Source organism: Plecotus auritus, assembly GCF_963455305.1.
Source record: "Plecotus auritus genome assembly, chromosome: 5".
Classification (NCBI taxonomy): domain Eukaryota; kingdom Metazoa; phylum Chordata; class Mammalia; order Chiroptera; family Vespertilionidae; genus Plecotus; species Plecotus auritus.
Genome location: NC_137776.1, coordinates 154,568,402 through 154,629,349, shown reverse-complemented (window position 1 = coordinate 154,629,349; position 60,948 = coordinate 154,568,402). Strand labels below are relative to the sequence as shown.

The following is a 60,948-nucleotide window of genomic DNA, read 5'->3' as shown; positions in this document are numbered from 1 at the left end:
CCCCAGAACTGAGGTGCAGACCTTGTTAGAGAAGATGTTCCTGTGGCTTACCAGGTGGCAGGAAGCCACTGAGGTGCTGCCCTGGCAGAAGTTGCCAGAAATCTGCCTGGCCAGTGTGGCTCAGTGGTTGAGCATTGACCTATGAACCAGGAGGACAAAGTTTGATTCCAGATTAGGGCACATGCCGGGTTGTGGGCTTGATCCACAGTAGGGGACGTGCAGGAGGCAGCTCATCAATGATTCCCTCTCATCATTGATGTTTCTATCTCTTTCTCCCTCTCCCTCCCTAAAATACACACACACACACACACACACACACATATGTAATATAATAAAAGGCTAATATGCAAATTGACCAAATGGCAGAAAGATTGGTCGCTATGATGCGCACTGACCAACAGGGGGGCAGGTGGGCAATGCAGGAGGTGCCCCTGGTGGTCAATGTGCTCCACAGGAGGAGTGCCGCTCAGCCAGAAGTCGGGCTCAGAAGTGGGAGCCTCTCCCACCTCCGCAGCAGCGCTAAGGATGTCCAACTGACAGCTTAGGCCTGCTCCCCCGGGCCCTAAGCTGTCAGTCAGACACCCCCCGAGGGCTCCCAGACTGTGAGAGGGTGCAGGCCGAGCTGAAGGACCCCCCGCTCAGTGCATGAATTTCGTGCACCAGGCCTCTAGTATATATATATATACACACTGAGTGGCCAGATTATTATGACCACCCCATCAGTACTTCGTTGGGCCACCTTTTGCCTTCAATACTGTAGCGATTCTCCTTGGCATTAACTCCACGAGATGTTGAAAGGTGATTCGAGGAATCTGACACCATGCCTGATGAATAGCACTGTCCAGTTCAGTGAGATTTGATGGTTGTGGAACCAGCTTCCTGATGGCTCTTTTAACTTCGTCCCACAAATGCTCAATTAGATTGAGATCTCGTGATTGTGGGGGCCACCTAAGCAAGGTAAAGTCTCCCTCATGTTCTTGAAACCACTCCTGCACAATACAAGTACCATGGCATGGCGCACTGTCTTGTTGGAAGAAGCCATCTCCATTGGGATATGCCATTAACATGATAGGATGAACTTGATCAGCAACAATACTTAGGTATGTTGTGCTATTCAGACGTTGTTCCACACGAATTAAAGGGCCAAAATCATGCCAGGAAAACATGCCCAAACGATAACACTGCCCCCACCAGCTTGAAGGGTTGTACTCATGCATGTGGGGTGTATGCTTTCACGCTGTTGCCACAAAATTCTCACTCTGCCATCTGCATGATGCAACTGGAAACGTGATTCATTGGACCACATGACTTTTTTCCAATGCTCGACGGTCCAATCCTTGTGTTCCTGTGCGAATTGGAGACGTTTTATCTTGGTAACTGCAGACAGCAAAGGTGTTCGAACAGGCCTTCGGCTTCCATATTCCATACGATGCAGTGTACGGCTAATTTGCCTCCAAATGTCAGGTGGTCATAATAATCTGGCCATTCAATGTGTGTGTGTGTGAGAATATATATTTTTTAAAGAGGTTGTCATTACTTCTCGGCCTTTTGGCTAAGATCAAGTGTAGTATCTGTTCTTATCGGTTTCATATCGGATATGTCCTCTATCCGAGGACATTATATTAAATGTATTTTTGGAGCAGGGAGATGGAATAGGACCTTGCTCTGTCCACTCCACGCATCGACCTGGTATTGAAGTACCTCCGGTGCACCAAAAAAAAAAAAAAAGAGGTTGCCATAAATCTACCTTGTAGGTAGGGTGTTGGGAAGAGCCATTTACAGAGAGGTGTATCACAAGAGGCACTCCACTACAAACCACCTGAGGGGGATGCCAGAAGAAGTTTCTGGCTGCTAGTTACCATACACTGAAAAAGCCAGCTGCTGAAGGAGCCATATGCCTTACAGAAGCCAGACACTGGAGAAGTTGCCCAGAGCACAGAAGCCTAACTAGAAACAGGAAACAAACCCCTTTTTTCCTGCAATATCTCTCTGGTGCCCTCTACTGACAAAGCTTAAAACTGCAAGCAGGCAAGGGATAAATATTTAAAAGGCTCAAATCCATTTCACAGAGCAGGCAAAAAGGTCAATTTGGAACTGAAAGGCAATAATTTATTACTGGTACACTAGGAAATCTATTCATTATTTTCAAAACTTGTAAATAAATGGAAGTAAACAAACATTTATTCTGCCTTTCCTGCAAAGAACTGAGGTCCGAAAAAACCTTAGCATATTGTTTGTGGATTCCAAATAAACAAACTGGAGGACTGGCTATGAAAGAGATGAGTTTATTAGGACTTACATGTGTACTGGTGGTGGCTGACCAGTGAAATTTTCCACCAAGTCCCATCTGGCCTGCGGCCAGGAAGTGCGGGGGTAGGGAGGTGTTGGGGGTTGAACGTGCCAGAGAACAAGCTGCATTAGATCAAAACACTAGCTGTTTGCAATCTGGGCTCATATCTAGAAGCAGTTTTTCTTTGGCCTTTCTTAGGCCAAGGAGCTGGCCAGGCTCCCAAGGTCTCACAGTCCACTTACAGATGGTTTTCACTGTATTCCCGCAGGGTGGGAGAGGGAGTTGGAGCATGGAAAGGAACCCATGTACCCATTTATCATACACCATAAACAGTACTTGAACAACATACCCAAACTTATGACAAGCAATGAAAGCAGTGATCAGATAGAAATTGAGAACTGTAAACAGTTACATTAAGAAGAAGTCCTAACAATGGAGCATTACTCAGTGCTAAAAAGAAATGACCTATCAAGCCAAGAAAAACACATGGAGGAAACTTAGATGCCTATTACTTAGTGAAAGAAGCCAATCTAAAAAGGCTACACACGACATGATTTCCACTAGATGACATTCTGGAAAAGGCAAAATTATGGAGGCAGTAAAAAGGTCAGTGGTTGCCAGGGCTTAGGGGGTAGGTAGGGAGGTACAGGACAGTGAAACTATTTTGTATGGTACTTCAATGGTAGGTATATTGTCAAAACCCATAGAATGTACACCACCAAAACTATGGACTTTGAGATAAAATCTATCAATATAGGTTCATGGATTGTAACAAATGTGCCACGCTGGTACAGAATGTCTATAGTTGTGGGGTTGGAGTGGGGGGCGTGGTTGTGCATGTGTGGGGATAGGGAGTATATGGGAATACTGTATTTTATGCTTGATTCTGTTGTGAACTGTTGATACATGAACGGCTGGTGCATGTGGCATTGTGAGGCACCCAGAAAGGTGGAGGAGGGAATATTGGTGGTGAAAAGTTGACTGTGGAAAGGAGGATGGATCATGAAAGACCCTGAAATCAGGCAGGAATTTGGGACTTGCCATAGCACTCCCAAGAAAAGCAAGAAGCCCCTGCTTTTTTATTGTTAATAAACCCTCATATGAAAATAGCATGTTGCAGTTAACAAAGTACTCATGACAATTATCTCCATTATTCCTCACAAGAGCCTTGTGAGGTAAGCACAATTTTACTAATAAGGAAATATAAGCGAGGAGACTACTTAGTTATTACATAGCAGACCCAGGGCCCAAGCCTGGATTGTTCCTCAATCTTTCCTCTATACCACAATGCCACCGGGTAAATTCGATTTCTGCAGTGGAGATTTTAGGCTGAATTGACATTAAAATTATATTAAATTGTTGAAATTGATTTTTAGGGAAAGGAAGGGAAAGAGAGATAGAAACATGGATGAGAGAGAACTATCAATATTTTTTTTAATGTATTTTTATTAGTTTCAGAGAAGAAGGGAGAGGGGGAGAGAGATGGAAACATCAATGATGAGAGAGAATCACTGATCGGCTGCCTCCTGCACGCCCCCACAGGGGATAGAGCCCACAACCCGGGCATGTGCCCCGACCGGGAATTGAACCCTGACCTCCTGGTTCATAGACTGACGCTCAACCACTGAGCCACGCCGGCCGGGCGAGAACTATCAATATTGATTGGCTGCTCCATGCATGTCCCCTGTCAGAGATTGAGCCCATAACCTGGGCATGTGCCTTGACCAGGAATCGAACCAATGACCTCTTGGTGCATGGGTCCATGCTCAACCACTGAGCAACATTGGCCAGGCAACATTAAAATTATATTAGAGGCCCAGCGCACAAAATTCGTGTACGGGGAGGGGGTGTCCCTCAGCCCAGCCTGCACCCTCTCCAATCTGGGACTCCTTGAGGGATGTCCGACTGCCCGTTTAGGCCTGATCCCAGTAGGATCAGGCCTAAACGGGCAGTCGGACATGTCGGACATCCCTCTCACAATCCAGGACTGCTGGCTCCCAACTGCTCGCCTGCCTGACTTCCTGATTGTCCCTAAGCTTCTGCCTGCCAGCCTGATCACCCCCTAACCACTCCCCTGCCAGCCTGATTGATGCCTAACTGCTCCCCTGCCAGCCTCATTGCCCCTAACTGCCCTCCCCTGCAGGCCTGGTCACCCCTAACTCCCTCCCCTGCAGGCCTGGGTCCCCCCCAACTGCCCTCCCTTGCAGGCCTGGTCCCTCCCAACTGCCCTCCCCTGCTGGCCATCTTGTGGCGGCCATCTTGTGTCCACATGGGGGCAGGATCTTTGACCACATGGGGGCAGCTATCTTGTGTGTTGGAGTGACAGTTAATTTGCATATTACTCTTTTATTAGATAGGAGGATTCGGTTTCTACAGTGGAGGTTTCAGGCGGAAGTGATATTATTAAAGTTATATCCTTTTGAAAAATATTTATTGAGTATAAATAAATGTCCTATACATTAAATATCAAGAAATATTCATTACTGATTACAAGTCAGGCTGTAATACTGAGGGAACCATAGAATAAAACCATCCACTCATGACATAGTAATAATTCCATTCCAATATTGGACACAGTAATGCTTTACTCACAAGACACAACAATACTCATCAAAAAAGGCCATCACTTTAACCAACCTATAATACCACAATAGAAAATGATTTTGAATCATAATATGAACAGTCCCAGAAATCCTATCTGCCTTATCAATTTTATCAGGTCAATTTGAGATTGTGGAGTTAAACTATCATAAAATCTAAAGAGTCCCATTTCCTTGATTTTATTTCAAATTATTAAGGAATGAAATCATACATGCCCATTGATACTTTTAAGTAAGTTAGTCTTTCCTAAGAGAAAAGGAATAAAAATTTAGTACAAAGAAAGCATCCCCCAAACGTTGAGTCTCTTAACGGAAAAAATAAAAAAAGAGCAATGTAATTAACTTTTCCTTCAAAGAAAGGAAAGAAACCATAATCTGTCATGGTAAATTTGGAAAGATAAATATTTTCTAGTCCCAGAATATGTATTTATTTTACAAGATGTACTTGAGTGATGCAAGTCTATGAAGCAGGGATCTGTGGCAATCCGAATTCATCCACAAGGACTCCATCCTGTAAAAAGGGAGCAATGTTTTAGTGCCACTATTTATCTTTTTTAAAATTTTTATTAAATGTATTCGGATGATATTGGCTAATAGGATGATATAGGGTTCAAGTGTACATTTCTAAGATACAAGATCTACATAGTATACTGTGTGCCCACCACCCAAAGTCAAACTATATATTAGACCCCTTCCACCCCCCATCACTTCCCCACTCTCTTCCCTCTGATAATCACCACATGGTTGTCTGTGTCCATGAGTTTCAGTTTTATATTCCACATATGAGTGAAATCATGTGGTTCTTTAGCTTTTCCTGATTTATTTCACTTAGCATATTCTCATAGTGCCACTATTTTTCAACTGATTAAAAAAATGATTACAAATATTTAATAGTTAAAACTCATCTCCAAATGTTTAATCAATGAAAATCAAAATCAGAAGATGATAATGAGATTATTTTATGAAAGGTAAGGAAGGAAGTGATGAACCTGGACAAGAACTAGAAGAGATCAAAGAGGGGATCTTCACAGGGTAAAGGAAGAGTAAGAGAGAAACAGGAACAGAAAGAAACTGCAGTGTAAATCTAGAAAGGGGAAAACAGGGCTGGGAGGGTCAAGGAGGAAAGGCTGAAAAGTTAGTCCTTGCCTCCAGATTCCCATTTTCACTCTGATCCCTAAAGTGAACAATGAGCCTTTATAACCTCCCAAATCCTTGAAGGAGCAGTGCTCCAGAACAGGCAGTTACTGCCATAACACACTGTCCTATAAACTTATAGACAGTGATACCACTATCAATTTAGAAACCATATCCCAACAGCACTTTAACTTAGGAACCTGTGGCCTTCTAGAAGTAGACCTAACATACACGCTTCAGGGAATTAAAAAGGTGGGCTATGGTGGTATTCATAAAAATTCTTTCACGCGTGCTGAGAAAAAACAACCTTTGCACCTGGAACCTTGAAGTGGCCAGAGGTGTGGGGGTAGTGTAAGGGAAAGGTAAGATGACATCAGGCTCAAGGGAGATGGGAGGAGTAGAGTAAAGGAAGACAAACATTTACAGAAATCAGCTAGAAGGGATCTGAGAAATTACCTGGCCACTTTTTGTTGCCCACATTTTACAGGTGGAAAAACACTGATGAAACTCAGAGAGAAGACATGAATTGCTAATTTGCTCAAAGTTACACAGTGAATAAAGGCAGAGCTGGGACTGGTTTCCACCCAAGTATTCTGTCAACTACATTGTGCATGTTGGGAGATAAGGCAAACACCAGGACTGTAAATGTCCAGTGGCAACAACAAAATGACACACTACACCAGGAACTAAATGGAATGAGCAGGATTTCATACGCTGCAAAATTTTATCCTATACTAGAGGCGCAATGCACAAAATTCATGCAAGGGGCTTGGCCCTTGCAGCTGCAGCGGCTTGCCTCGGCCCTCATTCGGCTGTAAAAGTGTAATATGCTAATTAGGCAGAACAACTGTCAGGATGAAGCCAGGGATGCAAGGGCCAGCCGGGTGTGCAAGGGTCAAGTCCCTTGCACGAATTTTGTGCATTGGGCCTCTAGTTTATTTATAATAATAATAACCATGTCACTTTGGACAGGGCTTTAAGTTCCCAAAGCCCTTACATACAAGATCTAATTTGATCTACACAACAATTGGGTGAGATTATACCTGTATTTTACAGATGCAAGGACTAGAGAAGTTCGAAACAGCTAAGTGATTTGCCAAGGTCTCAGTCAGTGGCAGAGACTTCAATCCAATGTCCTGCTTCTTTTACCGTATTGAATTAGAATCATTCTACATTAGGTTTTATACTTAAATTGTTAATCCCTAGTTTAAAAACATCCACCCTCTAATTAACCAGTGTTCCTGGAGAGTAGAACTTTCTTTTACTCTGCAGCCTAGCACAGTTCATGCATGTGTTGCTGATGTTTTTCCAGGAAATGTCTAAAACCTAAAAAAGGCACTCAGTGCAAGTTCACAACAAGGGTAATTTGTAATATCACATAAATTGTAATTGTATAAAAACATTCCTAGGTCTCTGTGACACCATCTACACAGCCTGTTCATAATCCAATGTAAGAGAACTGGGCTTTCAAGGGTACCCAAAATAATGACCGACAGTCTTTCCTTGTTTTAAACTACTAGTACTTTTTAGAATCCCAGACTGGTGATCAAGCATAAACCTTTATGATTTGCATAGAAATTATAAACAGAAAAAGCTCTCACCTTATTCTTTGCATCAGTGGGAACACCTTCTGGAATTGCAGGTGCAGATGCTGCTTCATCCAAGTAAGAACTGTCTTCATCAGCCAGAAGTTCATCACCCAGTGCATCCAACTCTGAAATTGAAAGAGTCAACATAAAAAAAATGTGGAACCAAGAAAACTGGCAGCTTGTGTTAAGAAAGCCCAATTATTTATTAGATGAACATATAAGAACAAAGAAAAAGGGACTATTAATTTCTATTTTCAAAAGAAAAGATTAGCATTATAAGAAATTTTCAATGGAACTGATGTGATAAAATCGATGAAAAACCAAAATCAAAATAAAACAAACAAAACAACCATTCTTCATGGGTTTATAAGGCCCCCAGTCTTCACAAGAAGAATCTATAGTTATCAGTTGACCAATTCAAATTAGAAAATCCTGATAATATTAAATGTAAAAAATTCTCTCTCATTTATTGGTGAACTTGAAAGAAGACAATGAAAATAAGCAGAAATTGTTGTATACTAAGTAATCATTACATGAATCAGGCTTTTCAAAAAAGTGTATGGTAAAATGAGTAGAAAGTGACCAGGAGGAAGGATAATAGCAGGCAAAAACTCATTAGGGGAGATTCTAGATGGGAAATAAGAAAATTAAGAAATGAGTGGGGTTGGGAGGCTCTAGGCAAAAGCAGAACATGGAGAGGGAGCCTGCAACCCAGGCATGTGCCCTGACTGTAAATCGAACTGTAACCTCCGGGTTCATAAGTCGATGCTCAACCACTGAGCCACGGCAGCTGGCAGGGCCCTACTCATCCTTTAGGTCCTATGTCCGTCCCCCGTCCCAAATATGTTAGATTCCCCAGTTATGTGCTTCGTGGTATCCCATACTTCTCCAACCACTTGTGCTCTTGTACTACTCGAAAGAAGCAGCTTCTTACCCCTGCTTAAGAAGCTTCATGAATTCAGGGGTCATATTTGTTTTCTCCAATGCTGAATCCCCAAACCTAACAGTGTCTGGTATATAGTAGATGCACAATAAGTATTTATCAACTACTGTTTCTTAATCTGCTTTGCTAGTCTGAGGGACAGGAATTCAAGTAGCAAAATAGGGAGACCAAAATCGAAAGGAAAACAGCAGGGAAACGCAGTGTTTAGATACCAAGCACCGGTCAGCAGAGGCTTTTGTGTGGACCTTCCTTCAGAGCTTGTCCATCCCAGAGTTGTAGGTGGAGTATGCAAGTCCAATGTGGCTGCCTCACAAGCTGTCTTCCCAAAGACTGGACCATAAACTACCTCTCAAGTAACTCTCACAGGAATTATCTCTAGCATTTGGGAAAAGGTCCCAGGCAGTTGCTCCTTTCAGACTCTAAGCTACATATGCATTGCTTTTCCCATAACTTTACCTGCTTCTAGGTCATCTTCATCTATCTCTGGAGTGCCATAGCTACGACTCAGTGCTTCTTGGATTTCGTTTGCATCTTCCATCATATCCTCTAGCTGGTCTTGTAAATCCTATAGGAATATATGACACGATTTTTATTCATTTCTTACCATTTTACTCTACCTCTTGCCCCTATTCTCTCCTCTGAACTTAGAAAGAAGTAATTTTTAAAAAGATGATGTACAAAAAAATGCAGAGCACATAACAAGTTCTCAACAACTATTAGCTCCCCTCTTTTACCTCAGTCCTTGGCTAGTGACTATTTTTAGTCAACAGCTGAGCAGATGCTCCACTAAAGGACAGGTTCAAGTAACTCCTGCATGTTCCTTCTCATTAAAACCAAAAGAAAGTGAGCTTAAGAAAGTATTTTTAAAAGATAATATGAACAATAAAATGGGAATAAATACTTATTTATCAACAACTGAATCTAATAATAATAAATGAACAAGGAATCTAATGAACCAAATAAGCTGATGAATAAAACAGACCCAGAGGCATGGAAATGTGGAACAGACTGACAAATCTCAGAGGGAAGTGGGGAGGGGAGGCAAGAAGAGATTAACCAAAGAACTTCTATGCATACATTCATTACCCAAGGACACAGACAATAGGGTGGTGAAGGCCTGGGGTGGGGCAGGATCCAGGTGGAGGGAGGCGATGGGGGGAAGATAGGAGGGGAGAAACTATAATACTCTCAACAATAAAGACTTTTTAAAAATAATAATTATTTAAAAATCACAAGTTTGCAGATTTCCCCTAACAATAACTATAAATATAATTGACCGATATAATCCTCCTCCTGTTTTTGGTGGTAAAAATGTAAACTTAAAAATAAAGAGGGCCCTGGACAGTGGTGCTCAGCGGTTAGAGCATTGGCCCATGCACCGAAGGGTCATGAGTTTGATTCCCAGTTAAAGGCACATACCTGGGTTGCAGATTAGATCCCAGGCCCCAGTCAGGGAAAGTGCGGGAAGCAACCAATCGGAGTGTCTCTCTTACATCGTTGTTCTCTCTCCCTGTCTCTCTTTCTTTCTTCCCCTCCCTCCTTTCCATGCTCTCTAAAAATCAATGGGAAAAATATCTTCCGGTGAGGTTTAACAAAAAAATAAATAAATAAATGGAAATAAAACTGGCAATCTTGCATTTGAATTTAAGGTGCCTCATGGAAATCCAAAGTCCTATTGCAAGAATAGATACCCATCATCTGTCATTACAGAAAGTTTACCTGAAACATTACATCAAGCAACAACTACACTATCAACATTTTTCCTAATTAACGGAGAAAAAGAGGTAATTGAAATAAACAAATTACTCTTCTTGAGTTAGCCAAAGACTGACTATACTGTGTAAGAAAGGAGGCAGTAGCAGAAACAATTAGGTGGTATAAAAAATTACACTGGGTCTGTCATGGCTGGGGAAACAGAAATGGAAAAAGGAGAGGTTTGAGATCTGAAACCAGGCTGGTGAAAATCACTGACTAAAGACATAAATCATCTGTGAATAATCTACTTGTGCTTAACTGAAACTCTACTACAAGGCCAGAAAAAATGTAAAACCAATCTAAGAAGGGGTACAGCATAATAAAGGGCAGTTAGTGTAATGGGTTGAAGAGCTAACTCTGGAGTCAGACATGTCCAAGCTAAATATTTTTCATTACTCCATGAAAAGTAATGTCTCTAAGCTTTAATTTCTTTATCATTAAAATGGGATTATTAAAAGCATACCTCATAGGGTTATGTAAGGATTTATTGCAATAATATATGTCAAACACTAAGCACTTAATACTATATATTTTCTACTCTGTTAAGGACGTGCAGAAAATGTACTTTTCACATTACTGAAAATTCCATATAACAGGGTAGTGTTGATACTGCAGAAAGCCCAAATCAGCATCACTTATGCTTCAGAACTTCTAGAGCAATGCAAAACATTTGAAAACACCTTCCTAGCCCCCAAATCAGAAGTTTGTTTTTCCAAATAAAGGGTAGAAAGTAAAATGGAAAAAACATTAAAAAAATTTTTTTAAAGCCCTGACCGTCATGGTTCAGTGGTTAGAATGTCAGCCTGAGCATGGAAGGATCATAGTTCGATTCCCTGTCAAGGACATGTACCTGGGTTCCAGGTTTACTTCCTGCCCCAGGTTGGGGCTCACCTCCCAGCCAAAACATAATCTCAAGAGAAATGCTAATTTTAAAGACCTAATGACATTATTAAAAATATAAAGAGCGTTACTAGCAAAGAGAACCAACTCCACACTTAGGACTGTTTTAACCTCATTTATAACCTCATTTGACACTCATGACAATCCTAGGAGATGGACAGCAACATAACTACTTTAGAATTGAGAAAACAGACTAAAAAATCATTGAGTTAGAAGTAACAGGACTCTGGGTGTTTATTTATCGGTGCTTATTACGTGCCAGGCATTGTGCATGTAGATACACCAGCTCATTTATTTCATCTCCATGTTAGCCATATGTGGTATTAGGAGCCTTGCATTAACAAGGAAAGCGAGACCTTTGGTGCCCTTTCTCAAAGTTACATATTTGTAAATGGCAAGCCCAAAGTTCAATCCCTCTTTTGTGCCCTTCCCATCACATACACATTCATTTGGATTCTTTCAGAAACTAGTGCATTCTTGCAGAAGCCAGTATACATCTCACCTCGATCTGGTCAATTTTCACTTGCTTGTATGCTTTCTTCATTTCCTTTACTCCCAGTTTCATAGCATCAACCTAAAAAAAAGATTAAGAAAAAAACACAATGTCTTAAGAAGCCATGCTGGTTTTTTTTAAACTGTCTTTAAAAAACCATGGGAAAGAGTACAAAAATAAAATAAAATCACGGGAAAAGGTGCTATGGAAGTACCGTGGTCTTAGTGTCTTTCAATGACTGGATGGTGTAATTGGCTTGTTCCATGTTAAATGACTGCTGGGCAAGATTGTCCCGCTGCTGCTCATACCTTTTTAGAGTAAATTGAGAATGGCAAATGTGAGACAGATATAAATCCTCAAGAAGAAAGTATGTCTAATATTAAATAAGAATTTTCTTTTTTTTTAAAAGTTTTAAAATTAAATATACAATAAAATTGGCCAAAACAATCACTCTAACCCAACGATTTTCAACCTTGTTCATCATTTCATGGCACACATAAACTAATTACTAAAATTCTGCGGTAGACCAAAAAATATATTTTGCCAATATGATAAGAAAATAGATACATGCCGAAACCGGTTTGGCTCAGTGGATAGAGCGTCGGCTTGCGGACTGAAGGGTCCCGGGTTCGATTCCAGTCAAGGGCATGTACCTTGGTTGCGGGCACATCCCCAGTGGGAGGTGTGCAGGAGGCAGCTGATCGATGTTTCTCTCTCATCGATGTTTCTAACTCTCTATCCCTCTCCCTTCCTCTCTGTAAAAAATCAATAAAATATATTTAAAAAAAGAAAAAAAGAAAAGAAAAGATGTTGTGGAAAAACCATAGGTTTGCAAACAAACTCTGTTAAAAAAAAAAAAAGAAAAGAAAAGAAAATAGATACAATTTTGATTCATTCACACCAGATGACTATTGTTATGTTGGCTGTTGTCTTTTTTTAAATTGGCAATCTAAGGGAAAAGAGGTCAGTGCTCCTGACTTGGCAGGTATTATATGTTTTAAAAATTCTTGCAGCACGTCTATTGAAAATCACTCCTTTAACCAAATATTTGATGCAACCCTCCAGTCTTTTTCTTTTGTACGTATTTTAGTTATAACACTATTTTCCATTTACTATTATAACATTTGGTGCTACAAGGTCTTAATGTATATGTCTTTATAATGTTTTACATTATTTCCTATGCTAAATTACCAGAAGTGGAATTCTGGGGCAAATGGTAAGACTATTTAAGGACCATTAAATCTCCTGGTGGGAGGAAACAAATATCCAAGATTCCCAATTTCACAAACAAAAATTAAAAAGGCACACTCTAGGCACACTCAGGAGGTCATGGTTTGATCCCAGTCAGGGCACGTGCCCAGGTTGCAGGCTCAATCCCCAAAGTGGGGCGTGCAGGAGGCAGCCAATCAATGATTCTTTTTCATCATTGATGTTTCTATCTGTCTCTCTCCCTTCCTCTTTGAAATCAATAAAATATATATATTATTTTTAAAAGGCACACTCTAGCCCTAACCGGTTTGGCTCAGTGGATAGAGCGTCGGCCTGTGGACTCAAGGGTCCCAGGTTCGATTCCGGACAAGGGCATGTACCTTGGTCGCCAGCACATCCCCAGTAGGGGGTGTGCAGGAGGCAGCTGATCGATGTTTCTCTCTCATCGATGTTTCTAACTCTGTATGCCTCTCCCTTCCTCTCTGTAAAAAATCAATAAAATATATATATAAAAGGCACACTCTAAATAAATAATGGGAGAACCAAACCCTATAGATCTGGGCAGTCCAATACAGAAGACATAAGCCACATATGGTTACTTAAACTTAAATTGTTAAAATTAAATAAAATTAAAGCTTCAATTCCTAGTCATACTAGCCACATTTCAAGTACTCAATAGCCACCCATGGCTAAAACCTTTTGAACTGGACAGCATAAACATAGAACATCCATATCAGCAAAAAGTTCTGTTTAAATAGATTGTGCGCCCTGGCCGGTTTGGCTTAATGGTTGGACCCAAGGGTCATGGGTTCAATTCCCAGTCAAGGGCACCTACCTGGGTTTCGGGTTTGCTCCCTGCCCCTGGTTGGGGAGCGTGCAGGAGGTAACCTGTCGACTTATCTCTCTCTCTCACTCTCACTCTCTTCCTCCTCCCTTCCTTTCACTCTCTCTGAAAATCAATAGAAAAAAATATCCTAGGGTGAGGAGTAAAAAAATTTTTTTTAATGGATGGTGCTACAACAGATGTTGCTGAATATATAGAGGAAGAAAAAGCTAGCTAACTATATATGTACATGAAATTTGTAATTACATGAAGAATGCTTATAAAATGGTATAAAAACCTGAAGGAATGGAAGATCATTTCTTTTGGTCAAACCTGTGGAAGAAAGGAGATTATGCATATAACTTACATCCGCTTTTGCTTTAAAACCCGCAAAGCTTTCTGCTTGACCATATTCTGAGGAGAAAAATAGATTTTAATGAAAAGTAAGAAGTACATATATGGTAAAAGAAATCTTCCATATCCCCAAATGTACATATCTACTTATTCTCTTCTTCAAATTAACTGATATGGTGTCTCCTGTATTATTCTTCAACTCCCAAGGACAGTCATTAAGACTCAATTCTTCTTTGCCTTTGCACACCATATCTCAGTATATGAACTGCATGTCATTTTACTAGTGCATATTATATTAATTCCACCCCCAGCCCCAATAGTGCTGATTTTGTATATCCAATTACCTTAGAAGATCCCCAACTTGGACATCCTGCTATCCACTCAAACTCAAAAACACACACCAACTCCTCAACCTGCTCTCTCCTTGGAAATTACTAATAGCCCCATCCATCTCTCACTACTTAAATGAGAACCTTTATATCAACCTTACCTTTCCTCTCTCTGTTGTCTCTTCATGAACAGTTATTACTGATTGTAAGAACTCACTTTCAAATTGAATCGTATCATTCTCCTGACTACCACCATGGTTTAAGCTTTCATATCATCAAATCTAAATGAGCTTTCCTGCCTCTGGTCACTAAAATGGCTGAGAAAAGCTTATCGTCTCTTCCCTTGTCACTTTCTATACGGTTCCATAAATCATTTTATTTGTCTCCTCCAATGAAGGGAAAGCAGATGTTATTACTTCACAGACATTAATAATACCTAACATTTACTGAATGTTTCTATGTACTAGACACAGTGCTTTGTAGGTCACATGAATTACCTCATTTAATCCTCACACTATTAAGTAGATATTATTCCCATTTTACAGATGGGAAAACTGAGGTTCAGTGATGCTAAGTAACTTGTCCTCACTCAAATGGTTAATGTTATAAAGATGGAAGCAAAGAAGGTAGTTCTATATTCTCAATCCATGCACTTTAGTACAGTACTCTATGTTTCTACCTAGCAGAAGAGGAAAATAAGAAATTAGGTGACTTTATCAAGGCCACTTTTTTCCCAGCATGCTACTCCTTAATCAGTCTATTACACCTATCTAACAGGACCAGCTTGGCAACTCATTATGCCTGAACATGGCTTAGTCCTTCTCTCCAGATTGCCACTTTCTCAGCAGAATATGCTAATTCCTACATACATGCTTTTGGACATGTGATCAGTATCTTCTCTCCATCAGGTCAAACCCCAGTCTCCATCTCATATCTGGTTATAAACTCTCTTCCCTGAAGGATACACCATCACATAGGTTTTCTACTTACCAGACTATGAGCATGCCTTCTGTTATCTCTCACCAGCCCCTCAACATGTGCTACTTCCACAGGTGCTTAAATTAGGCTGTCACAGCAGCTCCTGCCTATCTTACCTTTGCAGGACTCTCCCTCATCTTCTTGATCTGATCCTTATACTTCACTAGCTCAGCATCCAGTCGAGAAATTTTCTTGTCAATGGATTCTGCCCTGCTATCCACCTTAAGGGGAAAAAATAAAAGGCAGTGGTAGTTATTATAATACTAGAGGCCCAGTGCATGAATTTGTGCATGGGTGGGAGGGGTCCCTCCGCCTGGTTGGAGATCGCCCTGTGGGAGGTTGGCTGTGGGAGTGCACTGACCACCAGGGGGCAGCTCCTGCATTGTCTGCCCGCTGGTGGTCAGTGTGCAACATAGCAACCGGTCCACCCATTGTTCAGTGGGCCAGTGGTAACTGTCCATTAGGCTTTTATATATATAGATACTTACATGAGAAGAAGCAAGAGAGAAAGGAATATGGAGGAAGAAAAGAAAAATAAAGAGGATCACATGGTGAAGGGTGGAAAACACTTTGGAGGTCCAGGCTTCCAGCCTGGGCTGGGCTCTTTACCAGCATGTGCCCAGAGTGGGGGGATGAAATCCCCAGACAGAAACTTTGGGGGCTTTTATACACTATACTCCATCCCCCAGATTCTGATTTTCCAGGGTCTCCCTCAAGTGCGTCTGGGCAGAATAATAATTTGAGAGTCACTTGACTAAGTGCAATTTCCCTAGAATCAGAAACTAGTCAGGCTAGGACTCAACCAGGTGTGTGAAATGAGATCGTGCGCTGTAGACTGGCTGGAGCTGTAGATCTAATGCTGTTCCCTAGATAGAGGGTGGTGGCTTAATGTCCAGGACCAGGGTTCTGAATTTTGTTACTGAGATCCAGGATCAGGTACAGATATGTTGACCTAGGATATCAAGCTTAAGGTCCTGACCTGGGAGAGGGATGTGGGATGAAAGAGGGGTAATGACAAAGTGGGAAGTGTGTATGGGATAAGGAAAGAGCGAGTGGACGCGGCAGTGGGCATCAAGGGTCAGGTGCCAGTTGGGGGAGACAGTGATAGGTCAGGGGTCTCTGGTTTGTGGCGTCAGGAATGACCTGGGTTAACAGGAACAAAGGTGGAGTGGAAAGGGCCGAGGTGTAATGGGCCCGGGACCGGGAATGGGGTGGAGGAGTAGGAGCGGGGAGCCGGGAGGTGGGTGGGGTAAGGGGGTTCAGAGGCCCCGAGCCTAGCTATGTGTGGTCAAGCGCCCACCGTGCCAATGCAGTCAGTCAGGTTGGGCGGCGGAGCCTTCGGTTTCGCTTTTCCGAAGAATCGGTTCATCTTGGCCGCGAAGAAAACCCAAACACTGGAGCAAAACCAGAAACGGAAGCAGAGACAACACCGCCTCGGTCTTGACTTCCGGCTCCCCGTGCGCAAGCGCACTGTGCCTCTCGGAGTTTCCAGATCCCTTTGTCGGGTTTTCAGCTGGGCCTTTTCCGGGGAAGAAGAGCTCCGGGAGATTGGAGGTGCTGGATAGAAAGTCAGCAGGGGGCGTGGCCACACTGGACGACGTGAGGGCGTGGCTTCAGGTCAGCAAGGCGGGGCCTCATCTGAGTGGGTGGGACCCCGGGCGGCTTCCCCAGTATAGGGTAGGGGCGGGGTTCGCCCCAAGGGGCGTGGCCGGAAGGCCGGGGCGGGGTGGGACAGGGAAGTAGCCCTGCGGGGTTGCACCGAGCGGTGCTCAGCTCCCACCGCTGGGCAGGCAGCAAGTGCGGGTCTGGCGGAGCGCGGTGGCGCGCGGAGACCGAGAGGCGACCGCGGGCGGCAGGATCCCCGGCGGCGCGCCACTCGGCTGGGCCGGGAGTCGCGTCAGTCGGTGTTCCCGGCCGAGCGCGGTCCGCCTCCCTCTCAGCGATCATCCGGCCTGAGGGTGGCCAAAGGGCATGTCGGACCCCACAGGGGCGCCGCCGCCGGTGCGCGCGGGCCGCGGGTGAAGAAGAGAGTACGGCCTCACTCAGCCCGGAGCAAAGAGGTGGTCCGGAGCGAAGAGGGGTTCCGGAGCGAGGAAGAGGTGCTGAGCGAAGAGGAGGTGCTGAGCAAACTGGTGGCCGGTAACGAACAGGCAGTCGTGAGCAAAGAAGTGGTTCGGAGCGAAGAGGTGACCGAGAACGAAGAGGTGACCGAGAGCGAAGAGGCGGCCCCAAGCGAAGAGGAGGCTCCGAGCGAAGAAGTAGCCCAGAATGAAGAAATGGCGGCAGCCGGACTCAGCGTGACCGTCACCCACAGTGAGCACGGGTGGGCTCAGTGCCGGACCAGGAAAATCCGGCAGGGTCTGTGTGTGTGTCCTCCGGAAGCGCATGTCCTGGTGTTTGTCTTGGCGTCCGGAAGTGTGGGTTCTTGTTTGTGTCCGTGGGGCCGGTTTTTGTGCGGGTCTTGTGTCAGCACACCTTTCTCTGTGACGCAGTGTTTTGTTTCAGGTCATTTGTTTGATCTCCGAATGCGTGCTTCACGTCGTGGTCCTGGTTGTACGAGTTCATGTGTGCCTGCACAGTTATTGTGGGTCTTTGTGTCTGGCTTGTATTTGGCCATGTGTATGGCTGCTGTGTGTATGGACAACTGTGTGTGTCGAGTCTGAACTCATGTACACTGTTTGAATGGGCCATGGGCCCAAGCATACACTCTGGACACCTTTTGGGTCTGTCTACTGCTGGAGTTGACACTGAAATAAACATTGAATTCACAGGCAAGCCAAGTCCATGAGGTTTTCCTCAGGATCAACCGTGGGAGACCCTAGAGCCTCAGATCTGAAGACCAGGATTCTGGATCCTGCAGTTTTGAGTGATCCTGGGATGTCTCCTATCCAGGCATCTAGTTGTTCTCTGTGAAGTAGAGTTGCTAACACCTGTTCCAGCCCTAGCTGGTTTGCCTCAGTGGGTAGAGCGTTGGTCTGTGGACTGAAGAGTCCTGGTCTGGGTTGCAGCCTCGATCCCCAGTAGAGGGCGTGCAGGACGCAGGCGATCAATGGTTCTCTCTCATCACTGATGTTTCTCTCTCCTTCTCCCTTCATCTCTGAAATCAATACAAATATATTAAAAAACAACAACACACCTGTCCCATTGACTTCCAGTCTGTTGAGCAGGCGCAAAGCTTAGCCTGGTATGGTAAACAGACTACCTCCTACTGCCCACATACCTGAAAGAGAATTGGCACCTCTGCTCCAAAAAGAAATTTTCTGCTGTTTTGAGTTTATTCACTCATTTGTCTATTTTTTGTTTGTTTGTTTTTTGTTAATCTTCACCTGAGGATATTTTTTCCATTGCTTTTATGAGAGTGGAAGGGAGAGAGGGAGGGAAGGAGAAAGAAGAACCAGAGAGAGAGAGAGAGAGAAACATAGATGTGAGAGATACATCGACGGACGGCACACAGGAAGCTAAGAGTGAACCTGCAACCCAGGTACATGCCCTTGACCAGCACTTGACCCACTGAGCCACATTGGCCAGGGCTCATTTGTTTACTGAGCACCAACCATGTATGTGTCCAGGTGTGCCCTGTGGGAGAGACTTGGAGGAAAAACAGTCCCTTGCTCATTATAGCAAAGGAGACAAAGGCCAGTACAATATAGACTACAGGGCAGTCAGGCCACAGGAGGCAGGTGGCTTGTGATAAAAAGCATGGATCCTGGTATCAGATCAGAGGTCAAGTGCTGACTCCACAGTTGGGTCTCCATAGACAGGTCTTAACTGGACTGACTCACAGTTTACTTATCTGTGAAATGGAGAATAATAGGTAGTACCTACATCATAGAGGTGTTCTGAGGATTAAATAAGATAATGCATGAAATGAGACTGGTCAGCCCCTTGTGCATGTCAAGTACTCATATATTAGCTGATATCACTAATATTGTTAGTTATAATAGTGGAAACAAAAATCCTTGAGCAGGTCACCAGAAGAAAGCTGGACAGATGGGGGGGAGGCTGATTGGAGTAGGGGACATATGAATTGGGCCTTGAAGGCTGTAGGCTGGGTACATAAATATAATGAGGTGTCAGCCTGTATTGGTTCATATGGAAAAATTTTCTTAATTGAACCCTTTTCTCTCTCCTCAGGCAATGAGAAGCACGACCTTCATGTTACCCCACAACAGGGCAGTAGTGAACCAATTGTCCAAGATCTGGCCCAGGTTGTTGAAGAGGCCACAGGGGTCCCGCTACCTTTTCAGAAACTCATATTTAAGGGTAGGCATTTCTCTTCCAGCTTTGAGCCCTTATGGCTAAATGACGTATTTAAAATTGCTTAACCTTACCTAATGGTAACTCTTAGCTTTCAAAATTGGACAATTCTTATTTGCTGTTTCTTCATTTATTTTCTTCAGCAAATATTTATTGAGGACCTACTATGTACTGGACACTTCCAAACATTTGGACAGGTATTAGAGTTGAAGTCACATGAGGGTGGCAGAAATCTTACCATTTTTGATGAAGCCCATGGGCAGTCTTTCCTGGCTAAGTTATATCCTCTTCCCATTGTATGTTCACATGGCACTCCCTACCACTTCGGCATATTGAAATTACTATTAAACAATTGTTTTTGTAGTTGCTGAATATCTGATTTCTCTGTTAGAATAACAAACTCTGTGAGGGCAGAGAAACTGCTATGTGTCCAATGCTCAGCATAGTGCTGACACAGAGGGTGTTGAATGAACACACTTACCAGGAGCCTGGCTGTGGCAGGCCCAGTGGATGATGCTGATTTCTGCCGGACCTACCCCCTCCACACCTCCACCCTCTATCTTCCCATTCTCATGGTAACCCATTATTTTGGTATCTGATGGGGCCAGATTTATCTCATTTGGTGCCAGTCACAAAGAATTTAGTGATGGGAAGTACTTCTATTTATACTTCACAATGTAACTACTTGTTTTTTATTTTAAAAACATTTTACTTTAGAATTATAAAGGGAATAGAAATTCACGTTTCAAAATACAGAAGGCACAAAGAAGAAATGCCCTCCTGGCTAAAATCTCTCATAACATTTTAGCATATTTCTGTTCAACCTTTTGTTTGTTCTGGCTTCTGGAAGTGCGAGTTCTTGTTTGTGGACTTTTTTTTTTTTTTTAGTTGAAAAAACTAGGCTTATATTGATTATACAGTTTTTATAACATTTTTTTTTCTTATAACACTGGGTTATCAACATTCATTGTGTCCTTGAAGTTTCTTTTATTTTATTTTTTAAAAAAAAATATTTTATTGATATTTCACAGAGAGGAAGGGAGAGGGATAGAGAGCTAGAAACATCGATGAGAGAGAAACATCGATCAGCTGCCTCCTGCACACCTCCCACTGAGGATGTGCCTGCAACCAAGGTACATGCCCTTGACCGGAATCGAACCCGGGACCTTTCAGTCCGCAGGCCGACGCTCTATCCACTGAGCCAAACCGGTTTCGGCTATTTTATTTTTTAATATTTTATTGTTTTACAGAGAGGAAGGGAGAGGGATAGTTAGAAACATCGATGAGAGAGAAACATTGATCAGCTGCCTCCTGCACACCTCCTACTGGGGATGTGCCTGCAACCAAGGTACATGCCCTTGACCGGAATCGAACCTGGGAGCTTTCAGTCCGCAAGCCAACGCTCTATCCACTGAGCCAAACCGGTTAGGGCTGAAGTTTCTTTTAAAAAATGAGCTTTAATGCCTACAGAGTCTTCTATTGTACTGATGTATAGTTCATCAGCCCCCTATTCCTGAATTTTTGGCTCTTTCCTATTTCTCGCTATATGAATAAGGTTGCACTAAAAAATATTGTAAAGTGTTATTGTGCAGGCACACATCCAGTTATTTGTTTACATTGATAGCTGAAGTGAAATTACTGAGTCAAGACACCTAGTTCTAGAAAGAATACACCAACTTATCCTCTTCTCATTAGTGAACTCACTTGTCTCTCTCCTACTGTACCCTTGCTGAAATCTTTTCAATGATGTGCAATTGTTACATCTTGGCAGTCTTTTCTTCTCTTCAGGACAGTCTCTGAAGGAAATGGAGAAGCCATTGTCTGCAGTTGGAATACAAAATGGTTGCCGGGTCATGTTAATTGGGAAAAAGGTAAATTGTTTTTTCCACCAGAATACAACCAAATCAAATGCTAAGGCCTTTTATGCATATTTCTGTGTAGAAGGCAAAATTGGGGACCTAGATGCTGCATTGGTGAAGCACTCTCTAAACAAATGTAGTCTCCATTTGTGTGATGGGGTTACCAGTTTTGTTGTTCTCATGCCCTCTGGCTTCTGTTGGTTAGGGTTCTCGCTCTGAAAGTCAGGAGCAGCTGTGCTGCCTCAGTAACACCTTTGTGTTGGTGGTGGAATCTCAGTCTGGTTATAAGGTGCCTAAGCAGGCCTTACTTAGAGGGGATTTGCAAAAGAACAATTTGTTAAGCCTGGAGATTTAAAAAATAAATACAAGTTTTAGGCTCTCTCCCTTTAACCAGCCTTTTACTAAAATCTCCCAGAAGGTAAAAAAACTGGCCAGAAAGAAAGGTTCAGACTAAAGAACTGAGGGAGAAAAAGAGCCAGTTAGTGATGGGTGAGGACAATAGCCTATTGGTGATGAGAGAGGGCCATGGCCAGCCCTGCATTGTGACACAGTGGAATTGTTGGTCACATGAAGTTCCCTTACTTTGAGTGAGGTGGCTGACTCAGAGTGGAGAGAGGGAGAGATTAGCAAAGTAGAGGCAAAGAAAATCCCGTCCAGGCTTGGAACTGCTAGGAGACTGGCACTCGGGATTTCGCCACAAAGTAGAATGTGAATAATTTGGAATAGTATAAAAGCAGGAAGATATTGGCTCTGACTGCCAATTGTTTAGGTGAGAGAAGGGGAAATACTCTAGATTTCTTGCTCAAGGGTTCGGGAGAATGGTGATGGGCAGTGGGCAGAACCCAAAGGTTGAGTTTGAAGAAGCTATAGGACCCCTGATTGGAACTGTTCTGGGGTGTGTAGAACCAAATCTGACTCAAATCTCAGCTCTACTTCTTTTGGGCTATGTGACCTTAGGTTACAATAACCTCAATTTCATCATTTAAAATAGTACCTACCTCATTGTTTTTTGTTGTTGTTGTTGTTTTGTTTTGTTTTCTCATTGGGTTTTGATAAGGCTTAAAACAATCATTCAGGTAATGTGCTTGGGATAGTATCTGGCATAGAGGGAATCCTATATAATAAAGATGTATTATGCAAATGGTCATTACGCCGTGAAGTATAACGACTGACCGTGTAACAGCCGGATCATGGATCAGCAGGAGGGTGGGGCAGTGAGCTACAAGCGGGTGGTGGAGAGCTACAGGAGGAGGCAGGGCAGCAAGCTCTGAGGGGAGGAGTGGGGGGCGGAGGGAGCTACAGGACGGTGGGGCAGTGGGTGGAGAGCTACAGGAGGGGGCAGGCAGCAAGCTATGAGGGGGAATGGGGGGGCTACAGGAGGGCGGGGCAGCAGGGGGAGAGCTACTGGAGGGCAACAGCGAGCTACTGGTGAGCTACTAGTGCATGGATTTGTACGCAGGGCTACTAGTGATAAAAGTATTCATCATTGTCATGTTGGTGGGTGACATTTTGGAATTCTATTTAAAGAATAGTACAATTCCACCTATCTAGAAATTCTGAATACTTCACAGGTGTTCAAAATTAGTTCACTCTCCAGGGATCAGTTTGGCTATTAATGATCAGCCCCAGGCTGAGGTTGAGTCTGGCTCTATTCTCTGAGTCCAAATTGTCAGGACCTTGCCAGAATGTTTACCTAATACCTTCTCTCTAGTCTAGAGTCTTTGTAGATGGAAAATTTAATGTATATCCTCCAATTTGCTTTCCAAGAAGCAACAGAGTTAAGACTTTCTTTTTGGTGAGTGGTTTAGTTCGATGATGGTAAAAAAAAATTTTTTTTCTGACGGGATAGTGTTCTTGGTAATTATTGGCTTTATTTTATTCTTAAACATCTTAGAACAGTCCAGAGGAAGAAGTTGAACTGAAAAAGTTGAAAAGTTTAGAGAAGTCTGTGGAGAAGATAGCTGACCAACTGGAAGAGTTGAATAAAGAGCTTATTGGAATCCAGCAGGTAACTCTTTGTGGGCTTTGACTTTGTACCTGCCCTAAGAACTTCCTTTTTTGGTATGCCACAGAATTTTAATAACTAGTTTGTGTGTACCCTGGGATGAAAAAGGTTGAAAATCTCTGGTCTAGTTTGTTATAAAGTGTTTAGCAAAGCAAAGGATATTTCGTTGATTCATAGAAAGTACAAGTTGAGCGGATCTTAGTGGGGTGGTCATCCAACTCAATTTCTTATATTAAGAGATGGTTTCTTTTTTTTTTTTTCTTTTTTTAAATATATTTTATTTTATTTATTTATTTATTTTAATATATTTTATTGATTTTTTACAGAGAGGAAGGGAGAGGGATAGAGAGCTAGAAACATCGATGAGAGAGAAACATCGATCAGCTGCCTCCTGCACACCTCCTACTGGGGATGTGCCCGCAACCACGGTACATGCCCTTGACCGGAATCGAACCCGGGACCCTTCAGTCCGCAGGCCGACGCTCTATCCACTGAGCCAAACCGGTTAGGGCAAGAGATGGTTTCTTATATTAGAAACCAAGTAAGGATTAGAAACAGTCCCAAACCACATATTTATCTTTGACCTCCACATTTTATAACTTTAATAAATGTATGGTTATGTTTTAATTACAAAGTAATACATGCTGATTGTATATAACTTTTAAATAAACATATGAACACTAATATGGAAAATAAAAATTACCTATAAGGCCCCAACTCAAAGATAACCATTACTAAAGACTAGAATCTACTTTTCCATCTTAAGAAAATATTTGATATGGTGTTATGTACACTTTGTAAATTGTTCTTTTATTGGATAAAAATGTTGAACCTTTTTCTGTCATTAAAAATGACCATACTTTTAAAAACTTACATAGCATGGTTTACTTAACCAATTCTCTATTGTTTATCACCTAATGTTCTTTTTTTTTTTGGTCCTTCCAACTTTTTAATATATACATTTTCAAACATACAGAAAAGTTGAAAAAATGAGCAGAATGAATGAACATCTGTACATTCCCCACTTAGATTTAACCATTCAAAGCATTTTGCCATGTGTATTAGTTTGCTTAGGGTGACTTAAACAGTAGAAATTTATTTTCTCACAGTTCTGGAGGCTGGAAGTTCAAGATCAAGGTGTGTGCAGGGTTGGGTTCTTCTGAGGCCTTCCTCCAACAAGAAATAATCCAAGTTCAGTACCACTCATGTAAGCATACTAGAAAGCAGCCTTCCAAGGACCAGGAGTCTGCCCTTCAGTTCTAACAAACCAATGCTCTCCTTATGCACTATGGCAACTTCTTTGTTGTATCATCTCCCGTTTCTATGAATTTTATTATCATTGGCTCAACTAAGTTCCCGTGGGACAGGAGTCAGCATGGCTGAGCTAAGTTCTCTGCTTAGGGTTTCACAAGGTTGAAATCAAGATGTCAACTGAGCTGCATTTCTTTCTGGACATCAGGGTCCTCTCTTAAGTGCCTGTGGTTGTAGCAGAATTCAGTTCCTTGTAGTTGTAGAGCTGAGAAGCCCATTTCGGGTTGATCATCAGCCAGGGGCTGCTTTCAGCTCCCAGAGGCCATCCACATTCCTTGCCTCCTTCACCCTCAAGTCAGCTTTGGAAAACTCACACATCAAGTACCTCTCCTGTTTCAAATACCTATCACCTAATATTCTTTTGCCATTTTTCATAATGCTTCTTTGAAATCTTTAGACATAAATCTTTTTTGACTATTTCTGATAGAATAAATTCTTTAGTTGAAATTGCTGGCTAATGTTTACCACATGTCAAATCTGCATCTGTAACTCTCAGCTTTGATAAACATCTTCAGAGATCTCTGTTATCACCAGATAACTGGCCATTTGGCCAAGCAATGTGAATATGAATAAACAGCAAGACATTTAATAAAAATAATGTAAATGCTGCCATTTGTTAGCATGTCTGTGTCAGGAATTATATTAAGGGTCTACATATATACCCCTTTATCCTCACAGTAACCCTATGGGGTGTGGGTATCATAATCCCCATTTTAAAAAGGAGGACACTGAGGCACAGGTAGGTTAAGTAACTTGCTCGAGATCACAAGCAAGTAAATGGCAGTCAGAATTCAAGTCCAGTCCTACCAAATCTAAACCCTGTGCTCTTAATGTCTGCCTCTTGTGTGTAGGAATACTCCTCTGGCTTCGCTAAAGCCAGGCCTCGGGAGGCATTTGCAGCCCCAGGGTTTATTTTAGAGTGGCCTATTATGGTGTTTAGGGTGGCCCAGGGCCAGTTTTTCTGTTTTTCCCAAGAGATGAAGTTGTGGGTCTGAGGTCTGGCCCAGCCTATTGTGAGGAATATGGATTCAGAGTGTGGCTCCTTCATCAGTACCTCAGCTTGGCATTTTTCATCAGCCTCAAGGAATCCTTGCAAGAATGCATTATTTCTCCACAGGGTTTTCTGGCCAAGGATTTGCAAGCTGAAGCTCTCTGCAAACTCGATAGGAAAGTAAAAGCCACAATCGAGCAGTTTATGAAGATCTTGGAGGAGATTGATACACTAGTAAGTAAATATTCACCTGAGAAGAACTAGTTTCCTTTGACTATATTTCAGCCAGTCTCTTTCAGTAACGAGGCCTTATTGTCTGGGGATGTTGAGCACCTGCTGTATGCGAGATACTGCTAGGTCTTAGGTAGCAGGAAGATAAGACAATTCCTGATTTCTAGCCACCCACATCCCACCAGCTTAGGCCCTTTAGCATTTTTATTAACGTGTGATAGTAGCACCTAATCCTCATGAAACTTGGATCCAAATGGTCTATGGTCTCATGGTCAGAGAAACACAGAGCTTCACTTTCCTGTTACTCATGTGATGATATTCCACTGAGCTCATTACCTGTACAGAATTCAGTCAGACCCAGTTCTTGTGAGGCTGTTGGGAATCATTGACACCACTTTCCCTTTTATAGATGATGATAAATGATATTTCTAGCCTGATGCCTCATTCTTGAGGGTGAACTACTCTGCTTGGGATTTGAGGATGGGGTAATAGAGAGGGGGCTTATAAAAAAGAAGCAAAAGGTGCTTTTCTTGCCACAATGAGCTCATGGTATGGCCACAACATGGTATCCATACATAGGAAACAGTGAAAGAACAAAGTTCACGTTACAGATCAGTTTCTATGGCCCAGACACTGAGAACAAAGGGAGCTTTTATAGGGGCAAGAGCCATGGAAGGGTCATGTAGGATACCGACCCAGAAAAATTATTCCTGAAATTCATGTCTCATTCCCATTGGTGACCCAAGACCTACTTGATGTACTGTGGATATTTCTGATGTGTTCTTATGTCATTTTCACCGAATTATATATGTGTCAACTTATTCTTCCATAGGTTCTGCCAGAAAATTTCAAAGACAGTAGACTGAAAAGGAAGGGTTTGGTGAAAAGGGTTCAGGTGAGTTGTGTGGTAGAGCATTACACAGTGTAAAGCAAGCATATCAAACTCGCGGCCTGTGGGCCGCATGCCTCATTTATTTGGCCCATGTTAGCCTTTGAGTTTGACATGCATGGTGTAAAGGGTTGGTGTATGTGTTTATCTGTTCAAAGAAAGATATAGTAGAAGTTGTGTGGCCTTTTTTTTTTTTTTTTTTTTTTTTTGGTTGTTTTGAACCCAGAATATAAGAGAATTGCTTCTTTCATGTCCCTATAATTATGTTTGAATTTAAACTAATTGGGAAGGAAGATCACTGGAGAGCAGATGGGCTGACACATTATACAGTTCTAGGAGGCACCATTCATATGTACAGTGTCCCCTGAAATTGTGCAGTGTCAAGGCTTCCTGTCCTCACCGCCTTTTTGATGGTTATGGGCCTAGAGCAGCCGTGGGCAAACTACAGCCCGCGGGCCGGATCCGGCTGTTCTATCCGGTTCTCTTGCTCTCCCCTCCGCTCCTTTACTTTGAATTTATATTAGTTCACACAAACACTCCATCCATGCTTTTGTTCCGGCCCTCCGGTCCAGTTTAAGAACCCATTGTGGCCCTCGAGTCAAAAAGTTTGCCCACCCCTGGCCTAGAGCATTGTCAGAAACCCTGGTCCTGCACTTCCCTCTACCTCCCTATCCTTTTACTTTGGAGCCCAGGCCCTCCCTGCACAGCCTGTTTCAGCATGAATCAGTCACCCATGGGTTCTCCAGAATGGCTGAGCACAGAGCCTTGGGGTTGGCTAGCTCTGGGTGGACCCTCACTGCCCTGCATTGATCTTTCAGGCATTCCTAGCTGAGTGCGACATAGTGGAGCAGAACATCTGCCAGGAGACAGAGCAGCTGCATTCCACAAACTTGGCCCTGGCCAAATGAGGAGAGGCGGGGAGAGGCTGTGCTGCCCTGAAGAACAGTGCTACTAGCTCTGCCCTCTCTGCAACAGGAGTTACCTGACTTCTCCAAGGCTGCTGGGTCACTTGGCCAATTGCCAGTTTTCTTTCTCCTACACCTCGGCATGTTTCCCTGCTTAAAAACCTCCATTGGTGCACCTGCTCTCAGTGAACAAGTATTGTGTTTATAATCTTAAGTAGAGCTCTTGTTTGTTTCCTCATTCTGCCTGTGTGTGGCTGAGAGCCCAAATCTTCCCATGTCTTTTGACCTTTGGGTGCTTTCATTTGTCCTGGAGTAGTTCAGATTTATAGGCCACCCTGGTCTTCAGATACATGATGCCTTTTTGCCCTTGTGGTCCCATAGTCCCGTAGATGTAAATCAGAATCATTTGGAGGTTGTATCTAGTCAGGAATGTTGGAAATAGCTTGGAGCAGGTGTTTGGTACACAGTAGTCCAAATATCCCTCATTGTGACCTAATTCTGGAATAGCTGGTTGGGTTGTTGGTTCACAGGCTCTGTACTTACTTTCCAGTGAACCTGCACAGCCACGGGCTAGGAGATCTCAGGGGGCCATTCCTGGGGTGGGGCCTGTGGTTGATGTATGGGCTTCCTTGTCCCCTAGCAAATCTGTAGGAGGTTAGAACCCAGTGTTGACAGAGTCTCTGCTTGAAACCAGGTCAAAATCATGTCTCGGGAAGGGCATAGAGGGGAACAGAGTGAGTAAAGCAGACAGATGCTGAAGACAGTCATAAACTTTTTGGGAGTTTCTTCAACGGCATTTCTGTCCACTGTACTGTCCTGAGATCTATATTTCCTTCAAGGCTGTTCTTGTCCACTTTGTGGCCTTCCCCACCCCACCACCTATTGTTATTTTTTTTAAAAACTGTATACACATCAGCAATCAGAAGAGTGTTTAAACTATTTTTTTTAGGGGAGAGAGAAAGAGAAACATCAGTGTGAGAGAGAAACATCGATCGGTTGCCTCTCGTAAGCACCCTGACTAGAGATCAACAGTGGCTCTGCATGCTAGAACTCTTAAACTGGTCAGCTTCTGTCACCCCATTTTTTCACACAGTGCTCAGGAGACAGGCTCCCGATAGGCCACTCTGAGGCCAACCTTATTTGGCAGACAGGGCATCACTGAAGTCCCAGGAACTTAGGACTGTGTGGGTGGGACTAGGACAAGGTGGTATGGAGTGGACAAGTGGATGAAGCTCAGGGCCCAGCCCAGCCCACCACCAACTGTAATCAGAGCAATTCAGTACGTAACTGTTTTATGGAGTAGCTGTGTCACCTTGGGCCACAATATTCAATGAAAAGTTACTGTGTGCCAGATAGTATTTTAAGTACACTTGATGTACTAGTCATTTAATCCTCATACAACCTAGGAGATAGATACTAATCCATGTTAGAGATGAGGAAACTGAGAGCTTAGGTAATTTGCTAAAGTCATAGAGTAAACTAATCCAGGACACCAAGCTGGGCAGTTTGATTCAGAGTCCGTGCTCTTTACTGTACTGCCTCCCAATTGACACAGGGTTGTGTGTTTGCTCTTGTTTTCTCTTCCTCTCCCTCCTTCCATGTTGGTCTTTCCACTTGCTCTCTGGTCCTCTCTGATTCATTCTCCACAGAGCATCATGAGTGATGTAAAGTACAAATCTTTTCATGTCAGTCCCCTGCTTAAAAACATCCAATGGCTTCCCTTCCCATCTCACGTCGGGCCACTCTCCTGTTTGCTCAGTGTGGTCAGCCAGTCTGGTCTTCGTTCAGGTCCTCAGATGCTCTGTACCCTCTCCTGCCCCAGGGTCTTTGCACTCACCATTCCTCTGTTTGGACAGCTCCTTGCCAACCTTCCACCATAGCCATCCCTTTCCTAGAACTTAATGTCTCTTCCATGGACTGTCTGAGAACATATCAAGCCCCCTCTCACAGCTTGTCATAACTTTTCTTTCACAGAAAGTGTCATAGTCTCTGATGATTTATTTATGGTATTATCTAATTTAATATTTGCCATTTATACTTGACTATAAGTTCCCTGGGTTAAGAAGCTTCTTTGTCTTGTTGGTAGCGTATTTCAAGCACATTGGTCTGGTTTATAGTAGATGCTCAATAAATATTTGTAAAACAAAATGTCAAATGCATTGGAATTTACAGTATTAACAGTCATCATTTAAAGGTTGAGCAAAGAAGCCCTAAGTCATGGGCTGTTTAGCAGATGTGCAGGGTGGTTACTGGGACCTGGCCACACAGCCTTCCCTGCACAGACCTGCCCATCCAGAAGGTATCTGCTTGTGAACAGGGAGAGAACATCCCTTCTCAGTTGCCCACTTTCCTAGAACATGATCCGCCCTACTTCAGGGGAACAAATGGGGCTCTATGATCCCCAAAACTTCCTTCAGCCTCACAGAACTATAAGATTCCTCCACATGCGGTCTATTTAGTCAACAATTCCTAATTATCCTCCATAATATAAAAGATTACATCCTCTGAATCCCTTTTTTATCTGGTGTTAGGCTCCTTTTAGTTGAAAGAACCAGAAACATAATTTCAAAGACATTGTTGAAATGGAAATTTATTGACAGGATTTCAAGTTATCCCATGTAATTGGAAGTTCAAGGACAGCTGGGCTTCAGGAACTCAAACACTGCCTGGAATTGCTCTCTGGATCTTCAGCATCATGTCAGCATCATTCTCTCAATCCTGCTTCTTCCATGAAGTAGGAAACACATCTTACGGCTTCACTGCCAGAGAGGAACTGAGTGTTTTCCTTGTTTCCAATTTGAAAAATCCTAAAGAAACTTTTGGCCAAATCAGCGTGGCCAGAGCAGCAGGGTCACATGACATAGATAGGGCCTTTAGGGGCCCACACTTATATTTCAGGGTGGTTCCCAGAGACAAGGCCACAGTTTCCACATCTGTAAAGTGGGGAATTAGATACTTTTTCCATTGTGGTGCCTGGCACATTGCTCAGGCAGAATCTTAGTGATTCCTCATTGTATGAGTGGCAGCCTGGGAGAAAAGGGTCACTGAAAAGTTTGGCTGAGCTATGCCACTTGAGTATAAGACAGGTGTCCCACTTAGAGCAGAGACTTTTAAATGTCACAGATATCCACTCTGCTACAATAAGTAAACCTCTAATTTTCAGCTTAGCACATGGCCAACAAGCTAAAAACTGTATTTCCCAGTCTCCTTGTGCTAGCATGGACAAGAGAAGACTACGTTTTAGCCAATGAGATGTAAATGTTATGTACATCTTATGGGAAGCATCTTCGGAGGCAGTTTACCATTTTTTCTTTTCTGAGGGCTGGAATATAGACAAGGTAGCTGGATTTGGAGCAGCTGTCTCTGACCTTGAGGTAGAAACGGATGAGGATGGCAGACTAATAATATAGAAGGAGCATGGAGTTGCATTACTACATAGGTCTGTGTGAAAGAAATGAACTTCTGTTTAAGCCACGGTTATTTCAGCTTTTCCATCTCTCACTGCCAAGATTCATTTTATGTTATTCATATGCAGGGGGAAACTGGAGTTTCTATTGTCAGTAACAGTGGAAGGGCCTACAGATGACCTCCCTGTCCCTGTAATAGTTTCAAATCTTAATCAGCAGCAATTCCTGCTTAAGTTCCCATTTCTGTGTTTCAGGGAATGTTAGTTCCTGCCTTCCCTGTCCCCACTTTCCTCTGAAATGTGTGTGCTCTCCCACAGAATTTTCTGCCTTATCTGCCCTCACTAGAGCAGGAATCACTGTCCATGTGAAATGCTCCCATCTGGCCAGGCCCCTCTACATTCCTTTCCTTACCACCATTATCAAGAGGTTCTTCCTGTAGGCTTTGGCCTAAAGAGGGGATACTTGACACATACTATAGGCTGGGGCCTCTGTGGTCGGATTTCTGAATGCTCTGTATTCCTGAGGGCCATTGTGTGAGTGCACGTGTGCTGTGTGTGCTGGGGTTGTGTCTAATGTCAATGTGTTTAGCAGCCAGTCGGAGTGGACGTTGGCCAAAAGAAAGCAGGTTCTGGAGTCATCCTGCTGTGGGTGGCCAGGGTGCAGGGGGATATCAAGGGCTTGAGGCAGCACCTGTTTCAACTGTTAGCAGACCTAGTTCAAATTTTTTATATTTTTGCCTTGTTAATCCTCACCTGAGGATATGTTTTCCATAGACTTTCAGAGAGAGTGGAAGGGAGGGGGAGAGACAGAGAGGGAAACATCGATGTGAGAGACTGGTTACCTCCCACATGCGCCTGGACCAGGCTGGGGATTGAGCCTGCAACCAAGGTGTGTGCCCTTGACCAGAATCAAACCTGCAACCCTTCAGTCCAAGGGCCGACGCTCTAATCACTGAGAAAGACCAGCCAGAGCTAGTTCAGTATTTTAACAAACAGTTCAGTTGTACTGTGTACACTACCTGAACATCAGCTGTGGTTGTGTGCATGTGTGTGGTGTGTGTGAGGGGGTTGGCGGGGAGAGGCTTGGGGTGCTGCGTCAGCCAGGGAAAAAGCCATGAGGGGTTGTGGGACCCTCACAAAGGCTTCTGAAGCTGGGGCATGCACCCTGGCAGTGGCAGAGGGCATAGATCTCACCTAGGTTCTTGGCCTTATTCAGACAGGAGCACTGAGCAGAGAGAGTGCTAAGGCCAGGGGCTGGCCTCTCAGAACCCTGACCTCAGAAAGGGATCTCTGGGGGGGGGGGGGGGGGGGGAACATGTGACATGGTTGAGGAGCACTGGAGCAATGGCAAGGACATCAGTTTCAGAGTATGGAGGATGGGACCAGATCCACAACCTCCTCCCCAGAGTCCCCCAAAATACTGGCCCACTTGGCTGGGTTGGGCTGGATCTTTTATTTCATGTCACATCCTCTCCACTCCCACCACTGTTCTCCAGCCTGAAGCTTCATGGCTTACAAGGTTCCTGTGGGATCAGCATTTGCCATCCTTCACGATCTGGATGTCTTGTTTGGTTTTCCTAGGATCACAGGAGACAGGGATGAGGCCACCTCCTCAGGAACTGTAATGTACCCTTCAGGGGCCTTGGCAAAGCCCATTCAGACACCCTGCTGAGCCCTACCACCCACTTAGTGTATGGTAGAGGGCAGACCCCAGGGGTGCCTGGGCATCTTTCTACAGCTTTTCCTTCTTGCATACACTCCCCTGGAAGATTTCAGCTTCCTAGGGTTTCAACCACCACAGCATACTGATGGCTGCAAATCTATCTCCAGCCCAGACTTTTGTCCTAAACTCTAGCTATATCTCCACTGGGATGTCCCAGAGGTTCAACTGTCCAGAGACATCATCACCCCACAGACCTGCTACATCTCTTTGTTCCTTACCTTGGCACATGGCACCACCAACCACCCAAGCCCACAAGTTAGAAACCAGCATGGTGTTTTTGCCTCCTCCATCATCCCTCGCATCCAATCTCACAGCTGTCACTTCTCCTCTGATATAATCCTGAGTGTTTAGTCATGACCTAAGTTAGGACTGTCCTGCTGCTCTCTTGCGCATCTGTCTAGAGCATTGTAGCTTCCAAAGACTTTCTTCTCTTCCATGATCTCACTTAGCTCTGGCCAGCTCAAGTGTCTTATTAGTGAAGACACGAGACTAAATGAGTGTTCAGATGTACCAAGGTCATATTTTGGTCCTGCCTCTCTAGACTCATTTCTTGCCTCTCTCCTGTTCTTTAAATTTTCTACTCCAGCATATCCAACTTCTTATATTTCCTCAAATATAAACTTTCCCTTCTAGATCTTTCCAAACTCATTTCTCTATTTACTAGTAGAATTACCTTCCCTTGTTTCTTCATTTTCCTAGCTAATTTCTACTTACCCCCTCAGAGCTGGGAAGTCTTCCCTTCCCTTGCCCTGTACCCATAGAACCCTGTGTACTCCCATCCAAGCCTTTAGCGTTCTATTCTGTGGTTAGCTAACCATCAACGGGGCTTCCCCCTTAGACTGACAGTATGCCCCAGAAGACCAGTGATGCTGTCTAGCTTATTATGCCCTGTTGTTTCCCCAGTGCCTAATACATAATAGGTGCTCAATAAATAATTGTTGACTGGATGAATAAATAATCAAATGAGGTCACCTAGTCAGGATCAGTGCCTTCACTCCCTACCTCCCACCAGCTGTGGTTTTCTGCTTAGAACCATGTGCATGAATTACATTTGTGCCCATTCTGTTAGGGGCAAATGTTGGGGGATTCTTCCTAGGTCAGGTGTGTGTGAAGGAGGAGGCAGGTCAAGTCTTGCTCCTTTCAGACTATCTATCTCCAGCCCAGACTTTTGTCCTAAACTCTAGCTATATCTCCACTGGGATGTCCCAAATCTATCAAATCTATCTCCAGCCGAGACTTTGCAGTAGAGATGGAACCCCACGCAAGCAAACAGAGGAAGGTGGGGAGTGGACTTACATCCGGGCTATGCAAAGATGGCATTCACTTTTATATGTGACCCCGTCAGTGCCACAGACTGGCTTGGATGTCTGGGAACAGTCTGGTGACTCTGCCATATGCTCACAGATGGGCTGTGAAAGAGAAGACGGGAGAGAGGGCACTTAGGGATTCAGAGGCAGTGGGGAGGAGCCCAGGGCTCTGCTTGGAGCCAGAGTGCATTGATCCTGCTGAGCCTGGGTTGGGGTCTCTCACTACTGGCAGGGGCTTTGATGCCAGTTTGGGGACTTCGGTAAAGGGGCTGGGCCTGCTCAGCCTGGAATTGCTATCCCGTGGAACAGGGCTCAGGAGACCACCCTGGCCACGGTGGAGCCATGGGAGTTATCTGAACAGGGGTGTAAAGGAAAACAAACGCTGGTTTTCCAGCACGGATGGGAGGGCTCCCTCCGCAGAGGGAAGGCCAGAACTGCCAGCAGCTGCCTTACCATTCTTGAGAAAACGAGCTTTTCTCCTGACACTGGCACTCCTGAAAGGCAAAACAGCAAGTATTAGGTGATGTCTGCTCTAGGCCCGAGTGCAGGGATCTGAAGACTGCTTCAGACGACCTGTTCCAGCCACTGGCCAATCTCGAATTCCTCACGGAAAGGCAGTGAGTCACCAGACTGTGGGGCTCCTAGAAAGCTGATGTGACCTTGGGTTACATGAACAGAGACAGAAAGTCTAGAATTAAGAGCAGTCCAGTCTGTTGCTTATTAGATTCCACTGGAATTATGTCCCGTGTAATAATAAAAATAACAGTCTGTGCCAAGCAAGAATACATGATCTTACTACTCTTCATACCTCTCTCATGCTGTGTAATGGAGGAAAGGAGCCAGCAGTGGGTGCTGGGGTCTGCTACCTAGAGTCCACCCGAGGGACTGACACATTTATTTCCTCAGCTGCCAAGAGTATTGGCCATTCATAGTGAGGCCCTTCCTAGGAATTACTCAGAGAATGGAGCTACCTCACTCAAGGTCACATCCCCTACCCAGGAACAGCCCACCTCCAATGACAGATTGATGCGGGTACAACAGTCCGAACCCCTCGTCACTGTCCAAAACAATGCTGAAGGGCCTCCCCAGCTCCAAGGCTCCCCATAGGCTCATTAGAGTCAACTTCCCTCTTCCCTCATGGGTGTTAGCCCTATAAACCACATGCAGATCTGAATCTTTCCTGGGGAACTGGACCAACCTACAAAGGAGGCTCAGAGGTCAAGCAACACAGCTTGTTAGGGCAGAGCTGGGATTTGCACACAGGTCTGTCACTCCCTAACCTGGCTCTTCCCACACACACAGGTGTGTTCCATGGCCCCTCAAGGTCTGGATGAGCCCTAACAGGTTTGGCTCAGTGGATAGAGCGTCGGCCTGTGGACTGAAGGGTCCCAGGTTCGATTCCGGTCAGGGGCATGTACCTTGGTTGCAGGCACATCCCCAGTAGGGGGTGTGCAGGAGGCAGCTGATCGATGTTTCTAACTCTCTATCCCTCTCCCTTCCTCTCTGTAAAAATCAATAAAATATATTTTTTTTTAAAAAAAAGGTCTGGATGAACTGCTTACAGGACCTGAGCAAATTGTGATGTGACCGGTGAGTGTGACGGGTGGATGAGACAGGAGCCATGTCTAACACCACAGGTGGAAGGAAAGCGGTTTATGTAGATTGGAAAAGGGCGGGATGCTTCCTAAAATCTCTGCATGATTGTCTTGAGGCCAAGGGAGACCTCCACGTCCTAGGGCAGAGCCTGTCTGAGCAAGGAGGCTTCAGGTTTGGGTTCCGGAATGTTCTCTCAGTGGGAGTTATGCCTCAATGACGGGGCTGTTTCCAGAAGTGGAAAGTTCTCCATCAATAGAGGTTTACAAGGCCCTGGTTTTAGCTTCGCCTGGGAATGCTATTACAAGAGAGTTCCAAGGTAGAGAGGGAAACAGGAACTGAGACAGTGACCTCTGGTGTTCTGTTCACACCTGATGTTGGGCATCAAAATGCAAATCTAGCCTTGTCACCACACTGCCCCAAACCCGCCCATGTCATAATTTCCAAAACTGGAAATTGCCAAATGTCCTGCAACAGAAGAGCAGATAGACTATGACACACACATACAGCGAGATACAGCTCAGCCATAAAAATGAGCGAACAACTGATAATGTAACAACATGGTTGAATCTCAACAACATGCTGAGCCAAAGAAGCCAGGTACAAAAGACTACATACTGTGTGGAGGGGGCACCTTGGGCCAAGGTCAAGGGCATACTGGAGGGATAAAGGCAACTTAAGTGACATGCTAGAACAGGCCAAATGAATCTATGGTGGAGTAAAGAGCAGTGGTTGCCTCTGGGAAAGGGTGGGAGTGGGGATGACTGACATGGAAATTTCTGGGTTGACAGAAATATTCTGTATTTTGTTAGGGGTCTGGGTTACACATTTATATGCACTGTCAACATTCATTGAATTTTGTGCATTCCTTGGTAACTGTTAGGGGACCAAAAAAAGCATTAAAAAAATATAAAGCCCTTCCACGGCTGCCTGTCATGATCACTAAGCTCCTTCACTTTATGTTTAGGGCACTTCATGAGCTGCTCCCAAACTTCACCCTACACACACCTCCATGTTCCTACACTCTCAGCCTACTCTTCCTAGAACAGGCTCTACTTTGGCTCATACTGTGGCCTCTGCCTGAAATGTCCTTATTACCCTTCTCCTATTGTCTCATACCTTTTTCTCAAGGCTCAGATGTACCTTCCAGAGAAGCCTTCCCTGATGTCCCCCAGGTTTTCCTGAGCAGGCCTGGATTTAGGCTTCAGTTTTAGTTTGTTGGGGCTGCTATAACAAAAATCCCACAAACTAGGTGGCTTAGAAAAAAAAAATTGGGGGAGCATTTGAGATCTTGCTCCCAGTATATACCATCAGTTTGGCTCAAATAAATTCCTATTAAAAATAAAAAACAGCCTGGCTGTTGTAGCTCAGCGGTGGAGCATTGACCCAGGAACCAAGAGACCACCAGTTTGATTCCCAGTAAGGGCACATGCCCAGGGTTGCAGGCTCGATCCCCTTGGGGGCGGGGGAAGGGCGTGCAGGAGGCAGCTGATTGATGATGTTTTTCTCTCAATGATGTTTCTGTCTCTCTATCCCTCTCTCTCTCGAAAAAATCAATTAAACATATTTTAAAAAATAATTTAAAAAATCAACACATTTATTTCTCCCAGTTCTGAATATGGGAAGTTTAAAGTCATGGTATCAGCAGATTTGGTGTCTGGTAAGAGCCTTCTTCCTGGTTCATAGCCCGTGCCTTTTTGCTATGTCCTTAGTGATGAAATGGTCTAGGCCAGTGGTCGGCAAACTCATTAGTCAACAGAGCCAAATATCAACAGTACAACGATGGAAATTTCTTTTGAGAGCCAAGTTTTTTAAACTTCTTCTAACACCATGTCTTCAAAATAGACTCGCCCAGGCCGTGGTATTTTGTGAAAGAGCCACACTCAGGGGGCCAAAGAGCCGCATGTGGCTCGCGAGTCGCGGTTTGCCGACCACTGGTCTAGGCAGCTCTCTGGGGCCTCTTTTATAAAGGGACTAATCCCATTCATGAGGGCTCTGACCTCATGACCTACTTTCTGGTCACCTTGGGAATTAGGATTTCAGCATATGAATTTGGGGGTTCACCATCATTCAGACCATAGCAGCAGCTTTCATGCCACTATGTGCTGTCCCACTGGGTCATTCCCATCTTCCTATGGGCCTGAGTTCCTTAGGACTTCTCTTGCCTCTGCCTCCGCGTGTCAATGCCCCCACACAGCGAGTGTTCAGGAATTGACCCCTAAAGTGCATTGTGGGGAAGAGTTCAAAACCCTGTGGTGTCAGAGTTTCTTCCTGGAAGATGTGAGAAGAAGTTGTATTTACCCCAGGCTTCCCTTGACTTGGGCCCAAGGTATCCCCTTCTCACTCAGCCAAGGCAGGAATCTGAAATGGGCACAAGGACTCCCTTCAGGGCAGGCCTCCTCAGAGTTCCCACTAGGGGAAGTACGTGAGGAAAGGAAGCCAGGCTGTGAGTGAGCAGGCTGTGCTGGGACAGAAGTCCCAGACCCATTCTCTGAGTCCCCAGCTGGGGACATGTCTGTGGGACTGGCCATGAGGTCAATGGCCTTGATGTCCTGCTGGGCCTTGCCCTGTAACATCATGGCTTTGTCTCCCTGCTTCCCCCTTTAGTCTTCTCAACAGCAACCAGAGTGATCCGTTTATAACATACCTGCTGAAAACTTCAGTACCTCCCATTTCACTCAGAGAAAGAGCCAAGTTCACACTGGCCTTCAAGGCCTCACCCACTAGAGTTCCTGGTTGCCTCTATTATCTCCCCTGCCATCACTCTGAACCCTGCCTCTCTCTACCCTCTAACTGCACTGGCCTCCTTGCAGTATCTCAAAGACTCCAACCTCAGGGCCGCTGCACTGCCTGTTTCCTCTGCCTGGAACCTTCTTCTTTCAGATATTCACATGGCTCACTCCCTCTCCTCCTTCAAGCTTTGGTCAAACATCAGCCTCTGAGGAAAAGCTCCCCTGATTTATCCTTACAACCCCATCCCAAACCCATCTCTCTGCCTCATATTCTAACATACTGTTTAACATACATTGCACCTATCCTGTCTATTGTTCATTCCCTCCCATTGGATTTAAAGCTCACTGGTATGTCTGAGGTCAAAAACAATGAGAACAAAGCCTTATACACAACAGATATGAGACTGCAGAGGTGCCCCAGGCTCTGAGAAGGCCCCATTCCAGCTGCATGTGTCCAATTCAGGGCAAATGCTCCCAGGAAGAGGGCTTCCATGTGCTCATACGGCTGCTCTCAGTCCCACAGCGATAGCCTGTCCGAATGGATGGAAGCTAAGAGGACCCAGGCCAGGCTTCCTTCCAGACCCACCACCTTGCAGCCAGCAGACGAGATAGGCCTGCTCCTTTCTGCCTCCCTGATCTCTAGCCCAGTGGTTACTCAGTGCAGCTTTGAACTAGGACAACCTCCTACATTACAGCTGGAGAAATGTAGGCCCAAGGGGGGAAAGGATTTTTGCAATTCTAGGCCAGAATCAGAAATTGAACCCAGATTTCCTTCCTCCTAGCCCAGGGCTTTCCCCAACATGGTGGGAGGGGTACAGGGCTTTCCCCAATGGTGGGAGGGGCAGCCTGGCCGATGTTGCTCAGTGGTTGAGCATTGACCTATGAACCACAAGGTCATGGTTCAACTCCCAGTCAGGGCACATGCCTGGGTTGCAGGCTGGATCACCAGTGTGGGTCGTGCAGGAGGCGGCCGATCAATGATTCTCTGTTATCATTGATGTTTCTATCTCTCTCTCCTTCTCTATTCCTCTTTGGAATCAATAAAAATATATATTGTTTAAAAAAATTTTAAAGTTATATGCAGAAAATTGAAGCCTCATAGAAGTGCTCCAGGCCCAGCCTCTGCCCCCACCCCAAGCTCACCTACCAATGCCAAGCCATAGAGAATCCAAGTTCTGCCCACTCACCACTGTCCACAACGAGGAGGGCAGCCAAGGCCAGGGCGACCACCCACAGACGGACGGCCATGCTGATCCTGGGCTGGTGTGGGCTTGGCTAGTGAAGCCTGGGCCAGGGGAAGGATGGGGGCCTGTTTATAGTGCTGAGCCCTCCCCTTATCTTATCTGGGGCCAGATGGAGAGGCCAGGAGTGGCACCCTGAGTTAATCTCTGCACCCTGGCATCCGGACAGGGCTTCCTCTACGCAGAGATGCTGAGCTGAGGTGGGGTGGGACTGTTGGCTATTGGGCTGGCAGATTTTCAAATTGAGGAAAAGTTTGGACAACTCACAAAGTTGATGCCAGTCTGAGGGCTGGAGCAAGAGGGAAAGGGAAATTGAAAGTAGAAAGAGAAAAATGGAGAAACCAAGTCAGAAGAGAGAGAGAGAGAGAGAGAAGAGGCAGAGAAAAGGGGCTGGAGTGCCTCTACCAACCAACTTTGTGACCTCAGAAAAGCTACTTTTAAAAACTGAGCCTCAGTTTACCCATGCACAAAATGGGGGTGATGATTCTAGCTCTGTCTCCCTCATAGGGCTGCTGTGAAGATGAGAGTGTTGATAGCAGATGGGGAAATATTTTGCAGTGTATGAAATGAGGTATAAAGGTAAACAGAAGTTTACCTTTTTTTCCTTTCTTTTTGCATCATATGAAGGCACAACTGATGGCGGGAGGCAGGGGAGGACAAAATAAAACACTATAAGGGTTTAATGCAGACAAGATTCTTTTCAAGAAAAGTCAGTATCTAAAACTACCCCATATTTATGCAATATATATGAATGAGATATTTGGTTATCTGCTTTCAAAGAATTTCTGATTTATTAAAAGAGTAACAAGCCCTGGCTGGTTTGGTTAGCGTGTCAGCCTGCATCCCAAAGGGGCGCAGATTCAATTCCTGGTCAAGAGCATGTACCTGGGTTTCAGTTTTGTTCCCTGCCCCTGGTTGAGCAGCAGAGAGGCAACCAGTTCATGTGTCTCTCTCACACCAATGTTTCCCTCTTTCTCTCTCTCCCACCCTTCTTCCCTTCTACTCTCTGAAAAGCAATGGGAAAAACATCCTCAGGTGAGGCTTAACAACAACAAAAAATGCCCAGCAGGTGTGGCTCAGTGGTTGAGGATCAGCCCAGGAACCAAGAGGTCACAATTCAAATCGCAGTCAGGGCACAGGGCACATGCCCAGGCTGGGGGCTCGATCCCCAGTGGGGCACGTTCAGGAGGCAGCTGATTGATTGATGTTTTTCTCTCATCCATGTTTCTATCTCTCTCCCTTTCTCTCTCTCTAAAAATCAATAAAAACATATTAAAAATTTTTTTTAACTCACAAAATTTATTTACATATTTGGATCAGTGATTTTCATCTCCATCTGCAGATTAGATTTCCAATGGGAGAATTTAAAACTACAGAAGCTGGACCCCACTCAAAAATATTTGAATCAAAATTTCAGCATTTAGCCCTATCCGGTTTGGCTCAGTGGATAGAGTGTCGGCCTGCGGACTAAAGGGGTCCCAGGTTCGATTCCGGTCAAGGGCATGTACTTTGGTTGAGAGCACATCCCCAGTAGGGGGTGTGCAGGAGGCAGCTGATCGATGTTTCTCTCTCATCGATGTTTCTAACTCTCTATCCCTCTCCCTTCCTCTCTGTAAAAAAATCAATAAAATATATTTTAAAAAAATTTTCAGCATTTAAAAAAACAACTTTTTATTTAGGAAGATTTCAAGCTTATAGATAAATTGTGAGAATAGTTAAATTTGTCAATGGGAAGGATTCTTGTCCAAGAAGAACCCCGTTGGCCCTGGCAGCTATGACTCAGTGCTTAGAGTGTCAGCCCACACACCAAAAGGTCTCGGGTTTGATTCTGGGTCGAGGGCACATACCTGGATTGCAGGTTCAATCCCTGGCCCCAGTCAGGGCACATGCAGGAGGCAACCGATCAATGTGTCTCTCTCACATCAATGTTTCTCTCTCTCTAAAAACAATGAAAAGAAGAAACCCTTTGGGGGTCCCAGGCAGCCTGACAGTCACCCCCACAGACCAACAGAAGCCCCAGATCTGCAGCCCAGCCCAGCCCAGCCTGAGATCCGTGACTCAGTTTCAGGATCCTCCTGCCCCTCCTAAGGAAGCTTCATGACCCTCAGGTGCCTCTGAGGCAGGTGGCAGCTATCCTTTTACTGTTTAGCCAGGCAGAGCAAATATTTAATGATAATTTCCTGTCCCAGAGCAAGAATATCATCTCATAAAGAGAGGGGAACTTTAAAGGTCATCTGTCTCTCATCTCTTACTCAGGCCTTCTTATAGCAGCCCACCAGCAAGTCATTCATCCTCTAGCGATGAGGAGCTCACTACCTACTAGTTTCAGTGTTGAATGGCTTTGAACACACAAGAGGCTGGCTTCCCTGATGTGTTGTGTAGAAGAGAAATTACGTGGTATAAGGGGAGAAAGTGACAAAGGGGAATGAGGCTGCTCTTTTAGATATTGACGCACGAGCAGAAGGAGCAAGTGCTGCAGAAACCTGTGGGAAGAGCCTGCTAAGCGGAGGAGCTGCAAACACAAAGGTCCTGGGATGGGAACAAGCTTGGCGTGGTCCAGAGGTATATATCAAGGAGCCCATTGTGGTTAGAGTCGAGTAAACAAGGAATTGAGTAGCAGGAGATGAGGGCCAGCTCATACTCGGATCCCAGCCCAGCCACCAACGTGGGTGAACTTGGGTGCATCCCTTCACCTCTGGGCCTGCACATATGCTCCCATCTGAGAAGTGAGCACACTGATATGTACCAACACCAGCCTGAGTCCCAGGGCCACTGTGAGGGCCTGGGGGAGGAGAGTGTGAGGTGAGATGTGTGTGGCTATTGGGATGCCAGGATCCTGCAAGTAGGCAGAGGCCAAGCCTTAAAAGTCATGGGCACCTACCCAAGTGCTAGGCTCAATAAAGTAAAGACAGAGGTGCTTTGAAACGGCTTGAGCAGGGGAGCAGGTGATTCCTCCATCTCCTGCCCCACATCGGAGTGAAGGCTGGGACGTGTGAGCTGGCTGAGCCAACACTTCCTAGCCTACCAGTAGCCTTCATGCTGCCTGCTAAGACCTGGACTGGTGCCCAGCTCCTCAAAGAATACAGCCCCTCCTTGATGACGACAATGCAGGATCCATTAGGTCTGAGTCACAAGACTTGCTGATAAGTGAAGGGAACAATGGCCTTGTTGTTGTTTTTTTTAAGGTGGGTGAGTTGAGCTCAAGCAGGCTTGAGTCTGCCAGATGGCACAGACAGTGTGGTCAGCTGGCCCCTGGACTACCCCTGGCCCCTCAGCCTACATCCTGTTCCACCCTTCCTCCGGCCTCAAGTGCCCCCACCTGCCTGTCCACCTGCTATGAGCAGCCCAGGTGTGGGCACCCACTCCAGGGAGGCCTGATCTAGGCACAGCCAATTCCACAGCCTGTCCTGTCCTGGACTCCTCAGCCCACCTGAGTCCAGGTCCCAGTTCTGGCCACTTCCCGCTCTGCCTGGTCCAAGGCTACAGGGACCCACGATGTCAGTGGGAGGAAAGGGCACCCCTCTACTCCTTCAAAGGGAAATATCATCTCCTTGTTTGGGATCTGACTTTAAGAAGGACTCAACGAAGGGAGCAACTGAAGTCATTCCTCCATGGGGATACCCACCCTGCCATTCAATGGACACTTATTAAACATCTACTGTTGGGTACTGGCAGTGCCAGGTCCTGGGGCCACAGAGATGAGTGAGGAACATCCCTGTACTTAAGGAGCTTGCAGTTTACAGTGGTGGGGAAGAGAAATGGACATGTGGACACTTGAACCGGTATTTATAAAATGCTGTGGTTAGAGCAGTGATAGAAATAGTGATAGAGATATTCATGGGCATTCACTCAATATAGTCAACTTAACATCAACTTACCTACCCAAAGATACCCTACCTCTCAGTTCCCCCATCTGGGTGCACAGTGCTACCATCATCCAGGTGCCCACACTTACTTTTACATTCAGGGAATCAAGTCTTACTGATTTCACCTCCTCTTCATCTCTCATATCCATCACCTCTTTTACATTTCCTCAGTCGCTGCTCTAGTTTGGCCTCCATGATCTCTCACCTTCCTTACTCATATTGTCTCCCTGCCTAAGGCCTCCCCAACTCAAATTCATCCTCCATTCCACTTCCAGAGCAATCTTTCTGCAATGCAAAAATAACCACATGATCCCTCTGCTTAATATTATTCAATTATTATTAGTCAATTCAATTACAATTATTCAATCTCTATTGACTCAAGGATGAAAAGCAAACTCCTTGGCATACAATACACATCCTCCATGACTGTGCCTTGCTGGACTCTTGAACTTTATCTCTTGCCACTTAACCCTTCACTCCATTAGATAGAACCACCCACCAGGCTTCTGTGCCTCCAAGCCTTTGCTCATGCTGCACCCTCTGCCTGGCATGCCCCTCTGTCACTTCCTTTTCGTTCTTTTCCCAGGACCTCAGCTCTCACCATTTTGGGCCCCTCATCTGTACAGACATCTATCCTAGCTGCACCTGTAATGCTCTGTGGCTTTTTCTTACTTATGTGAACATCTTCACTTTCTTAGAGAAAGAGAGTGAGAGGACATCTGATTCACCTCATATCCCCAATGCTCTGCAAAGGACCTGGCACCCGTGTATTGACTATATGGATACATCCAAGACTGAATACTTCAGGACAGCAAGGAGCCCAACTCCAGATTCTCAACTGGACTTGAGGGCTTCAGAGAGCTCTGAGGACCAGGCTTGTTTTCAGTTGGCCAAGTAGGTCCAGTTAGCGATCACTCTATGCTGTGTCCATATGGGAATAGAGGTGGCACTCTATTCCAAGGATCACATTTTTCTAGTTTTTGGCCCAAGAATCCAGCATCTCCTCCAATACCTAGATGTAGTGCTGCACTCCAAAAGTCATCCCAAGCTCATCTGCAGGGCTCAAAGACATCAGCTTTAGTACCTAACTTCTCTCTTGGTGCATGGAATTCTGGCATGATGATTATCAACTAGGAGGGAATTTTAGGCCATTCCTCATCCTAGAAGTGACATGAGATTATGAGAGACCTGGTATTCTGGGCCATGTGTCATCCAAGCAATTCTGTTCATAGGCATAGCTCAGAGCTCATATGAAAAAACTTATAACAAAGGCTCATGAGACACTGTTTCTCCCCTTCCAGAGCTCTGAGGGTCTTTAAAAAGACAGCGAAAGGTTATTATGGCCAGGCATGATGTGACACCACCCCAAACTTTTAATTCTGATAGGGTCCATGGATTGCAAGCAACAGAAACACAGTCTTGCCAATTTAAGCAGAATAGGAATTTTCCAGAAGAGTATGTGGTTGTTTTAGGTTGGACTCAGGAGGGTTATTAGATTCCAAGTAATTTTCTGGGAGATGATTCCAGTACGTTGTGGTAGGGGAATGAGGTAAGCAAGTCAGGGAAGGGAAGGAAACCAATAATATGCATTACTGAAGTTACCATTGTGGGAAACCGGGCCTCAGTCCTACCAAGGATGGCCAGAAAACTGTTTGGAACACATCTCAGTTATCCCACAAGGGGTGAGGGAGCTAGGGTATATATCCACCAATTTCCATCAGTCACTGGTAGAGCTGCTGGAGGGAGGTCCTTAACTCCCTGCACTACTGGCCTGCTTCTCTGCTATTCCTAGGCATCCAGAGAAAGTCCTCAGCCAAATGACTGCAGGGGCTGTGGGTGGAAAAGCAGGTATGCATAGGAATGGTGAGTGCCAAGGAGATATTGGGGGCGGAGGGCGGACACTAACAGTACCTACTACCAGAGCTGCACAAAAAATTAGATGAAAATCCAAAGAACTAGGCCCAAGAAAGAATTGTGCCCCCAAAGCATAGCAAGAGGCATGTGTCTACTTTCTGAGCATCACAAATATTTAGCAAGTGCAGGGAAGGTAATACATTTTGATGGACAGCCCCACAAGGATTGTATTCCATGGGGAGGATAGGTCTCCGTAGCACACTTTGGGATCCTGTTACCAGAAGAAGAGAAAATGTTGCTGGTCATACACTAGCCACAGATATCACAAAATCTTCCCCATATGGGAATCCCTCACCTATTGGATGAATTTACTCACGGGAGCCCAGGGCTTCCTAAGCTGGATCAATTAGGGACCCACGAAGTTGCCTAGATACACAGGAGTGCTACACAGAATAACAGTGCCCAGGCTCATGTGGGTTAGTTAGAATGCTGAGTGCTCCTCAGGCCTGTGCAGTGCCTTAGGAGTCAGTGAGGAGGCAGTGGGGCCATCAGAGTCTGGGCTGTGGAGTCTGGAGACTTTGCCTGTGGGATCTTCCTTTCTTTCTTTCTTCCTTCCTTCCTTCCTTCCTTCCTTCCTTCCTTCCTTCCTTCCTTCCTTCCTTCCTTCCTTTCTTTCTTTCTTTCTTTCTTTCTTTCTTTCTTTCTTAAATATATTTTATTGATTTTTTACAGAGAGGAAGGGAGAGGGATAGACAGTCAGAAACATCAGTGAGAGAGAAACGTCGATCAGCTGCCTCCTGCACACCCCGCACTGGGGATGTGTCCGCAACAAAGGTACATGCCCTTGACCAGAACCGAACCTGGGACCCTTCAGTCTGCAGGCCGACGCTCTATCCACTGAGCCAAACCGGTTAGGGCGGGATCTTTTTTTAAAAAATATATTTTTATTGATTTCACAGAGGAAGGGAGAGGGAGAGAGAAATATCAATGATGAGAATCATTGATCGGCTGCTTCCTGCACGCCCCCCACTGGGGACAGAGCCCGCAACCCGGGCATGTGCCCTTGACCAGAATTAAACCTGGGACCCTTCAGTCCACAAGCCAATGTCTAGCCACTGAGCCAAACAGGGTAGGGCTGCCTGTGGGTTCTTGATCAAGTCATTTCACCTCTGAGCTTCAGGTGCCCGCCTGTGATCAGGGCTACCACATGTGGTTGTGTGGAATGTGCTCATCTCCAGGGGATGCAGTTCATGGCCGTCATACATAATTGGCACGGTAGTGTTGTTAGTTGGAGTGGTGGCAGGTAGGGAATCCAGCATCCTTAGTGGCAACCTCCATAGGCCATGCAACATGCTCACAGGATCCTGGAGTGTGCTGAGAGCCCCAGAGCCTTATTCGCAATCCCCCACTCCCACGTGTCTCTTTGGAGGCCGCTATCACACTCTCCTGAGGTTTCGTTCAGTCCCAGATGTATTCACACAGTCTCCAGCTACAGACAGGCTTACTACACTCAGTCCCATTGCAGCAAGCTTACATCATCCTAACTTTGTGGACTTAAACACTTGAGGGAGCTTCTCCACAGCCTCCTTCAGTGTACAAAAAAACCCAAGGGGAGACTCTGACTGAATAGGGTAAGTCATGTGCTCATCTCTTGGACCCATCAATGTGGCCAGAGGATTGGCCTTTTATGATTGGCCAGGCTGAGGTACATGTACCTTGTTGCCAAAGCAGCAGGTTAAAGCAGTTAGTGACTGTGTGGCCTGACAAAAGGTAGGATTTAAGAGCCCCAAATCTAAAGTCTTCAGTGCAGGTCCTCAGAGTCCTGGAACGTCTTTCCTCCCCTCTGTGTCCAGTGTGCCCCTGGTAGAGGTGCACACCTTCTGGAGGCAGTGTGTTCACTCCCAGCCAGGAGCTGTCAGTAGCCAATGGTGTGGGTCCAGACAAGTGAGGGAGGGTTCGGTTCTCAGGCTCAAAGGCACTTGCTAAATATTTGCTATGCTCAGTGTTGTTGTTATCCCCCTTTATAAAAGAGAGAACTAGCCCCCAGATAGATTTAGGATTTACCCAAGGTCACACAGCTGGTAAGAGTCTTTTTTTATAACAGGCAAAGCTTATTTTTAGTGACATAAACGAATCAGTGGTTACTTCTAGGTTAGCGTTTGGGAGGCTTTCCTGGAAAGGGCAGAAGGTGATGAAAATGTTCTATATATTATTCAGAGTGATAATTACACTGATGCATATAATTGTCAAAATTCATCAAATTCAATATTTAAGGTCTGTGCATTTCATAGTATGTAGTTATTTTAAAAACTGAATAACACGTCAACTTTAAATTGCTACCACCAGGTGGCAGTGGTGCCTAATGCCCAAGAGACTGTAGTTTGTGCCATGACTAAGATTCCTGAGTGTTCTTGAAAGCTTGACGCATTGTTTTGTGGGCATGTATTTTTAATTTCAATCAATTGTATTATGCTGGCGATCTCTTTCTGTTCCTTACTCCCCCCTTCCCATTCACCTTTGTCTTTTAAAGATCTATTTACAATGCTATGTGGATATCTACTTCACTGCTCATTACTGGGATAGAATAGTCCAGGGATGAGTGCCTCCAACCATCACAAATAACCATAGATAAAATAACCTCTTACGTGTCTCTTTATGGACCTGTGCAAAAATTTCTCTAATTATATGGCCAGGAGTGGATCCTTCCTACCTCTATTCATACTTATCTATTTGAACTTTAAAAAACCCTTTCACTTAATAAATTTCTCCCACATGTCTTGTGCTAAAACAGCTGAATCAAAGCAATAACTAAAATTTTTAAATTAAAGGAAATATTTGCTGTGAGTCCTTTTATCCTCTAGGTCTCCTTGCAAAAGGTAGTGTTATTTATGATGTGGTTTAAATTTACAAAATAGTGTTGTTGACAAAGATTTGGACCTCCAAATTGATAATCATGGCTTTTATTCTACTGAATAAATGTCTCCCAATTCTTTGTGATAAGAAGGCTAAATTTAAGCAAAACCATAAATTTTATTATTTATTTATTTTTATATTTATTTATTTATTTTTATTTTAGCAAAATAGTTTATCCTAAGATATACCTCCAATGATACACAGTTTGGGTGCCAAACTTTCTGAGAACAATAAAATCAACTTGCAAACACTCAGTCTAGAATGAACCTGATTAATAATTAATGAACGACTATGTGACATTAGAGTCTTATGGCCTGGGAAGATGGTCATTAGGGAATTGAGTTATTTTATTTTTATTTATTTCTTTTTCTATTACAGTTTTTTAAAATAAATCTTTATTGTTCAGATTATTACAATTGTTCCTCTTTTTTCCCCCCATAGCTCCCCTCCACCCAGTTTCCACCCCACCCTCTGCCCTTACCGCCCCCCCCAACTGTCCTCATCCATAGGTGTATGATTTTTGTCCAGTCTCTTCCCGAACCCCCCCCCACACCCTTTTCCCCCAGAGAATTGTCAGTCCACTCCCTTTCTATGTCTTTGATTCTATTATATTCACCAGTTTATTCTGTTCATCAGATTTTTTATTCACTTGATTTTTAGATTCACTTGTTGATAAAAACCCTAAATTTTAAATTAAAGGTGCTGTTTTAGGACAACTTTTGATGCAAACTTTCTAAACAATGGCACTACTGACATTCCACTCTCTCTAAAAACCAATGGGAAAAATCTCCTTGGGTCAGGATTAAGAACAACACCAAAAAATCTAGCATTTCCTAGATTAAGTGACTCCCGAGTCTTCCCACCCCTCCCCACATCATTTAACAAATATCTATTAATACCCAGAAGTGGTATCCCAATTAACACAGCTTGGGAAATGTTGTCTTAGCTATTAACAACATTTCCCAAGCTGTGTTCGTTGCCTTCAAAATTCAGTAATGTTTTTATTCATTTATTCAAAAAATATGGTTGAGCATCCATTATGCTAGGTATTAGGGCTACGAAGATTATTTATCCCAGCAACTCCCAGGCTAGCAGGGGGGTGGATGAATCAGCAGCTATGTCAAGGTCTCAGTCAGGTGTTAAGGATACATGGAACCAAGTGATTAATTCTGACACTGCACTTCTGATCATCTTCGCAGATAAAGCAGGACCTCACCAAGCCTAGAATATAAGACTGGGACCCTTACGTCATTGCCATGTCAGGAACTTGTTAGAAAGGAAGAATCTCGGGCTCCACCTTAGAACTACCAGGTCAGAACCTGTGCTGTAACAAGATCCCAAGGTGATCTTCATGTGAGATCTCTATTTGAGAAGCACGGCCTTAGAATGAACATTCTTTCTGACGGGAATGTAAACAGAAGCAAAATGCATTTTTGTGTGGTGATTTGGCCAAAGGCTGACTTATTTTCCTCCAGCCTAGGCCATGCAGAGAGAATGGAAAGGGAAGACTGGTGTCTCCTCTCGTAGCCCTCACGTAGGAATGACTGATTCACCAGGTAAGCCTGCAGGTATGTCATGAGGGAGCAAGGACAGACCTGTCATCCTTCCTACCTAGATGTCCGTCATGACTGAGTAAATGTAATGGGTATGCCTGGGAAGGAGGAGATGAACAGGGTTCAGAGGGGAAAGGGATATTCTGCTCTGGACTAGACAAGGGGGATATGTCATATCTGCTCTGCACTGGGCAAGTTGCCAGCCACAGGGCCCCAGAGCCCAGGAGTCAGGGCTCCGTATGGAAAGCTTTTAGTTTCTTCCGCTTGATCCTCAGCACTGTACAGGGAGAGTTCATGGCAGCCCGGCCCATCAGGAAGTAAAGACATTCAGGGTGAGTGAGGGTGAACAGGTGGTCTAGTTTTGCAATCACTTCCCCTCCCAACAGGTCATGCATGCCCTGGGCACTGTGGGGTGAGTTTGGCAGGTTACAGCGAGATTGCAGGCAGGCTGGGCAGGGGGCAGGGCCCTTGGTGAGGACCTAGGGGAAGACTCTTTCCACACTCTTGGCTTGTCACGTGTGGAGGGTGACTAACCCAGGTCGGGAGGAACTGAGGGGCAGGAAACCACAACTTCAGTAAGCGCGATGAACGGCAGCAGAACATGCCACTCCAAAATATACTGCTTTGGTCCCCCTTTTCTGTGGTTTTGCCTTCCACAGTTTCCGTTAGTCAACCGTTGTCTGAAAATATTAAATGGAGAATTCCAGAAATAAACAATTCATAAATTTTAAATTGTGTGCCATTCGGAATAGCATGATGAAATCTCACACTGTCTCATTCTGCCCTGCCAGGGTGTGACTCACCCCTTTGTCCAGGGAATCCACACTGTATATGCTCCCTGTCCGTTAGTCACCTTGTAGCCATCTCGGTTATCAGGTCAACTGTCAAGGTATCCTGGTGTTTGTGTTCAATAATCCTTATTTTACTTAATAATGGCCCTAAAGCACAAGAGTAGCGATGCTGGCAGTTCACATATGCCAAAGGGAAGCCATAAAGTGCTTCCTTTTGGTGAAAACCTGGGGGGTGGGTAGGGGATGAGTGGAGGGGAGTAAAAGGGTGGGGGAATGGGAGACATCTGTAATACTGTCAACAATAAAAAATCTATAATAATAAAAGCACAATATGCTAATTAGACCAGATGAAGCCGGGGCTGCGAGGGCCAAGGCCCTTGCACAAATTTCGTGCATTGGGCCTCTAGTTACATATAATAAAAAAGTGCTTCCTTTAAGTGAAAATATGAGTACAGTACAATAAGGTATTTTGAGAGACCACATTCACATAACTTTTATTACAATATATTGTTATAATTGTTCTGCTTTATTATTAGTTATTGTTATGTGTCTAATTTATAAATTAAAATTTATCATAGTATGTATGTATAGGAAAATACATAGTACATGTAGGGTTTGGTACTATCCACAGTTTCAGGCATCCACTGGGGGTCTTGGAACGTACCTCCACAGGTAAGGGGGGAACTACTGTATTGACTATTTCGAGCCAAAGGCACTTGAAAAACAGCAGATGCTTGGAGAGGCTTTCCCTGAACTGCCCTTATTTGTCTATAGACAGATCCTCCAAAAGGAACTCATTTGTCAATGATCCTCTCCCCAGAGGTATCGCCAACCAGGGAAGATTAACTCTTACCACAGGAGAGAAGACTAGAAGTCAACATCACACATGGAAGATAAACTTTGTCACAAACCATCACACTGCCAATCTCTTCTACTGTCTTTCCTAAAAACAATATCCTCTCCCCTAAGAGGTCTACACCACCCTCTCTTTCCTTATTAAAATGGTATTTAATACTGAATTAATTCTAAGCCACCTCAGGGAGTTACTCATTTCCCCCTGGTTATCTCCCATGTTTACATGAGGTATACATGTTAAGAAACTTCTGCTTGTTTTTCTCTAGTTAATCTGTCTTTTATTATAGGGGTTTCAGCTAAGAACTCAAAAGGGTAGAGATAAAAGTATTTTTCCTCCCCTATAACAGCAAAACAAAACAAAATATGGAAATAAAAACACTGCCTTTCAGCTTATATTTTTGCCCCTGATCCCAGGAGATCGTATGTGTGATGCATCCCCAGTAGGGGGTGCCTGTCACCAGTGGTAGAGTCCCATATTTATTCAAGGACAGGGATAGTTCTGACTCAACTTGTTTCCCAGCATCCTATTCCAGTAGCCCACCTAACCCTGGCTGAAAGACTAAGAACTCCCCATGTCTCCATATTAGGTGCTCAAGACAATTGGAATCATTGTAGCAACCCCACTCGTACAGGAAGCCCTCATCAGAAGGGTTCTTGCCTTACCTTCTCCTACTCTATTCTGAAAGAGGAGTTAACTCAGAGTTGTTTGCTGAGGTTCTGATACCAACCAGGACAAGGCATATCCAGAGGTGGATACCTTGGGTGGGTATTGCTAGGGTCAGTCTGGTCTGTTCCTGATAACGTGGTCAGAACATGATGTATGTGTTCTCTTAAAAACAAACAAATACAATTCTGGCTACAAAAAATAATTCATGCTCATTGTAGAAAATTAGAAAAAAATATGTGTATGAAAAAATAAATATTACCCCTAACCTCACCAACTAAAGACAATCTCTTTGTACTTGTTGGTGAATTCCTCACAAGTTTTCTTTTCCTCTATGCATATATGTATATGTATTTAAATTAATTGAGATCAAAATAATGATGTTTCATGACTCACTTTTTTACTTGGCAGTTGAGGAATAGTGAAGAAATAAAAGAGAGTTACTATTATCAAGCTGCTAAGTTACTAAAATCAAGTAGGTTGAGGCATGAGGAAATAATTCTATTCTTGCTGTAACTAGCCTAGGAACTAAAACTACAGAACTTTCCAGTCCTGTGCCAATGCCTGGATATACATTAAAACTCCGGGCCCTAGCCAGTTTGGCTCAGTGGATAGAGCATCAACCTGCGAACTGAAGGGTCCCGGGTTCGATTCTGGTCAAGGGCACCTGCTTGGGTTGCAGGCTTGATCCCCAGTAGGGGGCATGCAGGAGGCAGCCGATCAATGATTCTCTCTCATCATTGATGTTTCTATCTCTCTCCCTTCCTCTCTGAAATCAATAAAAATATAAAAACAAACAAACAAACAAACAAATGAACAAAACCTCCGGGGTGGGAATGGCTGGGGGGGGGTGAGGGAGGGGTCAATCGAAAAAAGAGACATATGTAAAACTTTAGACAATAAATAAAATAAAAAAAACAAAAAACCCTCCAGACAACCCTCTGATAACCCCCCAAAGAACTAAAAAAAGAAAGTTCATGTATCCAGACAGCTTGACATCCAGACCATCTGTTATCTAGAGCAGCAGTCGCCAACCTTTCAGACCTCACAGACCACCAGTGGTCCGTGGACCACTGGTTGGCGACTGCTGATCTAGAAGATTTCCATCTTGAACTAATCCCAGGGCTAAGAATGCAGGACTGATTCTTCTCAAGAATGTACTTTTTACTCTAAGAACTCTTGACTTTTTGTTCTTCTTTGGAACACTCTGAAATCGCCTAGTTGTATTTCTTGTCTGCAAACCTGAGACCCTTGAATAAATCTTTATCATTTATTTCTAGCCAAAGCCTCCACACGCCTTTTGAGTTTATTCAACAGAGGTACTTGGCCAGCCAATAAGAAGTAAAAAGAACTCTAAAGAGTATAGGAATAGCAGTTATAAGGAGCAGCTGCTCCTGCTAGGGCTGAGATAAAACATCCAAGATAGAGCTCCCACCCTCCACCCCCATGGCTGAGATCCAGACCATGTTGGGGAGGGCATGGCTGTGGTTCACTGGATGGTAGAGAAGTCCCTAAGGTGCTGCACTGGCAGAATTTGCTGGAAATCCACTCCCTAGGGTGCTTGGGATGTGTTTACTGGAGTCACTCCTCCACAAAACCACCTGTAGGGAGAATGCCAGGGGAAGCTGCAGGCCTTTGGATGATGCTGGCCACCATACATTGTAAGAGCTGGATGCTAAAGAAGTCACTGTCCTGCAAGAACCTGATGCAAAAGAAGGTGCTTGCATTGCAGGAGCTGGATACTGGAAATACCCAAGTTGGGTTCCACAGGCTACAACAGAGTAGAGCACAACAGAATTAGGAAGGAAAATCCCGCCTACATTGTCTCTCCGGTATCCTCTACTGGCAAGGTTTAACATCTGTCAGCTGGCAAAGGAAAAATTTTTAGCTAGTCCCTTACATTTTTGCAGAGCAGACAGCAAAGGTTCAATTTGTAGCTGAGAGGCAATAGATTGAAGAGTAGCACAATACCAAGTGCATATGCCCAGAGAAGGGATGATGATTGGTCCAGCTGGCACCACCCCTGGCTTGGTCAGTCACCTGTACAAAAAACGGAACTGCATTAATAAAAAGGGAAGCAATGAGCATGGACAAGCAGGTGCAAGGAAGCAAACTGATCACCAAGCAGCCTCCACTCTCCAGGGGAGAGAAAAATGCATTTTAGTCACTAGAGAAAATTGTCTGCCTATGGGTCAGACACATTTCATCAAGCCTCACCATGGTTTGAAAAAGTATTACTCAAGACTATGGTTTGTTTCTTCTTTTTTAAAATGGATTTTTATTGTTAAAAGTATTACAAATGCCCCCCCTTCTTTCCCCCATTGACCCCCTCCACCCTGCACCACCCCTCCCAGGCCTTCACCACATCATTGTCTGTGTTCATGGGTTATGCATATCCTATATAATAAAAGCATAATATACTAAGTGTCCAACCAATTGGTTGACTGCTCGACCAGTGGCTATGATGTGCAGACACTCTGACTAGTAGGTTAGGTTGTTGCTGGGGTCCGGCCAGCCGATGAGAGGGCCAGACACGCCCTGGAGCTCTCCCACGGTCCCTCACTGGCCGGCTGGCCCCCATCGGCCCCCATTGGGACTGGGCAAGATGGTCCCGATCAGTTCAATCGCTGGCCAGATGAAGGGACCCCACCCATGTACAAATTCATGCACTGGGCCTCTAGTATGCATATAAGTTCCCCGGTTAATCTCTCCCCACCCACCCCACCTATCCCCACCTTCCCTCTGAGGTTTAACAGTCTGTTCCATGCTTCTATGTCTCTGGATCTATTTTGTTTGTTGGTTTCTTTTGTTCATTAGATTCCACATATGAGTGAGATCGTGTGATACTTGTCTTTCTCTGGTTGGCTTATTTCGCTTAGCATAATACTCTCCAGGTCCCTCCATGCTGTCTCAAAGAGTAAGAGATCCTTCTTTTTTACAGCTGCATCGTATTCTATGGTGTAAATGTACTACAGCTTTTTTATCCACTCATCAGCTGATGGGCACTTGGGCTGTTTCCAGATCTTAGCTATTTTAAACTGTGCTGCTATGAACATAGGGGTGCATATATTCTTTCTGATTGGTGTTTTGGGTTTCTTAGAATACATTCCTAGAAGTGAGATCACTGGGTCAAATGGCAGTTCCATATTTAATTTTTTAAAGAAACTCCATACTGTTTTCCATAGTGGCTGCACTGCATTCATTTAAGAAAGAAATAGAAAACCTGTTTAGAGAAATAATGGCAGAAAATTTCCCTAATCTGGTGAAGGAAAAAAATCACTCAAGTTCAAGAAACACAGAGTCCCAATCAAGATGAACCCCAAAAGACACACACCTATGCACATCATAATTAAAATGGCAAACATTAAAGACAAAGAAAGAATCTTAAAGGCTGCAAGAGAGAGAGAGAAAGTTACCTACAAGAGAACTCCCATTAGACTGCCAGCTGATGTCTCAATAGAAACACTTTAGACAGAAGGGTGTGGCATGAAGTATACAAAGTAGTGAAATCCAAGAGACTGAATCCCAGACCACGCTGTCCAGCAAGGCTATCATTCAAAATCAAAGGTACAATAAAGAGCTTTGTGGACAAAAAAAGGCTAAAAGAGTTTATTACTAACCAAACCATTTGTTTTATTCAAACACTAGAGGCCTGGTATTCGTGCATGGGGGGAGGGTCCCTCAGCCCGGCCTGCACCTCTCCAATCTGGGACCCCTTGGGGGATGTCTGACTGCCTCTCACAATCTGGGACTGCTGGTTCCTAACTGCTTGGCTGCCTGCCTGCCTGCCTGATCGCCCCTAACCACCTCTGCCTGCCTGATCACCCCTAACCACCTCTGCCTGCCTGCCTGATCGCCCCTAACTGCCTCTGCCTCACCCTGCATCCGGGACCTAGAATTCCCTCCTCCGGCTGGTCACGGGCACCCAGGACCCGGGCTTCCCTCCCTCTGGCCAACCACAGGCACCCAGGACCCGGGATGGCTTCGCCCAGGCTGGCTGCAGCCACAGGGAACTGTGGGCAGGCGGCTTCGCCCGGGCCACAGCCACAGGTGCTGAGGACCACAGGGAGGGCAGCTTGTCCCTCTCCTGGGCCACAGCCTGGCTGGTCCCCATTCCTCTCTCATGAGCTCATTTGTGCCTGGCTGGTCCCCAATCCTCTTTCCCCAGTGTTGAGTATCTGAGTTGTTATGGTGTGAGGGCATGAGGGCGTGATGACCATTTGCATATTAGCTCTTTATTATATAGGATTCAGCTCACCAAACAACTTTCTGATTTTTCTTCCCATCTATCCCCAAACCAGCTGGAGAACAGATCTTGGGCAGTGGACACACATATTCTGCTGTTTGGAAAGGAATGTCATCTACCATGTTCTAATAAATTTTCTTTGATGGCTACATCAGGCTTGGGTGGTATTAGTGAGACTTACCTGGTGCTCTAAGAAAAAACAGATTCTGCCCAGAGAACCAGGTTTTGGGCATAAGGGACTCAATCAGGGTGCTGTCCCTTGGCAATGCCACTGCCATTACATTCCCCAAGACTCCTGAGAGCACCTCCTGGGGCATGACTGAATAGTGAGTGTCCAACTAGTCACCATTCTCTAGTTGCTGGACATTTAGGCTGTTACTAGTCTTTCACTGTTACATACAACACAGGAATGAAGGTCTTTGTGATTCGTGTTCTTTTGCTGTTGTTTTTGTATTTCAAGTGATTGCCTTAGCATAGATGGTCAGAACTGGGAATATTCTTGTCAAATTCAATCCTTCCCCTTTTAAAAAAAAAATTTTTTTTTTATTGATTTCAGAGAGGAAGGGAGAGGGTGAGATAGAAATATCAGTGATGAGAGAGAATCATTCATTGGCTGCCTCCTGCACACCCCACACTGGGGATTGAGCCCACAACCCGGGCATGTGCCCTGACTGAGAATCGAATCATGACCTTCCGGTTCATAGGTCAACACTCAACCACCGAGCCAGGCCGCCCGGAAAGAACCCTGGTCAGGGTGGAAGGCAACCAATCAATGTTTTTCTCTCTTTGTCTCTCTCCCTTCCTCTCTCTAAGCACGTCCTTGGGCAAGAATTAAAAACAATAAAGACACTTGCAATGATTTCAGAAATGTTGTACTAGTTTAAAATCTGTGTGTGCACACGTGTACATGCATACGTTCTTTAGCTTCTATTGGGGATAGATATTCATTAACATTTGTTAATCTCTTGCCCTCTTTTGAGAGTCATCTATTAAAGTCCTTCACTCATAAGAAGTATTTTATTTCAATCTCTGGGGAATTTTGTGTCCTAGATTCTTCATTCTGTCCTCTTTTGGATAAAGGGGGCTCTTCTCCTGCCTCTAAATCCTTTGGATATTCCTTTTTGAATTCAAGTTCCTTTGGAAGGGGAGGGCTGGGCTTGGGTGGCTAAGAGCTTCTGTGAGACAGAAACAAGGGTATGGAAGACTGAAGCATGCAAAGCTGGGGTGGACAGTCTTCAAAAGGAAAAAATTAGTCTGTATGTAGTTTTCTTTTCACTCTCCTTTTTTAAACACCCCAGAGAGACCCTACATGTTTTTCTTCTCCTTATTTGATTCAAGTCGAGTCTCTAAATAGACTATGCTCCTTTTAGGAGGCCAAGACACGCATTACAGGAAATGTGTCATTTAAAGTGACTTTTTGAAGTCTCATGATATCTTCTCACCACCCTCTGAGCTGTTGCCTTCTTTGGCTCAGGGATAGAGAAAAACTTTCTCTTCTTCCTTCCCCCACTACTTTTCCCTTCCAAGACTGATACAGAGAGCATGGCTTGTCCCGTGAAACTTGCACACAGGTGGTTAGTAGGCGGCAAGCATACGAGAGTTGTGCATGTATAGGAGTGCAGAAGGTGACAGCAATTCATTCATGTGGGGAGTAGAACTTAGCAATGGTAATCAAGAGAGCTTTGGGTAGGTCATTGATGGTCACCTTAATTAATAGACAGGGTTTGGAAATGTAATTTAAAAAGCAGCTAAGTTTCTATCAGTTCCCACTCTTGTCTCACTGGTATGACCATAAGTCCTGGTTCTCTGTGTGGCTGCCAGAGACAGTCATCTATCTAATCTATCTATCTATCTATCTATCTATCTATCTATCTATCTATCTATCATCCATCCATCTGTCTATGTATACATGCATATATTCATCTGACATTTCATTCATTCGTTTGTTCGTTCTTGCAATGATTCTTCCATCTTTCCATCCATTCTTATACTATCTACCAAGGCCCTACTCTGTGAAGCAGGCTGAATGCACAAATATATTTTTATTGATTTCAGAGAGGGAGGAAGAGGGAGAGAGAGAGAGACAGAAACATCAATGATGTGAGAGGATCATTGACTAACTGTGTCCTGCACACTCCCCACAGGGTAGGGGGCAGTCGAATCCGCAATGGGGCATGTGCCCTAACCAGGTATTGACCCGTGACCTCCTAGTTCATAGGTCAATGCTCAACTACTGAACCACACAGGCCAGGGATAAATATTAATAAGATTCTAGCTTTCAAGGAGCACACAGACTAGTGGTTAGCTGGAAAATTTTAAAAATAGATAATAATACAGTGTAATAAGTGCATCTTATAGAAGTTTGTTTAAAATATGCCTGTATAAATTCCCCTTGCCCCCAAAAGGTCTTACCTGACTGCCCAATCTGAATATTCTTTTCATCATATTCTTTTTCATAATAGTCTTTCTTTTCCTTTAGAGCATTTATTACAATTCATTATTATATACTTACTAGAGGCCCGATGCATGAAATTCGTGCAAGAGTAGGCCTTCCGTCCCCTGGCTGCCAGCACCAGCTTCCCTCTGGCACCTGGGACCCGGGCTTCCCTCACAGCCCCAGCTTCATCCGAAAGGTCATCCAGTCTAATTAGCATATTACGCTTTTATTATTATAGATTCGTATGTTTTTTGCTTAATATTTGTCTACCCCAATTGACAGGAAGCTCCATGGGCATAGGTCCTATTGTCACCAGAAAGGGACTGAGCCTGGAGTGTGTCTGCCTCAGGCCATCCTGTAGTGTGTGGGTTTTTGACTTCATGCAGGGAAGACCTCACAATGCTGGTCCAGGTGATTTTGAGAGTACACCTATTAAAGCAGGGGACAGTGACACAAAGGGAGGGTTTGGGACAGAAGAAGCAACAGGAGAGAGCCTGGCAGTGCTCTGCTTTATTTCTCTAGCAATGTTATAGGAAAGAAGTGACCCACAAAGGCAGGGCTGCTGTTGGCTCACTGAAAAGTCAGAGATAAGGGGCCCTTGGAGATAGGTTCATGGGTTAGCCTAAGACAGTGGTCGGCAAACTCATTAGTCAACAGAGCCAATATCAACAGTACAACGATGGAAATTTCTTTTGAGAGCCAAATTTTTTAAACTTAAACTATATAGGTAGGTACATTGTTATTAACTTAATTAGGGTACTCCTTCTATCGCACTGTACGTGCGCGCCCGCACGTGGTATTTTGTGGAAGAGCCGCACTCAAGGGGCCAAAGAGCCGCATGTGGCTCGCGAGCTGCGGTTTGCTGACCACTGGCCTAAGACAACCTGCCACTGCCTGATACTCCCCTGTTTGCACGTCTTGTTGGGACCCTTAGAACTTAGGAGAAAGACAGCAGACATACCCACCCAATAAAGTGGGAAGAAAGGAGTGGGCATGCTCCATGGGGAACCTAAGCTGGCTGTCTTTATCTTGAGGGTTTTATCTGTTTTCTAAAGGCAGGAATTTTAGGGGAGGTCTCCGGGAAGGATCTCAATAAAACATTCATCAGCTTTCCAGGTGTGTCCTTTCAGGGTCACAGTTTCCACTGATTGGTCAGTGCTACGGGTAGGGGTTTATTTATTAGTCATTGCATCTGGTCCTGATGTCAGCCGATGCATCGCTCCACCTGCTGTTGCTGCTTTTCTGGGCCTGGAGCTGAAATACAACTGAGACCTAGATGTCATCTCTAGTGTGACCAAAACTCTGTCTCCATGGTCAGCAGACCCAAGGCCTTTTTCCTAAAATTATTTGATGTGAGTCATTTTCCTGAGGGCCCAGCTCTTAAGGGAGTGGTCATGCAAGGGCTTACACGGGAGTGATATGAGGCTATTCTCCAGCCCCTCGTTCTTCCTCTAAGAGGGTCTAAACTAGCAATATGCCAGGGGAGGAAAGGTCAGGAGAGGGTCCTAACTGCATGACTATCAATATGAAAGGTCAGGGGGTTTAAATCATAGGACCAGCGCTATGCTGAGAGGAAAAGTCACCCTGAGGGTGAGGCCTTGTTTTCCTAGTTTTGCCCTTTGCTAGGCACTTGGGGCTCTCTGCTGTGGTGACCTTCTGTACCTGGCCCATTGCCCTTACCCTGCTCATGTCTGTCTGTCTACCACACTATGACTGCTTTCCTTATATTGAATACTCAACATGTGACCTGTGTCTGGTATACAGCAGACGTTCGTTGAATGAATCAGTACATAAGCATTGAGCATATCCAGGAGTGATCATTTCTTGCACTAAACCTGCGGCACTCAAAGTGTCATCCTTGGACCAGCAGCAACAAGAAAGCCTGGCAACTTGTTGGAAGTGAAAATTCTTGCCCCAACCTC

The 60,948-nt window shown here is 44.6% G+C and overlaps 3 protein-coding genes across 3 annotated transcripts; 1 reads left to right on the top strand and 2 right to left on the bottom strand.

Moving 5' to 3' along the window:
* Positions 1-4,618: 4,618 nt before the first annotated feature.
* On the bottom strand, positions 4,619-17,125 carry CHMP5 (charged multivesicular body protein 5). Its single transcript, XM_080669956.1, has 8 exons — positions 16,698-17,125; positions 15,514-15,618; positions 14,104-14,150; positions 11,919-12,012; positions 11,714-11,785; positions 9,013-9,121; positions 7,626-7,738; positions 4,619-5,401 (listed from the first exon to the last, which is right to left on the bottom strand). Exons 1-8 carry the CDS (start codon positions 16,764-16,766, stop codon positions 5,351-5,353), a joined length of 660 nt encoding a protein of 219 aa, XP_080526082.1. The 5' UTR covers positions 16,767-17,125; the 3' UTR covers positions 4,619-5,350.
* Positions 17,126-17,576: 451 nt separating this feature from the next.
* Positions 17,577-28,053, top strand: BAG1 (BAG cochaperone 1). The gene is made up of 7 exons (XM_080669957.1): positions 17,577-17,710; positions 19,532-19,660; positions 21,443-21,525; positions 23,408-23,521; positions 25,947-26,054; positions 26,884-26,946; positions 27,759-28,053. Exons 1-7 carry the CDS (start codon positions 17,674-17,676, stop codon positions 27,846-27,848), a joined length of 624 nt encoding a protein of 207 aa, XP_080526083.1. The 5' UTR covers positions 17,577-17,673; the 3' UTR covers positions 27,849-28,053.
* A 4,598-nt stretch (positions 28,054-32,651) lies between these two features.
* SPINK4 (serine peptidase inhibitor Kazal type 4) lies at positions 32,652-39,854 on the bottom strand (the record flags this gene model as incomplete). The annotated part of the gene is made up of 4 exons (XM_080668304.1): positions 32,652-32,828; positions 34,271-34,383; positions 34,735-34,775; positions 39,794-39,854. The coding sequence occupies 4 exons, from the start codon at positions 39,852-39,854 to the stop codon at positions 32,783-32,785; spliced, it is 261 nt and encodes an 86-aa protein (XP_080524430.1). The 3' UTR covers positions 32,652-32,782.
* Between the last annotated feature and the right edge of the window lie 21,094 nt (positions 39,855-60,948).

What these genes read in the sequence shown, in the direction of transcription:
- CHMP5 (XM_080669956.1), bottom strand. Translation starts at nt 16,766, where the DNA reads ATGAACCGATTCTTCGGAAAAGCGAAACCGAAGGCTCCGCCGCCCAAC. An exon ending in TGAGGGAGAGTCCTGCAAAG is followed by an intron (nt 14,151 to 15,513) that starts GTAAGATAGGCA and finishes TTTTCTCCTCAG; the next exon opens with AATATGGTCAAGCAGAAAGC. An exon ending in TGAAAATTGACCAGATCGAG is followed by an intron (nt 9,122 to 11,713) that starts GTGAGATGTATA and finishes ATATTCCTATAG; the next exon opens with GATTTACAAGACCAGCTAGA.
- BAG1 (XM_080669957.1), top strand. Translation starts at nt 17,674, where the DNA reads ATGGCGGCAGCCGGACTCAGCGTGACCGTCACCCACA. An exon ending in TCAGAAACTCATATTTAAGG is followed by an intron (nt 19,661 to 21,442) that starts GTAGGCATTTCT and finishes TCTTCTCTTCAG; the next exon opens with GACAGTCTCTGAAGGAAATG. An exon ending in GTTTGGTGAAAAGGGTTCAG is followed by an intron (nt 26,947 to 27,758) that starts GTGAGTTGTGTG and finishes TTGATCTTTCAG; the next exon opens with GCATTCCTAGCTGAGTGCGA.